The 58,778-nt window shown below is 46.9% G+C and overlaps 2 protein-coding genes and 1 pseudogene across 7 annotated transcripts; 1 reads left to right on the top strand and 2 right to left on the bottom strand.

Moving 5' to 3' along the window:
• Positions 1-16,039: 16,039 nt before the first annotated feature.
• Positions 16,040-23,028, bottom strand: RAB29 (RAB29, member RAS oncogene family). Of its 6 annotated transcripts, none has more exons than XM_053668018.1 (6): positions 22,971-23,028; positions 22,418-22,656; positions 19,597-19,668; positions 18,712-18,893; positions 18,297-18,418; positions 16,040-18,039 (listed from the first exon to the last, which is right to left on the bottom strand). In XM_053668018.1, exons 2-6 carry the CDS (start codon positions 22,539-22,541, stop codon positions 17,928-17,930), a joined length of 612 nt encoding a protein of 203 aa, XP_053523993.1. In that variant the 5' UTR covers positions 22,542-22,656; positions 22,971-23,028; the 3' UTR covers positions 16,040-17,927. The 6 variants fall into 6 exon arrangements, with proteins under 6 accessions (XP_053523993.1, XP_037011319.2, XP_053523994.1 ...); XM_037155424.2 differs by having other exon boundaries at positions 22,418-22,661; positions 22,988-23,003; XM_053668019.1 differs by having other exon boundaries at positions 22,418-22,661; positions 22,971-22,998.
• Positions 23,029-33,511: 10,483 nt separating this feature from the next.
• Positions 33,512-54,805, bottom strand: SLC41A1 (solute carrier family 41 member 1). Its single transcript, XM_037155337.2, has 11 exons — positions 54,410-54,805; positions 51,776-52,835; positions 45,132-45,239; positions 43,986-44,057; positions 43,218-43,362; positions 42,929-43,075; positions 42,172-42,319; positions 41,234-41,313; positions 40,183-40,317; positions 39,291-39,439; positions 33,512-36,109 (listed from the first exon to the last, which is right to left on the bottom strand). Exons 2-11 carry the CDS (start codon positions 52,154-52,156, stop codon positions 35,924-35,926), a joined length of 1,551 nt encoding a protein of 516 aa, XP_037011232.1. The 5' UTR covers positions 52,157-52,835; positions 54,410-54,805; the 3' UTR covers positions 33,512-35,923.
• LOC119056806 (40S ribosomal protein S6-like) lies at positions 52,998-58,564 on the top strand (annotated as a pseudogene).
• Positions 58,565-58,778: the final 214 nt, after the last annotated feature.

Here is a 58,778-nt window from a genome sequence, read left to right as displayed (position 1 = left end):
CCTGAAAGTCTCTGTAAAATCTGGATATTTTAAGGGAAGAGAATAAATAGCACAGTACACCAGTGAAGCATTAGATTTTTTTCTGCCTCTTCCATGCTACTACACTTTTTTTTTCCTTGAATGGTTTTGTTGTAATAGATGCATAACATGAAATTCACCATTTCAACCATTTTAAGTGCATAGTTCAGTGGCATTAAGTACGTTCACATTGTAGTACGATCGTCACCAGGGTCCATCTCCAGAACTTTTTCATCAAATCCGACTGAAACTCTCTTCCCATAACCTCTTTCCCCAGCCCCTGGCACCCACTACTCTACCTTCTGTCTTTACGAATTTGACTACTGTAGGAATCTCATATAAGTAGAATCATAGAGCATTTGTCCTTTTGTGGTTGGCTTATTTCACTTAGTGCAATGTCTCCTAGGTTTATGCATGTTCTAGCATGTATCAAAATGTTCTACCCCCTAAAGGGTGTATAATATTTCACTGCATGCATATATATGTGTGTGTGTGTGTGTATGCCACACTTTGTCTAGCTGTTAACTGTCAATGGACACTTGGGTTGCTCCTAGATTTTGGCTATTGTGAATAATGCTGTTATGAACACAGAATGCAAATATCTCTTTGTGACCCTGCTTTCAATTATTTTTGGTGTGAACACAGAAGTGGAGTTGCTAGATCATATAGTAATTTCACTTTTAATTTGTTGAGGCATCTTGCACGGCAGTTGCACCACTTTATATTCCCACCAGGAGTACACAAGGGGTCCAGTTTCTCTACATCCTTGCTAAATTCACTTATTATTTTGTTTTTTTGATAATAGCCATCTTAATGGGTGTCCAGGTATGTTTTAACTGAATACATTATCATTCATACTATTGCCAAAATGCCAGTACAGAGAATGGGGTGGTGCAGCAATCATGAGTGACTGTGTCGGAAGCTATTTGAGTAGGGCAGATTGCTATTATTTTAGCAAATACTATTATTTGGTATTGTGAGACAAGGCAGAGGTATTCTTGTTACTTATTTATTAGGTAATAAAAAGGTCTGGCCATAGTCAATGTGTATAGGTAGGCAGAAAGTTCAGAAAAGGTCTTCCAGGCCCTGTCTTATGGTTTAGTATGAAGCCTGGTATACAGATGGCCACTGAATGAAGATTCTTCTTCATCCAAGGTGAGGTTCATACCCTATCTCTCTCCTCACCTCAATTTTGGCTAACATCTTCCCTCCATTTGTTTATTCATTCACTGTTTTTACAAATACTTTTAGGAATGAAGTAGATTAAGATTTGAAGTTCTAGTTTACTTTTTAGGGGACAAGTGTAGAATCATGCCACAAGAGCCCTAGTACTGTCTCCCTGGCTGCCAAGAGAACTTGGAATACAATCTCCAAGGTCACTTTCATCTAGCCCATTTTCAAAATGGGCTAGATAGAAGTGACCCAGGGAATCTGTGTCAACTGATTGGAAACTGAAGAAAAACACCAATTATGTGACAGGTTAGATTTTATTTTATTTTTTTAAAGATTTTATTTCTTTACTTTTGGAGAGAAGGGAAAGGAAGAAGAAAGAGAGGGAGAGAAACACTGATATGTGGTTGCCTCTATCACTCCCCTAAATGGGGACCCAGCCTGCAACCTACATGTGCCCTGACTGGGAATCAGTGATCCTTTGGTTCACAGGTCATTACTCAATCCACTGAACCACACCAACTAGAGCAATAGGGTTAGATTTTAGATGCACTGTTAGATAAACATACTAAAACTTTGAAAAATTATGAAAACAAAAAAGGCTCAGGAGACAGAAAAATCAGTTATTCCTTTTCCCTGGAAATGAGATTTAATGGCCTTTTAAACCCAATGCTTAATTTCTCCTGTGATTTTGATTATGCAGGGTCTGGCAGAAGTAATGCCTGCTTGGTTATGTGTGGTCAGTAGAGCAATAATATGGGTGTAATAATTTATAGTTTTAATTTGAACATTTCATCTAAAATGTCCTATGGTGTGCTTGAGTGTGATATTGTTAGGTTACAGAATTCCATGCTTATGATTTTGTAATGAAAAGTTTTGTAATAAAAAAAGGGTGTTATTTGTGGCAGACCCTGTATTTTGAGAAGTAGCCTTTTTCTTCTCTCCTGCATATTAAAGACAGGAAGGAGCGGCAGTGCTGGGGTGGCAGGACTGATGTTTCTTCCCTATCCCTAACAAAGATCCTTTCCTTCAAGTCTATGCTCTAGTAGCTGGGAGCATCATACCAATTTCTGAATGCTCTGTGCTGGGACCTCAGTGAAGTCAGCCGACCAAGCCTAAAGACCAACAGACACTGCTTCTGCTGACCACTGAAACACAGGAAGTCACCTCTCTTCACAAACCCTGTTGGGAAGTTAAAGAAAGCTCCTCCCATTTTGTTTGTTTGTTTGTTTGTTTGTTTTTAAACTTCTACCTTTACCCTGCTGACTTTCTGCCACACCATACTCAGCAAAAATGATGGGACAGAAGAGCTGTCTGGCTGGTCTTTCTGGAGCCCCACAGGCCGAGTAGCCTGCCTGGAGGTAGGTTCATGGTTAAGGAGGGTGCTCTCTTGCCCTCAGGTCACAGTCAGAAAAAGGTTGGGCCAAAGTCAATCTGAACTTTTAAATTCATTTTCTCAAGTGTATATGTCTTTGGCTCCAGAATTCCATCTTTTTGTCTACTTTTAAGAATGTTAAAAAATAAATTTAGGAGGGTTTCTGTTACTTAAACAAAAAAGAGGTACAACTTGACATCTAGTTTGAATCGAAGGAAAAAAACCAAAAGACTAATACTTTGTGTTTTTCTTAACACTTGCTGTTCTGCTTGACACCAATAAAATCTGTAGAAAACTTGCCCTTGTAACCCTGAAGGAGACAGAGTCTTATCCATCTAAACCACCAGCAAATATTGTGAAGTGAACATTGCTGAAAGGAAAGGCCCCAAAGTGTAACAAAAACAGCACCGAGCTTGTCATCTTCCTGAGCACTGTGATTTACTATCTAGGTGGCTTTTGGCAAATTGCAAAGTCCTGAACCTCAGCTCCTTCATCTGTAAATCAGGAATAATGATATCAGTTGGCATAATAACATGAACACATAGGCTCACTTATGAGAATGGCTTGTATAGTGGGAAGCACTGTTGGCAGTAGAATGGATCACATTGTCTTCACCTCGTTGTTCGTTGTTTCCCAACAGCTGGTTTATTCCTCCAACAGAACACAGCCACAGTTAAGCCCTGGGAACATAGTTCACAAAGACTGCCCACAGCTCACAGCTGGAGAAAAGGTGACAATGAGAAGGATGATAGTCACCTTTCAGCACTATGAGTGTCCAAGGTGTCGCTCTTTCTCCACTATCTCCTAATCATTCCTGGGAAAGTAATATATTCCAGTGACACCCAATACTGACATGCATCTGAAACTACTGCCGGCCTCTCTGCCTCCCTCTGAGTTCCTAAAGGACATCTCCACGTGGACATCACAAGCTCAATTTATCTATGCCAAACAAATCCTCCTCCTCACACTCTTCTTTTCCTCACTCCCCACTTCTGTCAGCATCTCTGTCAGCAATATCTTCTTAATCATTTGCACTCAAATCCTTAGTGCGACTGACTCCACCTTCATGCCTTACTGTTAGTCTTTATCATGTAAACCTCTTGATTCTTTCTTCATTGCATTTCTCAAAGTTATTTTTCACCTGCCATTTCCACTGTTACCATTCATGCTTAAACTACTGTAACAGTTTTTCTTCTCTCTGTTTTTTTATTTTTTTTCTTTTGGTAATCTGTGTTAGATAAAGCAGACAATACTATCTTCCTGAAGCACAGTGCTCAATACAGTCGTACAACTTCTTAGACTATTAGTCTAAACGATTTATACTAGTGTTTAAGCCACTATCAGATACATTTATCAAGCACAAATCTAACATCACTCTGCCTAAAATCTCTCCATGAACTGCAGAGAATATTTGTAATATGTATGACAAAAGGTTGATATCTTTACTATACAAAGAACTTTTAGAAAATCACTAAGAAAAATTCAACAAAACAAAAACAGACTTAGACTACAAATAGGTGACTAACAGAAAACATAAAATTAATTAATATATTAAAAATAAACTCATAAATTTTTTTTTAATCTTCACTTCTCAAGATAGGTAAAAGTTAAAAACAGTTTTGCTAACAATATAGGTAAATCGGTTCCTCACACCCAATTGGTGAAACTATTGTATATTTGTGCAAACATTTTGGTGGGAAATTTGGTACTATATTTAAATTTAAGAAGTGGGGTGGGACCTCTGCACTGCTAGTACCTCATGCTTGAATCCTGCTACAGTTGACTAAACTCTGTCCACTAGAGTGGGGGCCTGGGGGGAGCCCCTTATATTCAGAAGATATTCGGATATTTTTGAGTGAGTAAATTAATTAACAAAATTGAACTTCCAGCCAAGATGGAGGTGTAGGTAGACACACTGGGCCTCCTTGCACAACCAAAAGGACAACAACAGATTAAAAACAAAAAACCAACCAGAACTGCAAGAAAACTGAGCTGTATAGAAATATGACAACCAAGGAGTTAAAGAAGACACATTCATCCAGACCGGTAGGAGGGGTGGAGTCAGGCAGCTGGGCAGAGAGGACTTGAAGCAGGGCAGCAGCAGCGGCTGGTGGAGCGAGAGGTCCCACATTCACATGCAGATAAACCAGGAGGAACTACTGTGGTACGAGACAGACTGTGTAACCTAGAGCCCCAGCTCAGGGAAATAAAGCCCCAAACCACCGATTGAAAACACCTGTGGTGGTTGAGGCAGTGGCGGGAGAAATTCTCAGCCTCACAGGAGAGTTTGTTGGAGAGACCCCAGGGTCCTATAATGTACATAAACCCACCCACACAGGACTCAGCACCAGAAGGGCTTGATTGGACTGTGGGTAGTGGGGGAAGTGACTGAAATCTGGCAGAGAGGAGCAAGCACCATTGGTCCCTCTGGGACCCCTGCCCCACATACAGCATCAGAAAACAGCGACATGGGTTGCCCCACCCCAGTGAACACCTAAGGCTCCGCCCCTCACTATGGTAACAGGTATGCCGAGACAAAAATAATAAAAGAGGTGCAAATGGAAGAGCAGTTCAAAGCTCCAGAAAAAATACAACTAAGTGATGAAGAGATAGACAACCTATCAGATACACAGTTCAAAACACTGGTAATCGGGGTGCTCCAGGAACTCACTGGGTACTTCAACAGCATAAAGAAGACTCAGGCAGCAATGAGGCTGCATTTTACCAAATAAAGAAAAATCTATAGCGAACCAACACTGACAGAAAAGAAACCAGGACTCAAATCAACAGTTTGGAGCAGAAAGAAGAAATAAACATTCAACCAGAACAGAATGAATAAACAAGAATTCAAAAAAATGAGGAGAGGCTTAGGAACCTCTGGGACAACTTTAAACATTACAACATCTGAATCATAGGGGTGCCAGAGGGAGAAGAGGAAGACCAAGAAATTGAAAACTTATTTGAACAAACAATGAAAGAAAACTTCCCCAATCTGGAAAAGGATATAGACTTTCAGGAAGTCCAGGAAGCTCAGAGAGTCCCAAAGAAGTTGGACCCAAGCAGGAACACACCAAGACACATCATCATCACATGACCCAAGATTAAAGAGGAGAGAATCTTAAAAACAACAAGAGGAAAGGAGACAGTTACCTACAAAGGACTTCCCATTAGACTATCGGCTGATTTTCTCAAAAGAAACCTTGCAGACAAGAAGGAGCTGAAAAGCATTCAAAGTCAAGAAGGCAAAGACCTACATCCGAGATTGCTCTATACAGCAAAGCTTTCATTTAGAATGGAAGGGCAGATAAAGTGCTTCCCAGATAAGGTCAAGTTAAAGGAGTTCATCATCACCAAGCCCTTATTATATGAAATATTAAAGGGACTTACCTAAGAAAAAGAAGATGATCAAAACTATGAACAGTAAAATGACAACAAACTCACAACTATTAACAACTGAATCTAATACAAAAACAAACCCCCAAAACTAAGCAAACAACTAGAACAGGAAGAGAATCACAGAAATGGAGAACACATGGAGGGTTATCAGTGGGGGAGTGAGAGAGGGAGGGGGAGAAAGGGGTGAAAAGGTACAGAGAATAAGTAGCATAAATGGTAGGTACAAAATAGACAGGGAGAGGTTAAGAATAGTATGGGAAATGTAGAAGCCAAAGAACTAATATGTGTCACCCATGGACATGAACTAAAGTGGGGAGAATGCGGGTGAGAGGGGGTGTGCAGGGTGGAGGGGAATAAAGGGGGGAAATGGGACAACTGTAATAGCATAATCAATAAAATAAATTAAAAAAATAAACTTAAAGTTTGTATACTCTTTGACTCACCACTAGGTCCTAAAAAAGTTTTCACAGAAGTATATAAATGCATATATAAAGATGTTAGTTTGTGACACTATTTGTTAGAGAGAAAAAATAACCCAAATATCCATTAACAGATAGTTGGTTACATAAATCATAACACATCCATACAGTCTTATGCAGCAATTAGAAGGCATGAGGTAGAACTGTATGTTCATACAGGAAGAGATAGCCAAGTTACACTGAAAAGAAAGAAAGCAAGTTGCAGGAAGCCAAATGTGAGCTTACCCCCTTTTTTAAACACGGGGAGGGGCGTACAGCTAGGACTGTACATATGTATAGAAAAACCTGGAAGAATATTCAAGGAATTCTATCTCCTAAAATGTTTGTATTATCTGAATTCAAAAACAATAATGTTCCTGGCGAGGGGGAAAGGCAACATACATTGATGTTTCTCCCTCTCTCTTCTGTTTATCAATATGTTATTCTTGGCCCTACTCTCAGCTAGTTGTGTAACCTCAGGCAAGTTCCTTCAACCCACCACTCCCAGTTTTCTGCTCTGCGGCAACACAATAACTATGCCCCCTCCCCAGATATTCCAGACCTAATTTCTGGAAGCTGTGGATATGGGCAGGGGAATTAAGGTTGCTAACAAGCTGATCTTGATGTGGCAAATTAAGCTGGATTATTTGAGTGGACCCAAAGTGAATATTGAAGCTATAAAAGACACCAGAGTTTGGGCTGCCTGTCACTACCAAACCCAATAAGCAATGGCAGTAATTGAATCTTTGTGGCGCTTTATTCAGATGGCCGGCGATCTGAGAAAGTGGTGGGTTCATACCCTAACAGAGCATCTTAAATTCCATTTTTAAATGGCTCTTTTTATAAGAATAACAAAGTGTAGGTAAGGGGTTTGGAACTCAGAAAAAAGTTAATTGGATTAAAAAAAAACACTTCAGCATTCTTGTCCTGGGCAGTGGTGTTAGGTTGTGCCCCAGGCAGTAGTCTTTTCTGTGTCCTGGGAGGTGGTCATCTCACCCTGGAGTACAATGGCTCGGATATCATCTTGAATTGTTTGCTGTCTTCCTGAGTCACACAAGCGGAACTGCACATGGTCTCCTAGAGTCAAGGCGGGTCATACCTTCAGTTCCTAGAACAAAAGCTTTTACATGCATTGATTACTAAGCTTATTAGCTATTACTTAAACTCAAATTTTCCAACTTTTAAATCCCCTATCAATCACAAGGTCCTTAAAAAGTAGAAGAATTAGAGTATGAGACGTAAGAAAGATTTGACCAGCCATTGCGGGCTTTGAAGATGGAGGGAGGGGGCCCTGCACCAAGGAATGTAGGTGACCTCTTCTGACTAGAAAAGATAAGAAAGTGATTCTTCTCTAAAGCCTCTGTAGAGGAGTGCAGCCCTGATAACATCTTTTTTAATTTTTATCTATATTTTAAATGTTTTATTGATTATGCTATTACAGTTATCCCATTTTTTCTCCCCTTTATTTCCCTCCACCCTGTACCCCACTCCCACCAGCATTCCTCCACCTTAGTTACATGTCCATGGGTGGTGCATATAAGTTCTTTGGCTTCTACATTTCCCATACTATTCTTAACCACACCTTGTCTATTTGGTACCTGCCATTTATGCTTCTTATTCCCTATACCTTTTCTCCCATTCTCCCTCTCCCCCTCCCCACTGATAACCCTCCATGTGTTCTCCATTTCTGTGATTCTCTTCCTGTTCTAGTTGTTTGCTTAGTTTTGGGGGTTTGTTTTTGTATTAGATTCAGTTGTTAATAGTTGTGAGTTTGTTGTCATTTTACTGTTCATAGTTTTGATCATCTTCTTTTTCTTAGGTAAGTCCCTTTAATATTTCATATAATAAGGGCTTGGTGATGATGAACTCCTTTAACTTGACCTTATCTGGGAAGCACTTTATCTGCCCTTCCATTCTAAATGAAAGCTTTGCTGTATAGAGCAATCTCGGATGTAGGTCTTTGCCTTCTTGACTTTGAATGCTTTTCAGCTCCTTCTTGTCTGCAAGGTTTCTTTTGAGAAAATCAGCCGATAGTCTAATGGGAAGTCCTTTGTAGGTAACTGTCTCCTTTCCTCTTGTTGTTTTTAAGATTCTCTCCTCTTTAATCTTGGGTCATGTGATGATGATGTGTCTTGGTGTGTTCCTGCTTGGGTCCAACTTCTTTGGGACTCTCTGAGCTTCCTGGACTTCCTGAAAGTCTATATCCTTTTCCAGATTGGGGAAGTTTTCTTTCATTGTTTGTTCAAATAAGTTTTCAATTTCTTGGTCTTCCTCTTCTCCCTCTGGCACCCCTATGATTCAGATGTTGTAATGTTTAAAGTTGTCCCAGAGGTTCCTAAGCCTCTCCTCATTTTTTTGAATTCTTGTTTATTCATTCTGTTCTGGTTGAATGTTTATTTCTTCTTTCTGTTCCAAATCTTTGATTTGAGTCCTGGTTTCCATCCTGTCACTGTTGGTCCCTGTATATTTTCTTTGATTTCACTTTGCATAGCCTTGACTCTTCCTCTATTTTGCAACCATATTCAACCATTTCAGTGAGCATCCTGATTACCAGTGTTTTGAACTGTGCATCTGATAGGTTGTCTATCTCTTCATCACTTAGTTCTATTTTTAGAGCTTTGATTTGTTCTTTCATTTGGGTCATTTTTTTTTTTTTTTGGTCTCAGGGCATGTGTTATGTAATAAGGGGTGGAGCCTTAGATATTCACCAGGGTGGAGCAAGCCACATTTACTCACAAGCAAATTGGGCCCTTCAGCTGCTGATTCCTAGGTGGGTTCACTTGTGTACATTCTAGGACCCTGTGAATCTCTCCAGTGGACTCTCCTGTGAAGCTGGGAGTTTCTCTCATTGCCACAATCCTCACATATTTTTTCAGTCAGAGGTTTTGAGGCTTTATTTCCCTACGCCGGAACCCTGGGTTGCACAGTCTGTCTCTCTCTGCAGTTGTTCCTCCCTGTTTATCTGCACTCAAATGTGGAACTGCCTGGTCCACCAGCCTCTGCCTTGCCCGCCCTGGTCCTCCAGCCATGTTGCCTGAGTCCTCTCTGCCCAGCTGACTGTCTCTGCCCCTCCTACCAGTCTGAATGAATATTTCTTCTCTAACTCCTTGGTTGTTGGACTTCCATACAGTTCGATTTTCTGGCAGTTCTACTTATTTTTTGTTTGTTTTAAAATTTGCTGTTGTCCTTCTTTTGCTTGTGTGAGGAGGCACAGTGTATATGTCTATGTCTCCAACTTAGCTGTAAGTCCCAACATCTTTTTTAAAAAACATTTTATTTACTTATTTGTAGAGAGAGGGGAAGGGAGGAAGAAAGAGAGGAAGAGAAACATCAACGTGTGAAACACTGATTGGTTGCCCCTCATATGCCCCCTATGGGAGACCTGACCCACAACCCAGGCATATGCCCTGAATGGGGAATTGAACCGGTGACCTTCAAGTCTGCAGGACGATGCCCAACTCACTGAGCCACACCTTTCAGGGCCCTGTCAACACCTTGATGTTAGTCCGCTGAGACTGAGTTTGGATCTCTGACATCCAGAAGTATAAAATGATATATTTCTATTTATTTTTAAAAAGGTAATGTTTATGTATTTTTCAATAAGAAAAAAACTTAAAAAAAAATAAACCCTTTAATAGTTCTCCACTACAAGGTGATGTTCAAATGCTTTGGCACGGCCTGTGGGACTCTCCTCGATTTGGTCCTATTTCTATCCTCATTTTTTCACCGTCCTGTCCTCCACCTCCCAGGCAGCTCCAGCTATTATGAACATCCACTGTCCTCTGAGCAAGCTGTGCACTTTATTGCACATCCCCATGCCTTTATTTACTTTCCTCTGTTTAAGATGCATTTATTTCCTCTTGTAGTCCTTCAGTTAGTGACACTTACTCAGCTGAAGTGCCCATGAGGCTTTTCTTGACCTCCCCTCGGTCCTCCATCACTACAAGTAAACTGGGAACTCCCCGTAGCGAGATGCAGTGCTTTGATATGTCTGACTCGGTTCCGGACTGCCCTCAGGGGCAGGAAGCTTCTCTTCTCCAGGCCTTCGTCCCATGCATCTAATACAGAACCTGGCACATGGGAGGTGTGCCACTACCAGTTAAAACCATGAATGACCCCAGACAATCTGTCAACAATCTTTCTGATCTTATTTTCCACTGCTCTGCACCCTGAGCACTTTGGGAACTGGCTATTTCTCAACCCTGTGTCAGAATTCTAAACTCCCTTTCCTCCCAACCTAAAATCCTATCCCCTCTCTTCCTTGATTTGTATCTAAGTCCTACTTCCTTTTAAGAAATCTTTCTTAACCTCCTTCTCCTTTGCACCTCTATGGCATAGATCTTTATAGCCCACACAACTCCTACAATAGTACTAGCCCCATAAAAGATATGTAATCTAAAATGATGTAAGTGTGAATACAATTATGTGAAGAAAAAACTTTGCTTTAAAAAAACCTGATTGAAAACCAATTTATCAATATGTAAATAAATGGTGATTTGGATTTTTCTTCTTTCCTCCATTTCATGAGTAGATTTAAAATTTTTCATTATAAAGGTATTAGAAAAACCTATATGCCCACTTAATAAATTACTCTTTGCTTCCACCATACTGAAAAATTGTTGCATGAAAAAACTTCATCCCTAGCTGGTGTAGTTTAGTGGATTGAGCATGGGCTGCAAACCAAAGGGTTGCCAGTTTGATTCCCAGTCAGGGTACCTGCTTGGGTTGCAGGCCAGGTCCCCAGTGGGGGCCACATGAGAGGCAACCACACATTGGTGGTCCTTTCCCTCTTTTTTTCCCTTCCTTCCCCTTTCTCTAAAAAAAAATAAAATATTTAGAAAAAACTTCAAGGATGCCAGCACTGAAACACATACACGCAAAATGGGAGGAAGTATGTAGTAGTAAAGACCCAGTTCCTGAAGTCACACTACCTAAGCGTAAAAATCAGTTTTGCCACTTGCTAGCTGTGTAACCTTGAGCAGAACCTTGTTTTTTTGTGCCTCAGTTTCCTCATTTATATATATATATCACATGTGCAGTGCTCAGAATACTTACTTGGTTTATGACAACACTCAGATATTAGCTACTGGTAGCAACAGTGAAAGTGGAATGGCTGCTGAAATCCGTGTACTGGCAAACAAGAGAGATGATATTCAACATTAAATGAGTCATTGCATTTGGGCGACATATCTTAGTAAGAAGAACTTGTCGATAAAGCATCTTACAATGTATCTGTACTGCGTATTATCCAAACTGCACCGCATTTGGCTCCAAGTTTAATTATATGTATGTCTCCATTCCACATATGAACATGGTCTCTAACCAAAATCTAATGCAAAACAAGAGTTGCAAACCCAAAAGCGGTCAGTTCTGTTTCTCTGTCTGGGCTTATTTTCCAAAATAGCTTTCTCTGGTTAACTATTCCCCAGAAACCTAAAGGACAGAACGGAGATCGAGAATTAGACGACTTGCAGCTATGTCTTGGCTTCATTTCAAATTCAACCAGCTGCCTTTCAGAAAGTCAAATTTAGAGATATTCAAACATAAAATGGGGAAAACAGCTTGCTTTTGCATTTCCATGACAGTGTAAAAAGCACACACAACTCACATATCTGAGAAACAAGTTTCATACAAAACCAGCCATTGATACCCACCCAGCGCTCCCCTGCTAATACCGTGATAAATCATAAAAAGCCTACTTTTTCTCCTTCCTCCTCCTATCTATTTTATCCTCTTGATTCCCACAGTTAGGTCCCAATCAGATGGACTTTGATGAATATGAGTCCAATTAGAGTGTAAAGGCTGGAAAACAGCACCATTATACAGTAAAGTACAGTTAAGTGCATGTGATGGTTAATTTTGTGTGTCAATTTGCCTGGGCCATCAGCTGCTCAGATATTTGGTCAAACATAACTCTGGGTGTTTCTGTGAGGGTGTTTATGAATGAGATCAACATTTAAATCAATAGAGTGAATAAAGCAGATTGTGCTAGGAAATGCAGGTGGGCCTCATCCAATCAGTTGAAGATTTAAGCAGAATAAAAGGTTGACCCTCTGCTGAGTAAGAATTTCTCCTGCTTGATGGCCTTTCAACTGAAGTATCAGCTTCCAGCCTGCCAGCCTTGGGACTTAAACTGGGATATCAGGTCTGCAGATTTGGGACTTTTCAGCTTGCATAATCGAGTAAGCCAGTTCCTTATCGTAAATCCCTTTAGATATACTCCTGCAGTTCTGTTTCCCTGGAAAACCTTGATACAGAGCAATGCCATTATTATACTGAAACACTGCAGATAAAACTTGAGTGAATTCAGTTGATGCTTGAAAGCCAAAGGGAAGGTAGGGTTTTTCTAATAACAATGAAAGTCATATATAGATATACATTCAAGTCTCTGTATTTATGGCTGAATTAAAAAATACATGTATAGTTCTTTAGAACACACATCATTTTCTAGTGGTTTCTTTTCTATTCCAACTTGCAGTTTGGGGGATTTTTTGGCTTTAATAAATGAGTCACTTATACAGATGAGAGTTCTGCCTAAACATAGTGAACCAAGAGGGATAGAGGCGAAATAAATAGGTTTGTTTCCTTGGGCAACTTGGTCATTAAATTTTATAGAATACCATGGAGATTTAAAAATATTTATTTTGTATATTTATATTTAGAGAAAGGGGAAGGAAGGAAAAGAGAGAGGGAGAGATACATCAATATGTGGTTGCCTCTCATGCACCCTCCCGCAACCCAGGCATGTGCCCTGACCGGGAATCAAACTGGTGACCTTTTGGTTCACAGCCCCACACTCAATTCACTGAGCTACACCAAGCGGGGCCTGTGGAGAATCTTACATCTTTTAACTATGTCCTCAGATCATGTCAAAAGCAGGCCACTGCCTACATAAGGACAATGAAGGGCAGAAAGGCCTCATGTAAGATGGGACAGTGTCCTGAGGACAGAAGATAGACCACACGAAGAATTGAAACTGGAGATAATAGGTAAACATGAGTAACGCTTTAGCAAGAGCTAGGGAAAGTGAATTAGGAAAATCATCTTGGAGTAATTTGGGCTCATTATAACAAAAGAGCAAACCATCAGTTACTGCTGAAGGGCCTTCCTTGACCTTTGTCTCTTTTCCCTGCTTGTTTGGTCACGTGGCTTTTCTGTTCAGGGTAGAAGCCGCGGCAGCTGCTGCACCCTACAGCTGTTTCAGCCCTTCCTTCTGTCTCGAAGAATATTCTGCAGCGAATGCTGGTTTTCTTTGGGCCACAGACCAGCTGAGTGGTTGGGGGGCATCTTGTCTCAAATACAGAAACTTCCCTAGGGAAGGGTTACACCAGTCTCCATGTTCCAAATAATTTTACCTAAGAGGTAGCATCCAAGTGACAGGATCTAATTGTTTTAGTATCATCACATTTTGAATGATGTAAATATTTTCTTCTTCCTTATTTTCCCTTTTCTCTATGGGTATGGACATAGAGAGGACTTAGTTATATTTCGATTTCTTCTTTTATTATTTTCAGGCCTATAATTTTCACCAATTGGGAGACAAGATCCAGAAGGGCTCGCAGGCCAGCTACTAGCAATGCTTGAAAAGGTAGATATATCTTGAGTCAGAAAATGGGAAAAATATTCAAAATTTTTAAACATTTTTTTATTGTTCGAGTAGTTTTCTGCCTTTCCCCCCCTCCTCCCCACCCCCATCCTATTTCTACCCCCCCATTGTTATTGTCCGTGTAGCATATTCAGGTTTTTAAAAATTTTTTATTTTATTGATTATGCCATTACAGTTGTTCCATTCCCCCCTTCATTCCCCTCCACCCTGCACACCTCCACCATTCCCCTCCATTTATGACATGTCTCAAATTCTTCAGATTCTATATTTCCCCTACTATTCTTGCCCTCCCCCTATCTATTTTCTACCTACCGTCTATGCTACTTATTCTCTGTACCTTCTCCCCCCTTCTCCTCCTCCCACTCCCCTGTTGCTAACCCTCCACGTGATCTTCATTTCTATGGTTCACTCCTGATCTACCTGTCCTCTTAGTTTGCTTTTGTTTTAGGTGTGGTTGTTAACAACTGTGAGTTTGCTGTCCTTTCACTGTTCATATTTTTTATCTTCTTTATCTTAGGTAAGTCTCTTTAACATTTCATATAATAAGGGCTTGGTGATGATGAACTCCTTGAATTTGATCTTATCTGAGAAGCACTTTATCTGTCCTTCCATTCGAAATGAAAGCTTTGCTGGATAGAGCAATCTTGGTTGTAGGTCTTTGGTTTTCATGACTTGGAATACTTCTTTCCAGCCCCTTCTTGCCTGTAACGTCTCTTTTGAGAAATCAGCTAACAGTCTGATGGGAACTTCTTTGTAGGGGACTGTCCCCTTATTTCTTGCTGCTTCTAGGATTCTCTCCTTCATTTTAATTTTGGCTAATGTAATGATGATGTGCCTTGGTGTGTTTCTTCTTGAGTCCAACTTCTTTGGGACTCTCTGAGCTTCCTGGATTTCCTGGAAGTCTATTGCCTTTGCCAGATTGGGGAAATTCTCCTTTATTATTTGTTCAAATACGTTTTCTACTGGTGGCTGTTCCTTTCCCCCTTCTGGTACCCCTATAATTCGGATGTTGGAGTGTTTAAAGATGTCCTGGAGGTTCCTAAGCCTCTCCTCATTTTTTTGAATTCTTGTTTCTTCATATTTTCCTGTTTGGTCATTTTTTCCTTCCTTCTGGTTCACTCCCTTGATTTGAGTCCCAGTTTCCTTTTCATCACTATTGGTTTCCTGTGTAATTCCCTTCATTTCAATTAGTTTAGCCTTTATATGTTCCTCTAATTTGTGACTAAAATCAACCAGTTCTGTGAGCATCCTGATCACCAGTGTTTTGAACTGTGAATCTGAAAGTTTTGCTATTTCGCTGGGTTGTGACGCTGTATGTGGGGGCGGGGTCAGAACGGGGAAATGGTAGCCCTCTCTGCTGCCTCCTGCCGCTGGGGCCTGCTCGGTTCCATCTCACTGCCCGTTCCATCTCACTGCCCACTCCCTCGCCGGTCTATCTGCGCAGGAATGCGCCACCAGTCAACCCACTGCCCTGCACCCTCACTGGGTCCTCTGGTCCCTCACTGGGTCCGCCCTTTGCAGCCCCACGCCTGGGATCCGAGGGCCTGAGTCCATCTGACCGAGTTTTCCCGTGCAGCCCCGCTCTGCCAACTGCTGGCTTCGTCCCTCTTACTGGTCAGGCTGAAGAATTCATTGTTATCAGACTTCTGAAAAGTTCCAATTTTCTGTGTCCTGGCTGTGTTTTCTGTTGCTAATATTTTGTTGTCTCTAAACTTGGTTGTGTGAGAAAGCACGGCGTATCTACCTATGCCTCCATCTTGGCAGAAGTCCAGGTTTTTTTTAAGTGGTAGCATTTCCAAATAGTATTTGGGATGTTACATCAAATACTGAATTGGTACTAGGCAGCTGGTACTTACTAGTAAATTAATAGATAAGCAGAAAAACATTCGCCTTCACTTTTAAAGAAGGCGTTTTTTTTTTAAAAGTACAGTCTCCACTTCCACAATACTCTTCAACAATCAGCATAGGATAACACTTGAACAAACTCACATAAATGGCCAATAACTACCACGAATACAAGATTTATTTCCCATTTATTTATGATATTTCAGGGGTTTGTACCAGTGCATAAAAACCAATTTTCCTCTCATATAAAGTGAATGTTAATCCACTATTATCTTCAGAATCGTTGTAATAAAAATTCTTCCTGAAAAGGGTAATACAAAAGAGAACTTCGAGGTCTCAAAAGTTGTGCAGAAGTTATAATAATTGGCATTAAAAACAAACAAAAATAAACAAACTACTGAAGGCTTGGCTCTCATTCTTTTTCTGATATTTGGCTTCTAATCTCTCCCTTAAGACAGTGGTTTTTAAAGTCTGGTGTGCATCAGAATCACCTGGAGAACTAACAGGAAAGGCCTGGGTCTCTGCAACTTGGTACCAAGTTCTCCAGCTTGGTTTGCTTTCAGACCAGACTGATCAAAGTCACCTGGGAAACTTGGAAAAATAGCAAATTCCAAGGCTTCACCCCCAGAAATGTTCATTCAGTAAGTTTGAGGCTGGGCCCAGAAATCTTAAAACCCTAGCTGATTTAGCAGTTAAATTAGCTAATGATTTTCTACCTACTCCCATCCCCAGACAAAAGTCTGTACATAACATTCATTTCCTCTGGCTGTTAAGTGCTAGTCACCCAGACTGCTCCTACGCAAGTTGCCCCACAGGGTTTTGTTCTAGTAAACCTCTCCCTCTTCTTCCATTCGCAACCTCAGAGCTGCAAGAAACAGGCAACCGGCTCCACTGGCAGTGTTATGCATCAGGACATCAACCCAGGAACCTGCAAACCCTGCCCCTACCCTACACTACGGGGACAATTAGACCCTGATGTGAGAAGTAATTTCTCTGTGGAAAGAAAATCTCTCATCATACAAAATAGTGAAAAGCTTGACTATTCTTTTTTTGCCCTCACCTGAGGATATGTTTATTGATTTGGAGAGAGGGAGATCGACTGGTTGCCTCCCATATGTGCCCAACTAGTGCTCAAACCTGCATCCTAGGTCCTAGGTATGTGCCCCGACCAGGGATTGAACCTACAACATTTTGTGTGTGTGTGTGTGTGTGTACATAGGACGATTCTCCAAACAACTGAGTCACCTGGCCAGAGTAAGTGACAAGAGAAAGCTACCGTATTTTTGGACTATAAGACGCATGCCCCCTTCCCTGCCCGCCCCAAATTTGGGAGGAATAATAGTTGTTAATGTTGCTGTTGAGTTCTGTTTACATTTATATTGGTGAAATATTGTTATTAAATATTTTACATATTTTGCTTCAAAAATTTTTTCCCTATATTCCTCCTCTAAAACCTAGGTGCATCTTATGGTCCAAAAAACATGGTAATTATGACTTCAGAAGTTTAAAAAATACAGTGACTTCTGAGTCACTTCCAAGTAGCCCAAAACTCAAAGACATCCAGTTCCACTCCTTCTGCATCTCAAAATCAGATAGTTACAGTAAATTCAAATTCCAAGACAGAATCTGAAAGCCTGACCTGCAAGGAATTTGGGAAATGACCCTTGATTTCATTTTCCTCTCAATCTGAAGTCATATCAGATTGCTATCTCAACATACATCACATGGAAATATAAGCTCAAAGGCAGCTGATAATTATGATTCTTAAGACACAGATACTGATTTCTAATCCTTCCCACAAAGCCCCAGATCACAAACTGAGTGACGAGATGACCTTGTACAAGAGGCACTACCTGGGCCATGTAAGCCAGCAGCAAGTGAGAACCAAGTTGAGGGAGATGCAGAAATGCACCTGGGCCTCCGGTGTCACTTCTTGGTGATGATAGCCCTTCTTACTGGCCAGTCAGCAGGAGACAGTTCAAATGTACTTAATTAAATTGCTGAGTGGGCAACCAAAGGGAAGGGGTTAGAACTGGGAGGCAAAGCATGCAGAACACTCCTAGCAGCAGCCCCAACTGGAGGAGGGTTTGGTTTGTAGGTTGATATAGTCCCCTTGGGTGGACAAAGACACATCTTCTCTGAAATTGCTCATCATCTTTTCGATGAGGACTCTGAAAAACAAATAAAAATAAGTCTGAAAAGCTATACTGAGGAAAGGCAGAAACAGCAGATATTGTCTGTCTTAACACCAAATGCCATTTCAGGAAAGCCACAAAGTTTGTCCCCAGTTACTGAAGAGAGAGGGCAGCATCCCTGGCCTTCGGAAGCTGGTATTCCAGTCTGTTCTTATTTGCTCAGAAACAAGAAGAGAAGGTCCAACGGGCTGCAGTGGGAGATGGGCACATCTGTGTGCCCATGAGCTACTCACCTCATGGCCTCATTAATATTTTTGTTCTCCTTGACCGATGTTTCTGTCCATCCTATGAAACCGTTCTCCTTACTGAACCGGTCAACCTGGTCTCGGCTAACTGCCCAAGGGGACAGATCACACTGGCAAGGACAGTAAATAAAAAGCAACACCATAAACTTTCTGGGAATAGGAATACAGCTCAGATACCTGTGGATTTAAAACCTTTCCACTAGTGGCTAAGGACAGCAGCATCTAAAATCTACATTCAACATTCTTCCCCAAGAAAGTCTCAACATCCTTTGAAAGGAGGCAGAGAGGATTTTGCCAGCTTGTGAAGGGAAATTGGATGTCCAGACCCAAAGAGCATTTTACACAGCTTGCTCTCCCACCAAAGACTGCGGCCAGTGGCCATTTTCCTAGATTGACCGAGTACCTTGTTGGCCAAGAGCAGGCAGGGCACAGGCTTCCCATTGGGCAGCGTGAGCTTGCTGTCCAGGTCCTGTTTCCATTTCTGGCTGTTGCTGAAGGTAGTGGCATTGGTAACATCAAACATAATAACACAGGCAGAGGCATCCCGGTAGTATAGTCGTGTCATGGACGTGAAGCGCTCCTGTCCTGGAAGGAGAGGGCCGTTCTCTAGGGGGTGATCCTGGGAACCAGTCCCAAAGCCCCTTCTAACACCCTGCCCTTTCTGCCTTCGCTGCGGGACAGAAGACACCGTGCATGGCACTTGAGTCCGGATGCTGTGCGCAGATTCTCCAAGTCTAAATCCCTGCTCTGTCACTTACTATTTATGTGACTTTGGACAAGTTGAGCTTTCAATGGCTAATTATTTCCCATCTGTAAAGTAGGGACAGAAGAAGTAGCTTTATCATAGGGTCGTTGTAAGGAATAATGAGCCAGTGAACCTAAAATGTTTAGAAAAGTGCTTGACACATAATAAGGGTTAGTTATTATTATTGTCTCTATTTTCTGGGTAACTGGTTTCTCACCAAGGGTCGCCGAAAACCTGGAAAACGCACACTTCTGCTGCTGTAGGCAGGAGCATCCACCCACAGCCTGGACAGTCCGCCACCTGGCCCGGCCCTCCACCTCCACAGATACTGCTTTCCATTTGTTTATTTAGGACAAGACGTCTGCAGAAAACACCTACAAAAGTTCTATGTCTATTCAGCTCATGCATCCTCAGAGCAGCTCCACTGACCTTTCCAGCTTCAGGAATACAACTTCTGGTTTTACTGCTCCATGTTTTTCTCTGGGAGCTGGCTGGTTAAACCGAAATTTCACCCCTTGTTCCTATTCAGTCTCTGCAGCGTACCTGCAATATCCCACAGCTGGAGCCTCACCATCTCTGAGTCAGACCACTGGAGAACCTTCAGAGCGAAGTCCACTGAAAATATATGCATAAATATGTTGAATAAAATTTACCTTTAAACAACCCAGAAAAACTTTAGATCAAATATGCCGTTACAGCACTAGGGATACACAACTCCTATTTATTTATTCATTTAATTTTTAAGCCCTCACTGAGCTGAGCCCACACTCAGGTATGAAGTATAGGACAGCTCATTTACACTCACTCTCAGAAGGGAGTTTTTTACTCTTGCTCTCTTGTCAAACCAATTTATTTGATACTACTTCTCCCCAAGGCTGGAGACAGGATGGTGGAGGTAATTATGAAAACAATCCCTAATCACAGCCAGGGGTATCCGACCCTAGAGGGCTGCACGCAGCCCAGATGGCTATGAATGGGGCCCAACACGAAATCGTAAATTTACTTAAAATCTTTTTTTTTGCTCATCAGTTTTTGTTAGTGTTTGTGCATTTAATGCAGGGTCCAAGACAACACTTCTCTTTCCAGTGCGGCCTGGAGACACCGACAGGTTGAACACCCTTGTAATCTGGGAGACTCAGGGGTTTTCTCGGGGGAAGGAATGATGGGGTCCTGAAAGGGGGAAATCCCTTCTAAAGGGAAGTGTGGTGTCTTTTGACTCTTCCACATTCAATTTGACTCTTGGCTCGTAATACAATTGTATTATGATAAAAACGCACCCTTGGGGGAATTCTACACCCTCCATAAAGCACAGAGATTATTTTGGGCAGGAATTCGATAAAGTGAAAAGATCCCAAAGGATTCTCAGAAAGAAGACACGGTACAGATGATGCTTAAGAATTGTGCTGGCTCCATTGGTTGGGGTGTTGTCCAGTAGACCACAGACCCAAAGGGCATGGGTTCAATTCCCAGTTGGGAATGGAGAAGGCAATCTCTCAGTGTTCTTCTCCCACATCAATGTCTCTTTTCCTCTCTCTCTCTCTCCTTGCCTTTCTCTCTCTCTAAAAGCAATGACAAAATGTTCTCAGGCAAAGAAAAATAAAGTAAAAAAGTTGTGCTGGAATACATGCACTGCAACACATGCAGATGCTGAGACCCCACGAGTTAAGGCTCAATGAGTATGCCAGCGGGAGAAAGCTTTTTGATAAGGAGAGAAACAGGATCATTTCTGAGGTTTGGAAATATATTCTTCCACAACTGTGACAGAAATAAGAGCTAGGGAGAATTTAGAATAAATACTGAAAAAAATTAGCCAGAATCACATATATTCTTGTTTTTTTTAGATTTTATTCATTTATCTTTACAGGGAGAGGGAAGGAGAGAGGGAGAGAAATATCAGTGTATGGTTGCCTCTTGTGTGTTCCCCGCTGGGAACTGGCCCGAAATCCAGGCATGTGCCTTGGCTGGGAATTGAAATGCAATGCCTTAGTTATCAGGCCTGTATTCAATCCACTGAGTCACACCAGCCAGGGCACGTATATTCTTTACTAAAGGAAAACTAGAACAATTGGTAAAAACTAATTAGCGGGACATTTTAAAACCAAATCCATGAAATATGGACCCTCATATCATTTAGGAGTTGGGGGGCAGAGTGGTTTGAAACTTTAAACTTTAAATTCTGCTGGATGTTTCTTTTCTTTTTTAAAGATTTTACTTATTTATTTTAGAGAGGGGAAGGGAAAGAGAGGGAAGAGAACATCAATATGTGACTGCCTTTCTCGAGCCACTTACGAGAGACTCAGCCAGCAACCCAGGCACATGCCCCAACTGGGAATCAAACAGGCAACCCTTTGGTTGGTTCACAGGCCCATGCTCAAGTCACTGAGCTATACCAACCAGGGCTTGCTAGATGTCCTTACGAAGGATGTTTTAATTGCAATGTAAATGTTTGTTAACTTGTTAAAATTTTGTGATGAATACCAGCACACATTTTCAAAATTTACATTGGAGCAAGATGTTGGTTACTCTCTCCCTTCACCAACTCTGCCCAGCTAAGCACCTTCTACTTAACAAAAGGGCATTTCCAACTCCTGAAAAAAGAGTCCGAAGGATCACACCTGTAAAGAAATAAATGAACTCTTAAGGTGCTTGCTGGCTTCCTTCCTTCCTTCCTTCCTTCCTTCCTTCCTTCCTTCCTTCCTTCCTTCCTTCCTTCCTCTCTAAACCAGTTGAAGAGAAAAAGGGGTGGGAAATAGGTCAAAGACGTAGTGTATATCACAATCTTGAAGCATTCCTAGGTTGCCCTTATTTAAGCAATCAGTGGGCAATAAACACCCAGCTCATCAGCCCTGAGAGGCATCCAATTGTGTGGCCTACAGGCTTTCCCACACAGACATCCCACAAACAAAGCTAGGCCAGGTTAAATGCCTTCCTGCTGCCTGCAACTGCCTGGAACTTCGTGAGACGAAGGGCAGCAGCCCCGGCTGCCACTTCTTCACCAGGCCCTCCACGGGGTCTCAGCTGCCTCTGCTGGTCTGAGATTTGCCCAAGACCGTCTGGGGATGCTGCCTGCAGGAAGAGACCTGAGCTCCGAGTTCCCTCACGGAGGGCGGCAACTGTTCATTTTCTCCTCCTCCCTTCCCTACACTTCATCTTCACATCTCCGCTCGGTCTCTTCTCGGGCAATCAGCTCAGGCTAGGAAATCCTAACTGAGGAAACCCAAAAGAGGCGCGTAAATCACATATCCGCAGTTAGCCTCTCTAGGATCCCAGGCACCGAGCAAAGACCCAACGACAACAGATCCCCAGCTACCTCCCCACTAGAGTCCACATCTCGAGTCCACCCCTGCCCGCCGCGACGTCTCACCTCCCACCGTGGACTTGTAGTGTTTGCTGAAGCTGTCCTGAGAGTATCTTTGCACCAAGGACGTCTTGCCCACTGCGGCGTCCCCCACCACCAGCACTTTGAACAGGTGGTCGCGGCTGCCCATGGCCAGCTGGGTGGACGTCTGAGGGAGGCGGGAAGTGGGGGCGTCGGTTTTAACCCCTTTAGCTCCTGACCCCCTTCAAACTGAAGTTCGGCATTCCGCCCACCGCCTGTTGGGGCTGCTCTGACAAGAAAGCAAAAAGGGAAACTTGGCACTCGACCTTTACGTGCTTCCTCCCGGCGTGGCCGCAGCCTGGGTGGGGCACCGGGCGCAGGGCGCGAGCTCCGAGCCCCCAGCTGTTTGCACCTTCTCTCCACCCGGCCGGACTTGCCGGGAAACGGAAGGAGGCTTGGCAGTGTATCACCCGCCGGGACCTTCCCGGAGCGGCCCCAGCGAGCGACTAAACTTGGCCAGGTTATTTCCCGGGTTTGGCAGAAGATGGGGGCCCTCCCTCCCCTGAACAAACCAATCTCGGAGGAAGGAGCAACTCACGCCCTCGCTACCCCTACCCGGCCGGCGCAGTCTCTCTCCCCACTCCGCACGGGTCACGTGCAAAGTTGCTTAGATAACTACATTTCCCAGTTTACCTCTCGGTGAAGAGAACCAGTCAAGTGCGGAGACTGCCCGCTAGGACCTCCTGGGAAATGTAGTTTATGCAGTTTGCTTTTAAAAATTTACACAAAGTTTCAAGGCTTTCGAACTCATTCAGCCTTTCGGAATCTTATTTTAAAATAATTTTGGGATAGAAAAGATTCTTAAGAGAGATTAGTTCCACATGATTTCAGGTGCCTGGCTGTCCCTGGATAGGTTTCTTATTATATTTAAAGGTTTTTATGGAGCTAAGATTAAAAATTATTCCATAGATTCCCTAAATTATTCCACTAATATAAGATCAAGCCTCATCACTCATGCTCCAAGTGAAGTCCGTTTCCTATTCTTTCAAGTAGTTACACAAACCCAGGATCTTGTGAACATGATAGAAGCCAACTCTTACATTTCCTCCATGACCCCAGTATCGCATCAATCAAGTTCAGGGACACTTGATCAAGAGATTGACCCTTACAAAATATCATGCTGTTAATGTTAGTTATTAACATTAGTAAACGTTAATAATGATTATGCTAGCCACAGCAATAAAGATAGACAGAAAATAAGAGTTCCTCATTCTCACTTCCACATCCCCAGTTCAGCTACACTGCTCATATATCATTTGAGCTAGAAGGTAATTTGGAGGACGTTGAAAGTCCTCCTCCATTTGTGGCTTCCGTCGCTCGTGAATAATAATTACACTATAGTTTTACAAATAATTTTGATTTTTCAACCAGTAATTCTTTTGACCTGCCTGTCATTTAGGTAAGAGGTAAGGGGATAATGAGCTTCAAGGCGAGCAGAATAAGCCCTGTTGCATGTGCATTTCTCCAGAATGGAAGGGGAAGCAGCAGGGCCCAGGGAAAACAGCCCTGCCCAGATTTCCTGACAGAGAGGCTACCACTCAAACATTCCATAAGGAATAAACGTCAGCATGGTCCACAGCTTATTTAGCCCAAAATGTTTGTTATGCAGGCAGGAGAGGTCAGGCTGGGCTACTCACGTTCCAGGACATCTCAGATGTCTTTCCGATGGTCTTTGCTTACTTCCCACTGGCTTTGATGTAGTTGACCGCTCCCTGGAGTTTGTTTCTCGCATTGCTCCTGTGACACTGTTCTTCCTCGTTTGCTCTTTTTCTGATAATCACCTTTCCACCTTCATGGTTTCTTCCCATCCTATCGTCTCATAAACGAACATTTCCTTAGGTCCCTGAGCTGATCGTCCTTCAAACTCTTTATTTAGTAAATTGCCATTGGCCCCAAATGTCTGCCTGAGTCTCGACTTTATTTATGTATTTATCGCCAATCGATTGTGTTCAACTGCCGTAAAGGTACATCTGCGTGGAAGTCCTGCCACAGCTTCCCTCCCACTACATCACCACGAAAGCCGCTCCTTTCCTCAGCTTCCCTGTTCCTGTCACTGTCTGCATTATATCTTCCCTCCACTCAGGTTTTAGACCTCACGCATTTTTTTAAAAGATTTTTTATTGTAGGAGGAATTCTTAACATTAGATCTACACTTTTAACAACTTTTTTAAAAAAGGTTTTATTTAGTTATTTTTAGAGAAAGGGGAAGGGGAGAGAGAAAGAAAGGGAGAGAAACACCAGTGTGTGGTTGGCTCTCACCTGCCCCCCACTAGGGACCTGGCCTGCCGCCCAGGCATGTGCCCTGACTGGGAATTGAACCAGCGTCCCTTCAGTTTGCAGGCTGACACTCAGTCCACTGAGTTCCACTAGCCAGGGCCACTTTAAACAAATTTTAAAGTGTGCAATACAGGTATAAGTCTTCACAAAAGATCTCTAGAATTATTCATCTTGCTTAATTGAAACTTGTGTACCTTGATTAGTAACTCCCTATTTTTTCCTCCCCCAGCTCTTTTTAAAAAATATATTTTATTTATTTATTTTTAGATGGAGTGGAAGTATGGGAAAAAGAGAGGGAGAGAAACATCAATGTGTGGTTGCCTCTCACGTGCCCCCAACTGAGGATCTGGCCTGCAATCCAGGCATGTGCCCTGACTGGAAATGTACCAGCCATCCTTTGGTTCACAGGCTGGCGCTCAATCCACTGAGCCACACCAGCCAAGGCTCCCTCCCCCAGCTCTTAACAACCACTATTCCATTTTTTTGATTCTATAAATTTGACTGTTTTAGATACCTTATCTAAGTGGAATCATGCAGTAGTTGTCTTTCTGTGACTTGGTTGTTTCATGTAGCATAATGTCTGTAAGTTTCATCCATGTTGCTTCTTGTTACATAATTTTTTCTTTTTAAAGGCTGAGTAATAGTCCATGCATGCATATACTACTTTTCTTTATCTATCTGTTGATGGACATTTAGGTTGTTTTCATATATTGGCCATTGTAAATAGTGCTGAATTAGGAATTATGTCTCTTCAAGATCTGATTTCAATTTTCTTGGATAAATACCCAGAAGTGGGATTGCTGGATCATAAGGTAGTTCTATTTCTAATTTTTTGAGGAACCTCCATACCATTTTCCATAATGGTGATGTTACAGAACAGACCAGGGCAGGGGGTGCTGAACGATATACAAGACCCCCCTTTTCTCTGGGGGTTCCTTTCCACCTATTGGGTTTGTTTTGCCTGCTGCCTGAGGGAAGATATCTCTTAATATCAGAGATTAGTGAAAAGGAAAGGAATTTATTATTTATTTGAAATAATACAAACTAAAGTTCTCCACAAATACACACAGTCCTCCAGGCACCCTCCACATGGCAAAAGGAAGCGCTTTGAAAGCCGCGTGGTCCCAGTCAAGACACCAAAGCCTAGTGGTCCTAAACAAACGCATGGTCCCCAAAAGAGAGCTGTCAAATGGCTGCCATCCCTCCCTTTAAATCCCAGCACCAATCTTCCTCTGCAGCCCCATTTCCAGCTCCTCCCACAACTGGCCACAGCCGCCAGCTTTCCAGGTGGGTGTGGCCCTGTGGTGTGGAGCCAATCATCTCCAAGCTCTTCGGGACTCTCTTACAAATCCCTGTTTGGGGCCCCCTCTTGGCTGCACCCTGTTACAGTAACATCATTTTGCATTCCTGTCAACAGTGTGCAAGGGTGCCAACTTCTCCACATCCTCCCCAACAGTTGTTGTCTTTTGGTTTTTCCATAATAGCCATCCTGACAGGTGTGAAGTGGTATCTCATTGTGGATTTGATTTGTATTTCTCTGATGATTAGTGATGCTGAATATTTTTTCATATACTTGTTGGCTACTCGTATGCCTTCTTTGAAGAAGTCTGTTAAATCTTTAGCCAACTTTTTCATGTTACTAGTGTTTTTTGGTACTGCAAAAAGAAAATTGAGTTATTAATATTTCCTTTTACACATAGGCCTGTATAACCCCCTCCCTTTAAAAAAGCCAGTCACCACATCCTACTGATTCTTCCTTCATAAACAATTCTCCCACCCATTCTTTCTGCTTCATATCCAGTGCCGCTTCCATTATCTCACACCTGGATCATCTTCGATGACCTGCTTCTCGGTCTCCGGGATTCTAATTTCTCCTGCCTTCCATTCATCCTACGCAACTGGCCAGGATGGTTTTCCTAAAACATCATTGTTTGTTCCTTCATTCTCTACCAACTATCCCCAAACTGGCCAACCTCCCTGAGCTGGTGTCCCGAGTTTTCCAGGCACTGGCCCCACCCTGCCTAACCAACTTTATCTCATCTTATCTCAAACAGACTCTTCTACCCTCTAACAGGTCAGATTCTTTGTACTCTTTAAAAGACCAATTTCATTTTTCACTTGGTGTCTTTGCCTAGGGTGCTTCACCTACCAGAAAACCTTTCAGGCTTTGTTTTTTAACCAGTATTTTACCACAGTTGAAGTTCTTAAGGACTCTAATTAAATGTGGACATTCTGATTCTGTAGGGCCTGGGGAGGGTCCACAGGAATCTGCCTTTTTTCTCAATACTCAGGTACTTCCTAGATCAGTTTCCACTTTGAAAAATGCTGCCTTAAGCCCTGACCTAATTTATAAACAGTTCCTTTATTATTGCAGCCCTGAGTGATTATGTAGCCTTTACAATCTGTTTGAATTATGGTTGGTTAACTATGTCAACTATGTAACAATTTATAATTATTTAATTTATAAGCAACCAGCATATTGCAAAGTAAACAAAGACTTCAAATACAAAAATTTGGCCCAGTGTCTGTGAGAGGAACTACTAAAAGCTTCCCTAATCAGAAAGGTGAGGAGTGAAGATTTAAGAGGGAAGATTAGCAAGTTCCTAGTTCCTCCCCTAGTCCCACCATTCCTTTGGTCGGGGTGGGGTGTATTTCTTCGATAGTAAGTTGCAGTTTCCCAGAGAGAGTTTAATACAAGAGAGGGAAAGCACACTCAGGGTGCCAAACAACCGACTGGCATATATGTGATCGGAACACCATTTTTGGGAAGCTGGCAGAAGTGGTCAGCCTTACTTTGTTATGGTCACAATTCCTATAGGTTCTGCCTCTCCTTTTTACTTCTTACTCTTCATTTAAAAAAAGCTCAAACCCATAGAAAAGATAAAAGAAGAGTACAATGCATATCAGTGTGTCCTTCGTCTGGATTCCCGAAGACTAGCACTTTGCCGCGTCTGCTTTGTCTTTGTGTGTGGTAGACAGTTTGAAGGTGCATCACACTAAATACTTCAGCAACAGCGCCTAACCCTGAAGTTCTTCTACAAAACCAAAGTACCATGATCATGTCTAAGAAAATTAGCATTAGCTCAATAATATCAGAAACAGTTTACATTTACATCTATAGCCCTCAGAGTATTTCTTTCACAGCCATCCAGAATACACAGTTTCATGCATTATGTTTGGTTGTTTTATTTGTCAGTCTTTTTAAATCAAAACTGTGCTGTGTCTAGTAGCCATGTGTGGTTATTTCAATTACTATATTTTTTTGGACCATAAGACACACTTAGGTTTTAGAGGAAAATTAAAAAAATTTTTTTGAAGCAAAAAATGTGGTACAATATTTAATAACATAATATTTCACCAATGTAAATGTAAACAGAACTCAACAGCAGTATTAACAATCATTATTCCTCCCAAATTTGGGGGGTGCATCTTATAGTCTGAAAAATGAGGTAATTAAAATTAAATCAATTAAAAAATAAGCTCATCAGTCACGCTGGCCACATTTCAAGTGCTCGATGCCACGTGTGGCTAGTGGCTACCATACTGGGCAGTGCAGATAATAGATGAGTCCAGGCTGGTTGTCTTGAAGAAAGTCCCGCACTCTGGATTATCTGATCGTTTTCTCGAAATGGGATTCTGGCAAGAGCCTTTTGTAGAGGATGCGGTGTATATCTTATTACGTCGCTAATTTATGGTGGTGGTGGGTGATGCCTCCAGCATGAATTCAGTAAATACTTGCTAAAGGAGTGACCCAGCACCAGCAATGTCCTAAGAACTTGGGAGCTTGACTTCAAATGGAGGAGAAAGAGCTTGTATGAGATCTCCAGAGCCTCCAGCACTGTCTGCCCACAGAGCAGAAAGGTGCTTTGTAACGTCAAATGGACACTGAAGTGACACAGCAAGTGGCCGGGCAGCATGGAGCAGGATGACCCCGGAGAAGGGTGAGGCTGAGGGCTATAGCCATCAGCCCCAAACTCCAGGCTCACTGAAATAATCTCAGCTTCCCAGTGATTGTGTTGGGCACAGGAGGCAGTTTGGTGGGATGCTGTGACCCAGCTGAGCATTCAGCCGGAAGGCTCAGTAGAACATGCCCTGGGAAAAGCTCTGCAGAGACAGGGCTGGCCGAGCAGCTGGCGGATCACTTCTCTGTGGGCCCTGCCTAGGAGTTGGGGGCTCGCTCTGAGCCTGTGATTACCTAGGAGAAACATCAAACTCTAGTTTTTCCAGCTTTTGTTGCCACATTTGCCTTCTTCCATGGATACACCTTCTTTCCACCCCAAATAAGGAGCAGGGAAAGAAGAAGGAAAAGGGTGGAAGCGAGAGGGGAAATTGCGGTACAAAAAACGGCGTGGTCCCACTGTCAGTGTGGCACTGGGGAAGTCCCACCTGTAAAATGAAGGTGTTCCCATTCAACACAGATGATTCTGTTCTGCTTTCCCGTATCTTTCGAACTTTGTAAGAGGAGAGAATGGCAAAGATTATTGTATCTATAGGCCATCTTAGTCACCCCCGACACCCTCATCCCCCAAGAACTAGAAACACCATCGTCTTCCCAGCCTTCTTAAGCTCAACTCTAAATCAGCATTAGCAAGAGGTGCCCAGGCACCAGACTGGACTGGGTGAATGTACAACCATATCTAAGAAGGAACGTGTGGATCTGAAGGGAAGCTGGTCGGCAGCAAAGACAGGAGCTGCTGAGAGAACGCGGCCACACCGAGTCCAAACAGAGTCCAGAGTCTTACAGGGAAACAAGGAGACTCATGCAGCCGACTAACAGGGCCTGATGCCATTCTGTTTTCAAGTTATAGAACTAACATCTCTGTTAGAATTGCAAACACTCCAGGCACCTTCTGAGCATCTGCCTTCTTGTGCAGCTGCTTCCGGGAAGTGGGTGTGCTGGTCAGGCCGCCACGTCTGTTGGGCCCACTTGCCGTCTGGGCTCATGCGCAGGCCTCTGTGAATTTGTGGGTCCAAATGGAGGAGGCCGGCTCCGAGTCACAGGACACTCACCCAAAGGAGACCTACCTATGAAGCCGCTGGCCTTCCTCACTGCACAGCTTTGTCCACCTTTGGCCGCGCCCTTGTCACCGATGAGTAGAATCCAAGGCTTGTCCAGGTCCATTCATTTATTCATCCACTAGTTCCTTCATATCATCCCAAATTGTAAATTCTGAGTATTTCTCTCCTCATTTTGCTACCACTACCAATTCAATCAACATTATATAACAATAACAATAATAATAAAGCTTACATTTTTTAAATCTTTTGCATGTCCCACAGCCCCATTGTGAAGGCATTATTGTCCCACTCTGCAGATGGGACCACTGGGGGTCAGAAGAGGCTAATAATGGCCACCAGCTCAGAGAGGTGGGATTCAAATCTATGTCTGTCTACCTCTAAAGCTTGTACTTGATCGTTGTCTTTATTTATTTTTTAATTTATTTATTTTAGAGAGAGGGGAAGGGAGAGAGAAAGGAAGGGAGAGAAACATCAATTGGTTGTCTCTGGAATGTACCTAACCATGGACCTGGCCCACAGCCCAGGCAGGTGCCCTGATTGGGAATCGAACCAGCAACCCACCAGTTCACAGGCCAGTGTTCGATTTCCTGAGCCACACCAGCCAGGGCATTTTGTTATTATTTTTAAAATTAAACTGCATGAAGACAGCAGAGAGACTTCTGAGAACCTGAGTATAGCATTCTTAGTGTGTTCTCAGAATTTCCTCCTTCCAAAAGGGGATATCAGCCAGATTCTTATTTATTGAGGTAAAACAAAACACCAAAAAAACAAAAAAACCTGCTTTGTTTGGAGAAGGCAGCCTGGCAGCCGCGTCTGGTTGGAGCGGAATTCTTACAAGGCTCTGTGGTGTCCCAGAGGGTTCAGGCTGCCAGTGTTGACCCTGATACAGGAAAAAGATAACTTAGATGCTAAGCAAAGCAAGAGATGGAGAACACAGACGTGTGGGGGCCACACGACACATGGTCCTGTCCACCATAGCGTGGCGGCCATAGGGAAGGAGGGTCAGGAGCTGTGTCCCTGCTTTGGGAGTGGTTCCCCCAAGTAGTTCCTCTCAGGCAATGGTGCCATCTCCCTCCTACTTTCCTGAGCCTGTATATAAGGATGGTTTGGTTTTGGGCCTGGCAATCAGGAGATCTGAGTTTATATTTCATATTTGATACTTGGGGTAGGTCATTTATTCTCTGAAAACTTTATCTTTCCATGAATTTCTAATTTTTTTAAAAGCTTTTATTTTTTAGAGAGGGGAAGGGAGGGAGAAAGGGAAGGAAAGAAATATTGATGTGTGGTTGCCTCTTGCATGTCCCCAGCCAGGGACCTGGCCTGCAACCCAGGCATGTGCTCTGACTGGGAATCGAATCTGAGACCCTTGGGTTCGCAGGCTGGCACTCAATCCAGTGAGCCACACCAGGCAGGGCTATTTCCATGGATTTCTAACTCCTACATACCAAATACCTCATTTCAGAATAATTTTTGAGGTACTCAACAGATTAGGTAATGTAACTGAAACTCACGCGACAGTCTGTGGCAGTGGGGGACAGACAAACATGGGTGTCCCGGGCAGGTTGCAGTTTGGAGTTCCCTTACAGCAATGTCCCCTATGTGCTTGTTCAACTGTCTTTGATAGGAGCTAAGAGAAAATAATTTCTACTATGGTAGAGATAAGGAATTTATTCTAATATGTTCAAAAGAAGGAATTAATGCCGTGCACTGAATATAACACATGTAAACTTATTTGGAATTATTTTTCACTTAAAAAAATATCACCAGTAGCTAGAGTATTAGTTACCCATGCTGAACTAAACATGAATATAGCCATAAAGTCTTTCAAATTATGTTTAAAAAATCTTTTCTAGCTAGACAAACTCTTCTCATTTTTTTTTTCTCGCAATTTCTGTTTTGTAGTTTTAGGGTTTTTAGAACATTTAAAAAAATTTTCCAAGCCACACATTTTCCTGGAAGCTTATATTTAGTTAATGTAATATGATACAGTGTCATGCAGTAAACAGTACTATACTGTGCTTTATTTCGCTTCTGAATTTTAGCTGAAGGAGACAACAAACTTGAGGACTCTGTCAGCTGGCTGATCTCAGGGTTGGCCGGTGTTGCCTATAATTATGTTGCAAAAATATCAGCAGAGATAGGCTGGCATTGGGGAGACATGTTTTTAAATGTCCACCGGAAGATACTGGCTCCGTCTGTAGACAATAAACATTTTGCAGTAATTCAAGGTGTCTCATGAGCAAGACTAAGGCAACACACAGGCTCCGTGTTCTGACCATTTCAGGACTGTGTCTGTGTTCTGCATACAGGGGGATCGTGGCCAGCAGTTCCACCCAGCTTCAGGCATCGTGGGAAGGTCCTGGGCTGAGAGAAACTTGGGTGTGAACCCAGGACCGTGGGCAAGACACTGAGCTCCTCTTGAGCCTCAGTTTCTCCCTCGGAAGATGGTGAGATCTACTTTGTGATTAGTAGAGATGCTTTTGAAGTTGTAAATGAGGCTATTATGCAAAAGTATAATATACTGTATACTAAAACATATAAACAATAATCAACATACAATAGTCCTCCTTCCATTAAATCTTAACAGCCTTATAATATATTGCCGCTTTGAAGAGTTAGTCCAAGAGCTCAGGCTTGTTATAAAATGCCGATTTCTTAAATGCTCTCACCAAAAAAACAGGGGGTAGAGACAAATGTGTAAAGTAATGAATGTGTTAATTAACTCCATGGGGGAATTCTTTCACAATGTACATTCAATCATCACCTTATACACTTTAAATACCTTATAATTTTGTCAATTATACCTCAATAAAGCTGGGAAAAAAGTCTGATTACTGAGATAGTTAGTGCTCAGCATTCAGTATACGCTACAAATACTGTCACACGTCCCGTGGGGGACATGTCCTGGGCCCAGGGGTTCCCAGAACAGGCTTCCAAGTCGGCCCTGGGTGGGGCCGACATGCGGTCGCTGCTTAAGGTCTGGAGTCGCTGCCCTCTGTCCTCCAAGCTCCAGTCAAATGGAACTCTCTGCAGTTCTCAAAAGAACCAGACTTGCTTCCCTGCTCATCATTCCTACAAGTGGCTCTTTCTTCACCCACTGTCCCACTCCTGTTCTTCCACACTTCCTCCCAGACTTCCCTGAGCCTCAACACTTGGCTCAGTGTCCTTCCCAGCCACCTGTGCCTGTAGCCATCCTTAATTTACACCTATGGTCAGTGTGCTGCACCACCCGGTCGTTGGCCTCCCTCCCTCTCACTTCGACACTGACTAGCACTCTTGGATTTAGTATGTGCTCAGCAACGTCTCCTAATAACCCTCAGAAACAGGTTTTAGTGCAGGCGAGGAAACTGAAGCCCAGAGAGGGTAAATAACTTGCCCAAGGCCCCACGAACATAGCAGCAGAAGAGCTGGGATTTGAACCCGGGCCTGATTTCAAACCCTTTGCAGTCAATTGTAAATTTCTAAGGGCTCATAGGGTCAAGCACAGTGAAGGTATATGTTAAGTATTCAACAAATAGCAGCTATTATTTTGACTCAACCAGATTGTAAGACTCTGAGAGGAAAGAATCTTAACCCCTTGGCATGATGCCCCAGCTGGGGCCACTGCCTCGGCTTCTGGAATACATCCAAACACCACTGGTTGTTTCTTCTGCACTGAAGAGACATCTCATTTCTCGTCACACTTTGGCCCCTTCCCAAGTCTGAGTGAGAAGGAGGTGGGACTACAGAGGGGCCCAAAACATCGAAGCTTTTCGATGACACACACAAGAACCACCAACCAGCTAAATAAACGTCCTCTTTATTTACCAAATATAATTTATCAGTTATGTTGACATTTGTCAATTCAGTTATAGTAACTATAAATAATTCTCTTAAGACACAATTCTGTAACTTTTTAAGGATACGAGAGTAAACCAATGTCGCTCCTTGCAGCCAGGCTGAAGTACATGCAGTCTGTGCAGTCAGGGGAAAAGAAATGAGTCTCCCATGAAAGCCAACTCCACTCTCCTGCCCTCTCGCTCCGAAGCCCTCCTGCTCACACATTCAGGGCTGGGGGCGTGCCTGCCTTCCGGCATTTTTGGCAAGGGAAGATGCTCCAGAGTCTTCTGGGGAAGCCTGGCCAAACTCCAGAGATAAGGAAAGGGTGTGACGGGGGCAGGAGGGACTGGGGACCACAGGGCACAGCCGCAGGGGCAGAGGAGTTGGTGTTGGTGCCTGTACAAAAAGAGCCTGTGTGCAAACACGTTTGGAGGTGGGAGACAAGACACGAGGCCCAAGGAGCCGAAACAAGCCCAGGCTGGTGTTAATGAACTCTGTTGGACACAGCTCCAACTAGGTAACCTCTACGATTCCTTCCAACTCTAAGGTTCTAGACTCCACTAGGTGGCCTGGGTGGAAATGGAGGGAGAGAGGAGACGGAACCTGGAAGTATAGGGCAAGTTCCTGGGACAAGGCATGGTGTTGGTAAGAGACAAGGTCATTTTTTGGCCTTCCCCTGAAGTGGGTCATTTAGGGGACAGAGGGGAGGGTTTCTGGGATGGCTGTAGATAAGACTAGAAAAAACCCTGCATCCAAACACCCAGGTTTGTACATGTGTGAGTGTGGACAGGCTTCCGATCTGTTCAGAGTAACATGTGGGTAAGATACAGAGACTCCAGTGTCCTCCCAGCCTCGTGCTAGGCAGAGAAAAGCAGAGGCAGCTAGCGGATAGCTAGTCTACTAGCTCTGAACCCCCTTCTGGGGGGCTGGTGAGGAGAGGTGGAGGCTGGGGAAGGTGAGGAAGGGTGATTCAGAGAAATAAACACTGGTTGAGCCATGGGGCTGGGGGCTCTAGCTGCAGTCAGCATTTTACAGAGGTGGGGTCTTGGAGGGAGATCCAGAGGCAGAACCTGGCTTGCTGATACAGATGCAAACGCAGCAAGGCATCTGGCACTTTTTCGGCCAGATTCGAAGGAGCATGTGGCCTTCATCTGGGGAATGGGGTGAGGTTGGAGCTGTATTTCCCTTACCACTGGCTAGTCAGTGCCCGGTACAGTACCTAACACATAGGCACTCAGTAACTACTGCTCAGTGAATGTTCCAGACCGTGCCTACAGAAGCCCTCCTCTCGGAGGGGCTGTGAACTTGCTGAATGAGTAAGTGAATGAATGGTGAATATGGGCAGAAGCCGAGAGAGAGGACAACTGACCTCCATGACATGACAGAATGCAGGGTTTCAGGAGGTGACAGTCTAAGGGGACCACATGACCATGTGTCCTCAGGAAAGGCAGCAGCAACGAGACACCCCTGGTTGCCCTCAACCTCCTAACATTCTCCACATACCCATTCCTGTCCCTAACCTCGGAGCCCAATCTGGCAAGCTCTGGGGTAGGTAGTGCTTAGAGACGGTTAGAGATGAAGGTGAACAGAGATGAAGAATTGGTCCTCTGGGCCCAGAGAGAATAGAATAGTTCTTGGCAAACCTATGGGTGAATGTGGGTCAACAAGGAAACCAGGCCACTGTTCATTTCTTCCTGAATGTGACAATCTATTGCAAAAAGATGACTGGGAGGGGTTAGTGGTGCTTACCCGGCAAGTGGGTAAGGGGCATGTGCACAACTCGAAGAGTCAGTGCACCTCACCCTTTCTGAGAGCAGAAGGGCCTTGGTCCAGAGGGCAGAGAACAGGGTTAGGGTTACATGGAGCCAACAGCAGCAGTCTCCTGCTTCCGGCCTTGAAGTTGGTCCTTTTCTAGAAGAAGTGTATGGGTGTGGGGGGGGGTAGTGAAATGTAGCCCTCTGTTCAAGAAGAAAGAAGGGGGGGAGAGAGAGAGAGAAAGAAAACAAAAACACCAGAGCCCACTCAGAAAGGGTTTCTCATTAGGTCCAAGACTAAGTTTGCTAAAGCGTGTCCCCAGATTCCAGACGGAAACCCCTGCCCCAATCCACCTCATCTGGAGGCACCCACCATGAAATTGCACTTGGTGATTGTCTCAAAATCTACTTGTCCTGCTGTCTCAGTCCATCCGTCCTGCCTGAATACTTGCTATACAAACTTGGCTCAATGTATAAAAATTCCCATTGAAAATAATGAGAATTCGGTATCAAGGTGAAGTCCTAAAAAGAGGTGGGGGTATGGAGTGGGTGGAAGAAGGGGAACAGAAGACAAAATTCAAGGAGAAAGTGCAGAGGGTGGGGAGAAGGTTGAGTGACCAGGCTAGTCCCCAACATCCGTGTCTCGGTCCCCAATAAGCCAGAGGACATGGAAGCTGAGTGCTAGGAGCCCTGTGCCAAGCAGGTCCCCCAGAGCTGTCAAGTACGGGATGGAGAAGTTGTCCGGGTCCAGGCCCCGGCCCCACATCCAGTGCACCATCCAGTCTGCGATGTACAGGAGAATCAGCACCTGCAGAGACAGAAGGGTTCAGCCTGCGGCCGGCCCCGCTCCAGGGGAAGCCGGAGGCCACACCATCAGACCCGTTCATGCGTCCCAGGGTTTGGCCTTCCACAGTCCTGATGCGGGGACAGCTCAACTTTCCAAAGGGTGACCTCTCTGTGTTCCTCCACCCAACAACTACCACCTTGAACAGATGACAGGTATAATGCAAGCCCTTTAGAAAGGAAGATGCTGCACTTCTGGGGTCACCCACATCATCATTACATTCTGCTCCCAAATTTACCAAACGAGGGGCTTCCTGACCAAACTTCCCCCTTGCTGCAGGAACTCAGCTCTCTTGTCTCTAATTCTAGGTCATCCTATCCTCGGGTCACTCCAGTTCCTGCGATGGTGGAGCCTGGCTGGGGGTTGGGGCTGAGGTTAGCTTTTCACGGAGGGATTCCTGCTAGGAGTTGAGGGAATAAGGACACCATCCGAGGCTCCTGCCGGTGCAGCTGGCTGAGCAGCAACTGATTAACCAAAGCTGGCTTCCTCCTGACCCTTTCCGTGCTGCTGCTGCTGCGTGCCCCAAGAACGCAAGTGTGATTTAATGTGAGTCCTACCAAAACAGAACTATGAACAAGTCTGCTACACTGAAAGTGGACAGTACATAGCACTTCAGAAGACATTTTGAACTGTGTTGTGCTTTGATTTACCTGTGCCCTTGCATTCCCTCCATTACTAGAAACAGCTAAGAAAGATGTAGGTGAGAACCTTGCTGGTGGGCCCAGGACTAGCAGTGTCAGTGGTGGCTGGGAGCTTGTGTGAATGCAGAGGCTCAGCCACCCACTTCCACCTTCCCCAAATCTCCTAAATCAGAACCTGGGTTTCGACAAGATTCACGCACACTTTTTAAGTTGGAAATGCACCTCATCTAGATGCTATGGGTGAGTGGGCAGACCCGCATCATCTGTATGCTCAGCACCACCCCTGACACGTGGGCCCCCAAAGGACTGCACCTGTGCGAGAATGAAATGGCTGCTAGCAGTAAGGCTCCAACAGTCATCTGGGAGTTGTTACCCTTGACTGCCCTTTGCAAATCCTGTGGTATATTAATCCTGCCCTAAGGAGCACAGAGGCAGGGTCTTGGGGGATAAAGAAGCTAGAACTGATATTTTTAGGCAAATTTGGTTGTTTTCCTGACTTCTTAGCAGGGGGCCGGAAGCTATAGTTCTAGCACCCTTCACATTCCCCTCTGACCAGCACACGGTGGACCCCCACCCCCAGTAACTTCGCACCCTTTCCAGCAGCTTCAGAAGAGCCCCAAATAAAGAACCAGCAGGAGGACTTCCGGACATGCACAGGAAGAGAATGGGAGCTGTCTCGGCACTCAGCCTCCTGAGCAGGCCCTGAACACCCGACTGAGAGGAGGCAGCAACGGGTCAGGAAGAGCTTTTGTGGGGAGTAAGTGCCGAGCTCTGGACCGTCACAGGCCTAAAGAAGACAGCAGAGGTGACGGTGTCCCCCCAGCATGTTTGTCATGGATAATGGAGCTAAGGCTTATCCTTCCCAACGTAGGCCAAGGGCTAACCTCTAGCGACAGACCCTCCTCTTTCCCACCAATGCACTTGCAAGAAGAGAACGTGGTGACCTGGGTAATTGCTTGGAGGAAACAGCATATTGTTGATTGGTTCATTCTCAGCCCTGTCCTTGCCAAGAAGTCCCAACACACCACCTTTCTCAAGGTGGTGGTGAGGGGCTGAAAGGTAAGTGACTGCCAATAGTGGGGACTGGCTAAACAGAATTAGGGCACACATCTGTACCAGAATAGAATGCAGCTGTACAAAACCAGGGTGTTTTTCTCCTTACACATCGATGCGGGATAATCTCTAAGATGAACTGTTATGTGAAAAAAGCAGGACTACCTGTATGTAGAAAAGGAGGAGCCCTGGCTGGTGTGGCTCAGAAGACTGAGTGCCAGCCTGCAAACCAAAGGGTCACTGGTTCGATTCCCAGTCAGGGCACATGCCTGGGTTGTGGGCCAGGCCCCAGCGTGGGGTGTGCGAGAGGCAGCCACACACTGATGTTTCTTTCCCTCTCTTTCTCCCTCCCTCTAAAAATAAATAAAATCTTTAAAAAAACTTAAAAAGGAGGAAAAATACATGTTTGCTTGTATAAATATGAAAGAGTTGGAGGGTAGGTAAGAAATGGATCCACGGATGGCCTGTGAGGAGGAGAACCGGGTGGCTGGGGGGTGGGCAGAAGAGAAGGCCTCTCACTGAGGCTTCACTATGAGCCTTTTAAAACATTTTGAATTGTAATGTGACTGTTATTACTGATCCAAAACACAAATCTACAGACATTTAAAATGTAATGATGAGGGTGCGTGTGGTTGTAAAGGGGGAGTGTGAGGGAGCCGTGTGCTGATGAAATAGTTCTGTCTTGACCACGGTGGTGGTTACCTGCATCTACATGTGATACAACTGCACAAAGCTGTGATACAACTACATGTGATACACACACACACACGAGTGCATGTGCAACTGCTGCGACCTCAGGAAGCCTTGTGGGTTGTATCAGGGTTGGTTTTTTGCTTTTGACCTTGCGCTGTAGTTACGTCAGAGGTTACCCCTGGGGAAAACAGGCGAATAGTACATGGGACCTCTCTGTGTATTTTCTCCCCATTTTCCTGTGAATATACAATTTTCTCAAAACAAAATGTTGATAAATGTAATAATACAACAAGGGAAAGGTGTCACAGTCCTACAGAATGGCAGGGCTGAACCAGACCCTACAGATTATCTAGGGAGCAGTTCTGACCCTCCCCTAAGCTGTGAAACCGTTATCCACAGGGATATCCCAAGGAAGCCCAGCATGCAAAGCAGAGCCAAGTGGAGCTCTGTGGCCAAAACCCACCTGCTCAGTGACCCACAACCACCTGCCTGCAAACCTCTACCCTGGTTCATTCCTCTCAGCTTACAAATATATCACTGGACTCAGAGATGACTCTACCACTGGGGCTAAAGTCACACTGCACGTTAGTGACTCCACTGGAGTCACTGTTCTCCCCAGCCCCTGCCCCGTGTTGACCTGTCATCTAGTCCCACAGATAGAGGTGCAGAGCGTCTGACGGGCCAAGCCTGGGCCGCCCCTCCCATCCCTCCCACCCCTGCAGGGCAGCCCCACCTCGCCGGTGCCCCTGCAGTCCTACCTGGAGCAGTGCCGCTGTCATGTAGAAGACAATGAAGATGAGTGTGAGTGTGGTGTGCCCGGCCTGCATACAGCTGATGGTGTAGAGGAACACCAGGTGTCCTGGGACCACAAGAAGGAAGAGGACTCGGGCCGAGCGAGAATTCACATCTGGAACCGGGGAAGAGAAGGGGTGAAGAGGCATCCTGGCCCCAGAAGCCTTTCAAAGTTGGGAGATACCATGCCATACTCCAGGGTGGCAGACAGCTGCCTGCCTCTAACCTCCGTGGCCTGAGGTGGCCAGCCTCTGGTCATCTCGGGAAGAGAGCTTTCCTGCCTGTGATCTCCCTCACAACAGCTGGTGAGGTCCCGCAGAGAAAAAGGACCTGTGTACCCAGGCCCAGCTGTTTCTTTTCTTTCTTTTTAACCCTATAAATATTTATTTATTTTTATTGCATTTCCCCCATTACCATTTGTCTCCTTTACAATCATCGCCCCTCCCTCTACATTCACCACACTGTGGTCTGTGGGCACGAGTCCTTTCCCTTTTTGGCTTGATCCCTCTGCCCCTTAATGCTCCCCTCTGCAGTGCTGCTGGTCTGCTCTCTATCTATGAGTTGGTCTTTATAGCTTGCTCCTTCAGTTTGCTTGTTAGATTCCACATATGTGTCAAATCACATGGTATTTATCTTTCTCTGACTGGCTTATTTCACTTAGCATAATGTTCTCCAGGTCCATCCACGACGCTATTGCAAAGGGTCAAATTTCTCCTTTTTACAGCCAAGTAGTATTCCATTGTGTAAATGTACCATAGTTGTTTTATCCCCCAGCTGTTCCTTAGTGAAGTTTATTGACTGCTGAGCCCCTCCCTCCAGGGCTGCAATGGACCTAGGAGGCTGGGACTCTGCCATTACCAGGACTGAAGAAGGTGGTGCATGGGCTGGGACAGCGGCGAGGGGCTTGCTCAGAGTTCTCCCCTGGCATTCCATTCATGTGGAGGAAGGTGGAGATGCGGCTGGCCTGCACGGCCACCAGATTGCCCCCAACACCTGCAGAGAGACAAAAGACTTTATACATGGAGGAAGGGATGAGTCGGGAGGGCTTGACCCATTCACTATTCCCTAAGAGAAGAGTGAGACATTAAAAAGAAAGAGGAAGGTACCCCACCCCGCACCACAGGGACTCTCCCAGGCTGCTCCCGTCCTTCCTGCTGTGGAGACGTGGCAGTCAGGACACAGGCAGGCAGATCTGCAGGCTCAGGGGTCCGACTTCTCCAGCAGTGTAGTGCGTGCATGTGCTGTCACACACTACCTGGGGACAAGGCCCTGCACTGCCCCAGCCCCTCTCCAGAGCTCTGAGCAGATCCAGGCACCCAGTGCTCATGCACTGGTCCCAGTAACCAACGCCCGGTAGCAGGTTTGAGCTCTGTGCTCTGTAATCTAGTGCCTTGGCCAGGAACCATGCTTGCAGTTATTGCCATCCCTCCCACCCCTGCCATGTATTCCCTGTGCTGAGCCCTGTGAGGCTGGCTTCTGCAGACTGTATTACCCTGCCCCCCGTGCTACTGTATCTAACTGGGTTTGTTCAACGGGAGGCATCAGCAGGTGATCAGAGAGGGTGGGAGGAGAGACAGGTAAGGTATTTCCTCCATGATCCCTTTCTGCTTTATGGCAGTAGCTTACCCCTGCTGCGGACAGAGAAGGGCTCTCTCCGGGCTTCTGTGACACTGTTTTCTCCCCTGGACCCTTAAGGACTAGGGCTTCCTATTGTGGCCAATCTCTGGGTGCCTTAACGTCTCTGGTTGGTTCTTCTACCCTGCTCCCACTTCTGGGAGCAGACCCTTCATTCAAGTCTTGAACTAACTGAGCAGGATTCTCTTTGCTGCTAGAACGCTGACTGATACAAAGCCTCTTAAATCCTCTTTTCCCGTCTTCTTTCCCCTGGCAGCTGAGACCAAGACCTCACCGTTAATCACAGGTGTGAAGACAGCCATCCCTGCAAAGTTGGGGTCTGAGACAGTCTTGTCCAAGATGAGGCCTCCCACACTACATAGACGCAAAGACAAAATGACATAAAAGCCATTAAAGGGCTCTGTTCCAGTCCCTGGGATGTGAGGGACAGGCCCACCTGACCTTGGGCAGGAAGGGAAGCAAGGTGGCTTCTAGGAGTCTTGTCCTCCAGTCCTGGTATCTTTTATCAGAACCAGCTGCTGCTCATAACTGTCATGGTGCTCCCCAAGCAAGCTGGTGGTGCTCACCTCCCAGGCTGGCTAGAGGAGCCACCAACAGGGTGACTTGCTTGTGAGAATCTGGCTGTTCTGCCTGCTCAGTATTTATTTCCCCTTCTGGTGACAGTGCTGAGCTCTTCCTCAGGGAATGGCCTCTCTCAAACTCAGTCGCTGTGGTTCACGTGACCTTACTCCAATGATGCCTAGGCCCCAAACTCACCTAATCAAAGCATTACATCCCCATGGCCAAAGTGACTGGCTCAGGAATAGTCATGTGACTGAAGAAGAGCCAATGAAATTCTAAAACGGGACTTTGTGAAATTGTTGAAAGATTCTTTCTTACCACTGAAACTAGTAAAAATAGAAAAGTGTAAACCTGGAACTGCAGGCCAGCATGAGGGAAAGCAGAGCCAGGGGATGGAGATACTGGGGCCCGATGATAAAATTTCTGCTCCTGAATCCAGCTGTGCCTTTTTAGTTCCCCATGTCAATATATTCTCATCTTCAATGAAACCAATTTCTGATGGTTTCTGTCACTTGCAATAGAAGGACATGTGACTGATACACTATTGAAGGCATCTCCAGGGTCTGCACTATGCTCCCTATCTTCAGGGCTTAAAAGGGAATCTTTGGCAGGTGGAAAAGGTGGAGGTATGTACCCAAGGCCGGGTCCTACCTGCTGATGGCCATGGCAATGATGACAGGCTCCCAGCCCGAGTACAGCACCTCCCTTGTGGATGGGCTCCGTCGAGCCAGCACCACCCAGACGGGTAGCAGGGCCACGAAGAAGGCACATACCAGGGGGTAGATGTATTGCCAGTTACCTGAGAAGCAGATATCAGAGGGTGGTGAGTACTGTGGCTCCCTGCTCCCAACCTCTCCTCGGCTGAGCCTGCCAACATCCCAACAGATCAACGGCAACACTACACTGAAGGCCTAAAAACATGTGGCCTCATCTGACCCTCACTGTAAGCCCGGGAGATGGGTGGGGACGGCCTTTTCATTCTGTAGAGGAGAAAACCAAGGGAAAGCACCCCAACATTGGCCTCGTAGGGGGTGGAGACCAGATACTAGGTTTCTTGCTCTGATCCCCAGAAATCACCATCTCCCCTCCCCTTCTTTATTTTACAAGCAGATTCCAGCCTTCAGTTACTTTCCTTTACCTTCCCCACCATACCCCTCCAAGGGAAGCAAGAAGCCACAGGACCCAGCAGGAACATACACATTCCTCAAATACATCCCCCTGCCCTGCTGCAAGCGTGAACTTGAGTAAGCGCTTAGCCGCATCTCTCTAAGGCGGGGAGAACCTACAGCTGTGTTCCAAACAAATAACGAATGCATAAGAAATGCTTACACCTTTGCACACACATCACCAGTCTCCTAATCCCACCCAGAGTCCACCGGGACCACACCCTCGATAGCTTCAGCCTCACCCAGCTCCAGGTAGAGTCCCCAGCTGATGCCTGAGAGCAGAGCCAAGGTAATGAGGTCACCTAGGCTGGCAGCAATGGGAGTGGCCACATTGTCTGGGTTGATTCCAATCTTTCGAGAGCCAATGATGACCCCAATCATAATCATACCTGGGGAGGAAGGGGAGAGGCCAGGAAGGGTAAGAACAGACAAAGGGGTGGCAACAAAGGGAGAGACTGGGGGGTACCAGGCCTAGTTGCCATGTCTGGGGCAGCCCTCCCACCTCCCTTGACCCTTCCCTTTCTTCCTTACCCAGTACCAGGGAGGCAATGAAGGCCGTGGCCACGCTGCTGGCACACAGCAGGAAGGCATGAGGGATACTGAAGTGGCCGTCAGGGATCCAGCCAAAGACCACGGCTGCGATGGATGCCAGGAAGCCCACCACCGTGGCCTGTACCTAAGGAGGGCAGTGGTGACTCAGAGAGCCCCAGGAGCAGCGAGCTTCTCAGCCGAGGCCACTGAGCACTAGACAAGACCTTTCCCTGGCCCTCAGCAGTCCCAGGAGGCAGGCTGGGCGGGACTGTCCAGTCCTCCCAAGTTGGAATGATGTCTTTATTTATTTAGTTTCACACCAGACACTAGTACTAGGCAGTGCACCCTGCAGGAGTCTAGCACATGTTACTGGCTGAATGAGTGAGTGTTCATTCCTCTGGGGACTGAGGTGGAGTGCCACAGCGCCTAAGACTTCAGTCTGGGCCTAAAGGGGAAAGATTCCAGTGCAGCACCTGTGAGGCCTCCTGGGGCCAAGGGTGGTCAAGTACACTTCAGCACTGTAGTCTTCTGAGTCTGATCTGTGGGCACATGAGCCCCCTGAAGCACAGGGAGCCAAGAACTGACACAGATGTTGGAGTTTATTGGCTGTTTTCCTGGGAAACCTGGTTACCTCCTAAAGCTGCTTTGGGAGAAGCCAGCTCAGCAGGATGCCAGAGTTCCACTTAGGACCCAGCTGGGGCTGATCTGAGCTTTCAGATTCTGGACAAGGGGGATGCTCAGCCCAACCCCCGGCTCCTGCCCTCTTACCTGGATGAGGGCCATGTTCCCAGTGATCATCCGCCAGAGCTCCTTGGGCGTGTCCATGTGCCCGATGTTGGCCTGGAAGAGGGAGGACAGGGACTGGAACTCCAGGCTGGAAAAGGCCTCAGCTCAGCCCATTAGAACCCCACCTAGATCAGGAGGCAGTGCACATGGCCTCAGACTCTGGGACCAGAACATGAGCCCCCCAGAGGGAAGCAGGACTGGGGGGGCTAGAGTGAGAGGGACAGAGCTCCTTGAGCTCCTGCAGTGGGGTGGGGGCAGCAGGGGGCTCCTAAGGCAGCCTCCTCCTCTTCCCTCCTCTCAGGAGAGCCACTGAGCAAGGGCAGCCCATTCCCGAATGGGCTGCAGTGACCTGATGGGTCCCGAGCTCTGACGCCAGCTTGCTGTCCTAGGAGAGGAAAGACTAGTTGCTGATGGAGAACTACAGCTGCAAGAGTGTCTAGGAAGGAGCGAGGTGGCATGGGAAAGACCAGGAGCGGGGCAGGTTGGGGCAGACTAGGTTGGCTGCCACTTCTTTCTGCTTGCTGCCTTCTCCAGACTTGTGGCCATGTAGGGACATCCCTGCCACCTGGTTCCCCTAGTCTCTTGAGTTTTATTGCCTCATGACTCCCATCCCAGGGCTCTGTATGGGGTTCCACCTCTGAACTGTCATGGCTGACCTAAGTGGTTGTGGGAGGTAAGAACAATGAGCACTCCTCCTCATCTATTCCTTTAAAGCCATAGGGGAAAAGGAATGGGATGGGAAGGGGGCTGGGAAGGCCTGGCTCTGCTCCGGCCCAGCTGCAGAGTAGGGCTGGAGATCAGAGGAGGCCCCCATCTGTGCAGGTGGAGGGACCAGCATGATGTTCGCCTGTCAAAGCTGCACAAATAGTCACGAGGCAGGCTGCAAAACAGGGGGTGGGGCAAGAGTCCAGTTTCTGGGACATCCAGAAACTGAGCCTGGGAACCACTCAGGGCAGGGAGCCCCTGCCAGGAGCAGGACACCCAGCCTGGGATCTCCCTGCACCTGCCCACCCCAGCCCCAGGCTCCAGTCATGAGCAGTTGAGAAAGGCCAGCTGTGCTCTCCTAGCCTGGCTCTGTGCTGCCCCGAGTCCTCTGCACACCCCAGGCCTCCCAGCCAGGACACTCACTGCGGTGGACAGCCTGGATGCCAGGGTCATTTCCAGGTTCCCCTTAAGTCCCAGCAGTGCAGGCACCAGGATGAAGACCTCTGTCACTTTCTGGAAGACTTCCCAATGCTGCAAGGTGAAAACAGATCTCAGGAATTTCAGTGACCCTAGGGGCTGGCTTCAAGGTTGAACAGATAGTCTGGGATCAGGGGCTTGAGGAGGAAATGGAATCAGCAGGGAGTAAGCACACCAGCCACCTTTCCTCCGAGAACCCTGGAACCAAACCAAGCCCATGGAGCGCCAAACGACAGAGCCCCCACTTCCTGCCACCCAGAACAGGGGAGATGTGGAGGGCCTCTTCCGGGGTCAGGATTCCCTAGCCCGACTCTACTTCCTCAGCCTGCTACTTGGAACCAGGTAAAGGAGAACGAACGGTGAGGACCCACACAGCTGAGTCACCCCAGGTAGCTTATCACCCCAAATTCTTTTGAGATTCCCTCTCAAATCGTAATCCCCGATCCCTCTGCCTTTAGTCCATTTTCTCTGTGGCCTCGGCCTTGGGTAGTGTTGTCTCAGCTGTGGAGAGCTGGGCTCCACAGGGCTGAGATTAGTTTGTTTGGTTTCTATCTCTAAGGGTTTTGGGCCTGAGCCATAGCAATTTTCTTTCCAAACAGGGTCTGAATTAAGACTGTGGCCCCTAAACCCAAAATGCTCGTCTGCAAGAGGCTTTTTACTCCTCCTCTGTGCTCTCTCACCCCACATACCTTCCCCAATTTCTGATCTAGGAGAGGCAAGTATACCCCCGCAGAGAGGGCGTGGGGCTGCGGGCAGGAGACGCGGGCGCTGGCCCTGGGCGGCCAGGCCTGGCTTTCCCAGCAGCTCCATCAGCTAACATCCACTAAATGGACTATGGTAGGCCACGTGCTTTCCATGCCCTTCATGTTTCACCCTCTCAACATCCCAGTGAGGCAGGGGCTTTTCGTAACCCCGTTTTGTACATGAGGACACTGAGGTTCAGAGAGCACGATGCTCATTAGTGCTCAGAGGAAAAAGTAGGAGCCAGGATTGGCTATTTGAAAGCTGCTTTAGTTGTAACTGAAACCAAGGACTTGTAGAAAAGGCTAGAATTGCGTCTCCCTCCCTGACCTTGGCAGCAATGTGGGTTCCTTTATTTGTTTTAAGAATGGAAAGCCTTCAGGTTTGGAGAGGGAGGTGGGGCCAGGCGACCAGGCAGAAGCGCTCAGGTCGCAGGTCGCAGGTTGAGGCAAAGCACTGTGATGTTCTGGACTGACAGCCTGTGGCCTCCGGGGGGACAGCACGGGCTGGGGCCTGACGCTGCCTTTCCAACATCCTCCCCGCAAGGGCCGGGGGCAAACTCGGATAAGTACAAGGACCTCAAGCTCCTGGCTATACAATATACAATGAAGGGGCAAGATCAGATGATCTCTAAAGGCAGTTTCTGGAGACGGATGGTGCTGATGGTGGCACAACAGCGTGAGTACTCAACACTACTGACTTTACATTTAAAAGGTGTTAAAATGGTAAATTTTATGCTACGTGTTTTTTTTTTTTTAACCACAATTAACAAAAGATGATTGAGAATATCAGAGGGGAATGGGCCAGGACTAGAGACCAGGGGAGGCTGGACACTGGGGGTCAGTCCTACAAGGCAGGGACCTCCCTTTTCTCCTCAAGAGTTCTGTGTGTGTATGACTAGCAGGGTAGGGGCCCTGCTCTGGGCAAGGGCTCATCTTATTAGGGCTAGAACCCCTGCTTGGGTCCTTGGCCTGGCCCTACAGGTGGAGGGCCTAGGACTCTATTGAGGAAAGACCCTCTCAGAAACCCCCTTCCCTAGCTCCTCTTCCCCAGTAAGAGTTGCTGAGCTTTCGGGAACCCATAGGAAGAGTCAGAGCCTTGCAAAGGCCGAGAGGATCTGAATCCCTTCTCGCCCCCAGGACCCCACAGAGAAGGTGGCCCCAGTGAGCCCCATGTGCCCTGGGGACTGTTACTCTTGGATGCTGGTACACACCGCTGGGGTTCCAGGTCCCTGCAGGCCTGGCCTTGCTCTGCTTTGCCTCCTCCTTCCTCACCTAGACTGGATAAGTAGCTTCAGAGACAGAAGAATCCCCTCTGCTCCCCTCCCCTCAGAGGGTGGTCCACTGTGGGCTTTCAAAGCTCCATTCTGAGCACAGCCTCATAGTCCCTCCTCACTGCAAACCGTGGCTGCCAGCTCTGTGAAAAACTTAGTTTTCCAGGTAGGTATACATACTGCGTAGTGAATACATACTGGCTAAGGGGAAGAGCCAGAAAGATATACTCCAGGTGTATGCAAGTTCCTGAACTGTTTCTAAGGAATACTGCTCGTCTTTCTAACTATTTAAGAAAAAATACATATGATGCTCAGTTAAGCCCTTCTGGCAGCCACCATACGCACATCCCAAGTCCCTGCCCCCCTTTAATTACGCAAGGACCCACAAGGACCTAGAAGGTGTGGGGTTTTAGCAGCACTAAGATGAGAGACAGACAGGTGAGGAGAACAAGCAAGTTCTCTCGATGCACACAGGATGCAGCCTGGAAGCTCACTCAGCCAGAGTCTAGCCCAGCAATGGCAAGTTGGCACTTGGGTCAGAGCAGCCAACTCCTACACACATTCTTTCTTTATCCACAAAACCCTCTCAAAGATGCAGCTCAGGGCATGCGCGCACACACAGAGCTCTGGGAGGAGATGCTGGTGATGCGGAAGCAGGCTGCGAGCAGGGTGGCCCTGAGGTCAGGGGTCCGTAGTCTGTGGCAGGGGCAGACAGTGTGTCCCTTCCTGCTTTGGCCTAATTCAGACCCATCTTGTTCATCCTGCCTGGAAGTGCCTGCCCCTGAAGTCGAACCTGCCAGTCCTGCCAGCCAAACCTCACTCACACCTTCCTGCTCTGCTGGGGATGAGAAAGGGGGAGGTCCAGGAGGCAGGGCTCCCCTGGGGGGCGGGATGAGGAGGTGTATCTACACATTTCCGTGCTTCTTAAAAATGCAGCCCCTTTTCCAGTTCTTCCTTAAGGGGGTGGGGGCTCACTGGCCCCTGAAGTTCTGGGGGTGAGGGATGAGACCGCCCACCTTCACTCAGAAATAATCCCATGCTTTCCATGCCCTTTCCCAGAGCCATCATCTCAGCGATCCTGCCAGAACCTCCTCTTTGTCCTTCCACTTCTTACTGACTCCAGCCTCATACATGGACTTCTGACTGCCTTCAACTGCTCTGTGTCCCGAACTTCTTCCCTTCTGGGAGGGTAGCAATGGGGAACAAAGGAAGTCACAGGCAGGAAGAGTTGCAGTCAATACTTTGAGCCTGAAATCTGCAGACATAAGTTCTAAGTACAGACTGTGGGAGGACTTGGGAAGTGAGACTGGAGTTGACCTTCCAGATCAGATTAGGGTAAGCCCTGTCTTCACCTATCTGAGCCTCCCTCCCTCCCCAACCCTGAAGGTGTCCTCTAGTTGTCCCAGGAAAGGGCCTCAGGGCAATGCCAGGACACAGAGCCTGTACAAAGTGTGAGAAAGTGGTGGTCAAGTGAGACGGGACCTGAGTGTCTTGCCCAGGAATGCCCCAGACACGAAAGCAGGCCAGACGAGAGAGAGAATGCCTCTTTCCCAATCCGCTTTCCCAAGCTCATGCTTGCTATCTACTTTCATCTTTGTAGGTGCTCCCACATACAGAGTAGGAAGGAAAGCCAGGGAAGGAGGTGGTTGGGGAAGGCGGTCTACTTTCCTTGGGATCCTCAGCAGATGAGCAGTGAGTTAAAATAAGGACCTAGGAATCCCACCTGTCTCAGCACAGCTGGGAACTCCAGTGAATGTGCACATACCACCTTCTGCCACCCCCATCCCTCAGAAGGCTGACAAAATAAGGCCCTGCAGCAGCCAGGACTATAGTCGAACCCCTTCTGTCCCAACACCGGGCCCAACCCTGCTTTTCCTCCCAAACGAGACTGTAGGAACTTTCAGCCACCGTGGGGAAACTAGAAACTAGAGTGGGTCACAGTCCATTTACCCTTTTCCTACTTTGGGTCAGTAGGCCAGCCCCTCACGTCCCAGCAGAGCTGGCTGTACACAGTGAGTAGAGGGCAGGTAAGAGGAGATAAAAAAAAAAGTGGGCTTTCCAGGAAGAGACTGGGTCCTCTGCAGTGGATGATAAAGATTGGGGGCCCTGAGCCAACGAAGCATCTGCACCAACATGGACTTCTGCTCAGCTGCCTTGGAACACTGCGGACACTCTACAGCCGCCTCCTCCGGACGGCCCGGGTCTCTGCAGCACTCCCAGACTCTGCCCTCTGAAGGCCGTCTCAGCTCGTGGAAGGGGAATGCAGGCGGGAATCCTTAGAAATCATCCTGCTCTTCCTGAATCTGAGATTGTCAGTTGCCCCTTCTGTTCCCCTGGGTACAGAGTAAAGTCCCCCTTTGGTCCCATGCCCTGTTCTTTTTGCACCCGCTCTCTCCCATGATATCGCTGCAGCTTTCTGCAGGGCCTGTTCCAGCCCGGCTGTGGCAGGGCGGCTGGGGGAGGGGGACAAAGACAATCAAACCATTGTCACCCATACCGACTGGACCTAATTCTGCAGTGAGCTCAGGTGCCACACCAAGGACAAATACTGGCCCTCTGTGGGTACACTGGGCAGGCTCCAAAGGTTCCCTACCTAGGTTTCTCAATGTCTCGGGCTTGTGGGGGTGGCAGGGTGTGGGGCAAGATGTCAGAGCTTTTTCCAGCTGTAGAGTTCTCAGGGTGTGTAGGATAGGAAGGCAGAGGGCCCTCTAAGAACTTTTGTTCCTGCTCACTGTAGAATCTAACTCCAACTGTTCCAGATTTCAGTTCACCCTGCTCAGGGGAAGACAAAGAGAACAGACTCCTCCCGGAATCTTTAACCATCTGGTGAATCGTGGCCATGGTGAAGGCCACAGAGGTTAACGGTGCAGGCAGGCTCTGAATCGGAGGACTGAGAACGAGTTACCTGACTGCTCCAAGTCACAGGCTCCCTACCCACAAAGTGGAGATGATTATGGCTCTGGCACAGCAGCCTGGCATGTGCGCCTCATACCAGAGTCATCCAGAAAATAAAACCACCCTCTCTGAGTTCCCCACTGGACCCTGGTTCTGTACCCCTTTGTAGACAGCAAACCAGAGCTCAAAAACTCTACACATGAGAGCTAAGGCCGCAGGTAAGGAATAGAAGCGGCGGAGAAACTGCTACCCGAGTCTCATTTCTCCTTCTCCCACTACCCCCCACTCACTGCCCAAGGAGGAGAGGCAGCCGCTGGGTGAGAGGAATCCAGAGCTCGAGCTGCCCTCCTCAGCTCCAAGCTGGCTTCCTCACCTGGATGAGGAACAGTCCTCAGGGTAACAGGTTACAGGGGAGAGGAGGCAGTAGGGGGCACTTTGGCATGACAGAAACAACACCCTCATTAGCAACCGAAGGTGCACGGTTCCCGAAGGACTCACGTCAAAGAAGGACCAACTACCCCCAGCTCCCTGGGACATGAGCACGGGGAGGCCCACCAGCAGGACTCTGCATCACCACATGCACGATTTGTGGGGCTGGACTAGCACAGGGGATGCTGAGCTCTACATCCCCCTGAGGTTCATGGCCAGGGACGCACTGAGGGGTCCTAAAGATCTCCCCCGGCCTAGGTATCTCTCTGAGTACCTAGGACAGAGCCCAGCACTCAGCAGGAATTCGATACCTGCTAATGATTCACTTCGATGCAGTATCTTCAGAAAGCACTGTGTGCCTTATTGTGCTTCAAAAACTGTTGTCTAGCAGGAAGACTTTAACTATCTCTCGGACCTGCATTTGGGTACGTGCTAACACACAATGTGCTAACATAGCACGTCCCTGGCTCTTATCTTCCAGAATTTATCGATTCTTATCCTTAATTCTATTCTTATCCTTAATTCTATCCAATAGCCTCAAAAGAGAACTCTTTGCCCGAGGCGGGTTCATGAAGACAGTTGCGGAGCCAAGAGGCCAGTTCTATCCAGGCCTTGGTTACATTTTGTTCCCATTTATGTCACATAATCAGCACTTCTAGGTCTTATCACACCACCCCACCCAACCCCCCAAGGCATGCATCAGACAGCATGTACCCATCCCCATTCCCGGAGGAGAGCGGGCCAAGGTTACAAGCAGATTAGCAACCCAAAATGCCTTTAAAAACCTTCCCGCTTAATCTGAGACCCTCCTGGCAGCCAGACAAATTCCTGCCCAGCAGGGAGATGGAGAGGAGACTTGAAACTGAGCTTTCTGCTCTGGGTATCCTTGAAACCTCAAGTGAAGGCAAAAGAAGAGACCCATCTAAATGTCTCCTACTGAGCTGGCTTAGGAGGAATGACTGGAGGAATGGCAGGCGACAGCCCCACTCCATCCCTCCTCTTCCAAGCCTGAGCCCTGGGGCCTATTCTGCTTCTGTTAAGCAATACTGCCCTGACCACTTCTCCAGGGCTGCTGGGTCTCCTTGAGACTTTTGTAGTAAATAACCAAACCAAGAAGAAACTGAGGACATGATCCAAAGGGAAACAGTATTCCTGGAAGCTGCAGCTGCTTCTGCCGGGGAGGTGGAGAAAGCTCTGTCAGGAGGAAAGGTGGCCCCAAGGCTCAGTCAGAACTGCCCTTCGCAGGTCCTACCTGAACGATGTCCAGCACCATGCCTGCAGCCACAGTCCCAAAGCCTGCCAGGAGGAAGGGGAACAGCACTTGCAGCCCGATGGAAAAGGAGGTCTCCTTGAGCGGGGAGGGCGGTGCGGGGCCACGATCCGTGCTGACGTCGTCACTTTCATTGCTCTGGCTCCCGTTCTCCAGCAGGGCATCCTCCTCCCGAACCCCCTTGGCGTTGGCCCGAGACTCAATCGCCGCCGCCACCACCTCTACCCCAGCCCCATCAGGCCCCAGGAACTCGGAGGTCCCAGCCAAGGGCTCTCGCCCAGGGCCATCTGAAGAGCAGGGTGAAACAGCAGGGCCAGTCCCGTTCAGCTGGTGGATGTCCTTTGGCTCTGACTTAGAGGACATGACGGGAAGGGAAGATGGAAAGGGGGAAACTTTTTTCTCCCTCTCTCTCTCTCTCTCTCTCTCTCTCTCGTTTTCTTTCTCTCTCCCTCTCTAACTCGGGAAAGAACTTAGTCTTGGGGTGAACCAAGGTTTGGGTGCCGAGGGACCTCTTCCCACGGCTCTCTGCTCATACCAGGCGCTGCAAAAACTGATCTACCAACAGGCAGCCCCATCAAGCACTGAAACTACAAGCTGGAGAAAACCAGAAACTCTTCACTAGACCCAGCAGCCAGCCCCTAGGGGTGCAGATGCCTGATTTCTGTCGTCCAGTGCTGGGCCGGGGGAAAATTAATCTGACCGCTTATCTTCTTTGGTTCTCAGCAGCAGGCTTCTCAGAGCAGGGACATCCAGACTGGAAGAGCCCAGCCAAGTCTGGGGTACCCTCTGAGGTGGCCCTTCTTTCATGAAAAGTAGCTTGAGTTCAAATCTTTCAGAAGGCAGACTGGGCCTAGAGCTGTGGCTTCTTCCCACACCTCTGGCTGGGATCCTTAAGCTCCCCACAGCTTGTCAGGCTCTGCTGGTCCTGGGGCACCGTCTGTTGTCTTTCACCTTTCTTCTGGAGATTTCCTTCCTTCCTGGGAAGACCCTGAAGCTCCCCAAATCCCTGCTCCTTCAAGTCACGAGAATCTGTGTGGAACACCTTATGTGGGAAGGAGACAAGAGGAAGAGAGTGTTGTGATACAGCAAAAGACAGACCATATTGGGAGGCATAAAAGTGGGCATGAGCCAGGCATGAAGAGTTTGTCCTTTTCACTGAAATTACCATCCTTGCACCGCATCATCTGGAGGCCTAGCGGGCACTATGCCCACAGTCCTTAAAATCAGCACCACCCCACCCCGCAGGGATCGAGGCAGTGGCAGCAGCTGGGGTGGGGAAGATGCTGTGCAGGAGACCTGACACTTTCTTTTCAGCAACTGGGGGTGGGCAGGGATGTCTTGGGGATACACCTTCTTAAATGTCCATTAGGAACCCAGGATTATTTAGATGCGGTCTCCCAGGCACACCACTGTACAACGTGATTGTTTACAGTCCCAAGACAGCCACACCAGGCAATTAAACAGGGAGAAATCTGATCACTGAGTGAAGGTCCCCAGACCCCCCAAGTGCCCTAGCCCCTGAGAAAAAATAAATAGGAGGACTCCCAGGGCAACAAGGCAAGCCTGCCAGACCAAGGCCAGAAGCCAGAGTCCTACCCACTCCTGCCCTTGAGAGTCAACAGTGTTACAAAAAGCTCAGACGCTGACTTGGATCCAGGCCTCTGTCTCTACTTCTCTCCTCCTGGTCGGGGCCCTGTGAGCTTGTCAGATAGGACAAGGGCGTTATCTCGCTTGGAGGAGAGAGAGGTAAAACTACTGGTTATTATGCACACATTTCAGTTCCCACGTTCCCCCTGTTCCCCAGGTTACTGAGAGTTGGATATACTAAAATTCTTTAAAAACAAATACCCCAAAAGCACCAATTAAAAAAATTAAAGCAAAGCAACATAAGCCAAAATGCACTTGCTCCCAAGTACATGTCTCTTTAGCTGTAATGATCCAGCATTTCTTTGCCTAAAGGACCCCCCAGGCCTTGATCCCACCCTATTCCATGTCACCAGAACAACTCTGACAAAATTAAAAAATAACTTTAAAAGGAATTCCCCAAGGTAAGATGACTAGGTCCTTCACTATTCCCAACACACACAGTTAGTCAACTCCAGTTTGGGAAAGGGTGGGTCCAACTCCAGGAACTGGCCCATGGACTCAGGTCACCAGGATCCCCTCTTCCAGTCGCCTTTAACCTAGTCCTGCGGTTCTTTCAAAGACACTCACTGGAGATCCAGGAGGAAGCCTCTGAGCAGGAGGGAGTCCGCCGCTCCTGTGCCAGGAAAGTTTCTGAGTCTGCTAAAACTTGACCCTCCCTCTTCCTCCTGTCTTCCACGCAGGCCACCTACCCTGAAAGGGGACTGGCAGGAAGAAAAGCCAGTCCCTTACACCACTCCTTCCAGTAAAGAGACTTCGGACAGGCCTAAGGCCGTGGGGTAAAAGAAGCAAAACGCAACCAGGGTGCCCTGAGGAGGGGACACAAAGATCCATTTTACTATCTCCAAACCAACGGTGGGGAAGAAGTAAATGGGTGTCCTCCTTTGCCTCTCCTAGATTCAGACTCAACAAATGCGCTGCGCGCCAGGACTCCCGCCCTCCACCCCTGCCGCGCACCCCAACGGGACTGACCTGCCCCTCGCTTAGGAGGAAGGGGGGCGCCTGGCGAGTGGCAGCAGGGGCCCGTGGTCTTGGGGGGTGCAGGGTTCCCCCTCTTCTCATCACTCCTCTTCCTCGCCAGTCTTCCTCGGCCCTCAGCGTGCCCCCTCCCCCACACCCCCAACCAAGGCAAGCGTCCAGCCACGACCCCCGGCTCGCTACATTTCGCCTCTGCGTTACAGCGAGGCCGCTGCTCCGCTTCCACAAGAGGAAAGTGGCTGGGAGGGTTGGATACACTGCCTTGGGCCGGGGCGGGGGCACAAGGGACTGTGGGGCCGAGCTCGCTCGCCCCCAATCGCTTTTGGCCCGCGGACTTGGGCCTGACTGGTTGGCTGCTAGTGGCAAACGAGATCTGGGGCAGAGTGGGTGGCACCCCCTCTCCATCAAAAATAGATTCCGGATGGACAGTGCAGCAACCAATCGGAGGTGAAGAAGGGGGCGGGCTCCGCCTCGTCCGGCCCCTTTCTTAGCTTTGTGCGGAGGGGCGGGGCATCGGGGAAACCCGGTGCGCGGGGTGACGGGAACTGGGAGCCCGAGGTGCCCCCACGCGGAGCTCGCGCCGGTCCCAGTGCCCCTCGGCCGCGGCCTGGGTTCCCGCTGCCTGGCGGTCATCACGCTGTACTGTTTCCCTCGGGCCCACCCACGCCATCCGGAGCCTCCCTCGCCCGCCAGTGAACCAGTGCGCGACCTTTCTGGCATTCTGAGTGTTTCCTTGAGCCTTTGGCCTTCGGGAAGACTGGGAAACTACCCTGTGGAGCTCTCGGGCTCCTTCCCCGTGCTCCATACACGGAAAGAACCGTCCCTACCTTGCTTGTTCTTGGTCACGGCTCCTCTCCAGCTGCTTTGTCACCTCGTGCTTCCGCCACATCTCGCGTTCCTCTAAGCAGATGGCTCAGCTCGAACGGAACCGGCCTTAAAAAGGCCAGGCCTTGAAAAGGGTGGGGATGGGCGGAGGGGAGGGAAAATATGTCAGATTCTCGGCTGCGGTCCCACACACACCACCTGAGGTCGGGGCGGAGTGAAGCCGGCTTCCTTTGACCCTCTGAACCTGGTGGCAGCATGGAGAGAGATGTCTCCATCTCGGGCTAAACGAAATCCAACTTTCCCTGACGCACCTTGTGGGATCAAAGAGGGGTGTTCCCATCTAGCCTTTTGCCACTTCCTCCCTGGGGTATCTCCACCTCTTCAACACAAACTCAGTACTGCTTCTCTTTGGGATGTTGTTGTGCAGGGGGTGTGACCTCTCCCACAAAGGAACCGCCACCCTCGAGTTTTCCCTTCTATCGGTGGAACCTGTGACCAGTGGTTCCTTCCTGTCCTTTTCCTCCCGGAAAGTGGCTCAGGGGGGCATTCAAGCGTGACTTCAGACCCCTGGATTGGGTTTGGAGTAGAGATGTGCCTCGGGGGAGGAGAGCACAGTGCTGGGCATGAAGCTTTTGGCTTGCTTTTTAGAAAGAGAGGGGGCGGGGGGGGGGGAGAGTAGGAGAACACAGCAACCAGGTACTTCCTTTGGACAAGGATGACAACACAAACATCCTGGTCCCTACCTCCCACTCCAGTCTTCAGGATTATTCTAGTTGAGCTGCTGGGACATTTGCATGAGAGGCCTGCAATCTCACAGTACCTATTCTCAGGACCCCAGTTTAAGCTCCCAACGTTGGGTTTCTCGGCCTGGAGATAGAAGTAGCTGCTCAGAAACAGTGGGTTTTACCCCAGAGGATCTACTTTAGAGGCTGTAAGGTTGGGTATGGAATTAAGAATGATGTACCTGGAGACTTTAGAGTTGGGGCTGGGGACAATTACTGCCCGGCTCCCCTAAACAGTCCTCATGCCCCCTCTTAATCTTGCTACAGCTCAGCCACCTCTATGGAAATCTTGATCTCCGTCCTATTTCTTTCCCACCTTCCTTTTCCGCCCCCTCAACTGAAAACGGCTCTCCTCTCCTGTGGGTTTTTTAAAAAATTAATTGAAGTTACACCAGACTGGGGAAAGTGCAAAGCCTCAGTGTGCAGGTCAACGAGTTGTGAACACATACGTGTAACTGCCGCCCGGAGCAAGAACTGGATCATCACTGGCAGCTGAGAAGCGCCCCCCCATAACCCCTCCCAGTCACTGCCCCACCCTCTCTCCCTCTCTAACTCTACAGATCGGTTTTGTGTGCTTTTGAATTTTATGTAAATAAAACATTAGGTATCATTTTGTGTCTGGCTTCTCACACAATATTATATTGATGAAATTAATGCATAATGTGATACGGTCAGCTTATTCATTTTCATTGCTGTGCATGTCATTAAATGGATATACCACAATTTACTCATCTATTACTCTGTTGATGGACATTTGGGTTGTTCCCAGTTTGGAATTCTTATGAATAATGCTGCTATATCGGTTTTGTTTGTGTCCTTTGGTATACTTATGTTCATGTTTCTGTTACGATACATACCTAGGAGCAGAATTGCTGGGTCATCAAGTAGGCATATATTTAAGTGTTAGTATATCTATCAAATAATTTTCCAAAGTGCTCATGTTAATTTACACTCCTGCCAGCAGTATCTTAGAGTTTTAATTGCTCCACATCTTCATCAACACTGTACTGTCAAGCTAAAAAGATTTCAACTCTTTAGCTATTCGGGTATCTATATAGTGGTATTTCACTGAGGTTTAAATTTATATTTCTCTGATAACCAATGAGGTTAAACACAGTTTCATATATTTATTTGCTACTTGGATATCTGTTCAAGTATTTTATCTGCTTTGGGGGGCAGTTTTCTCTTAGGCTTTCTGTCTGTTTTGTAGGAGTTCTTCCTCTATTTCAAATATGAGTCCTTTGTTGGTTATAGGTATTGCAGATATTTCTATATGTGTATAAATACAGAAGACCTCAGTTTTTTAGGTCTTCTGAAGCCTCAGGGCCACTGGGACAAGACTTTATGCTTTATGTCTATTTTGATCACTAGTGTATTCCCAGTTCTTGGCACTTAGTAGGTGCTCAATAGGTGCATTGAATACATGAGATGGATGAGATTCATCTAGGTAGTTTGCCATGTGTTCTGCTGAGTCCTAGGGTCAAACAGCAAGAGGAGCTGGAGGGAGCAGATTTCCTTCCAGCCCAGACAACTGTGGCCTTGGGAAAGGGGAGGACACCCAGCTCTTCCCTTCCGAAAAAGCAGAAATAGCAGGTAGCAAGCCAGCCAGATGCTTCTGAAGGAGAGACTCGGGGTGGAGGACACTGTGGTGTAGAGGAGAGAGTGAGGGTGAGCATCACAGTGCACCTCCAAAGTTTACGTAGGTCACCCTTCTTCCTCAAGACAGGCCCACTATTAAAGCTTATCAGCCAAGAGCTCTTCTACCCCCAGAAACACTTTTCTCTCCTCTTTTTTGTGGTGCCTTGGAGGTGGTTGGCTGCTTCAGGGTGTAGCTGAATATTTCTTTCCCAGCTACTGGCTGCCAGAAACTAATTGAAGTGGATGAGGAATATAAACCTCATACCTTTTATCGGAAATGTGTGAACACAGAAGTTGCGGCTGATGCTCCGGGTGCAGAATGGAAGGTTTATAGGATCTATATCAGTGGTGGGAATGGCAAGCAAGGTTTCCCCATGAAGCAGGGTGTCTTGCCTCACGGCCTTGCCTGCCAGCTGCAGAGTAAGGGGCATTCCTGCTATAGATGAAGGTGAATTGGAGAGAGAAAGAGCAAATCTGTTTGGGATTGCATGGTGGATGCCAGTCTCAGTGTTCTCAACTTGGTCATTGTAAAAAATAAGGGGAAAAATATTCACTGCCACTACCGCGCCTTGTTGCCTAGGGCCCAAAAGAGCTAGCAGAGTGTGCAGACTTTTCATTCTCTCTAAAGATGATGTGTGCCAATAAGTTGTGGGGAAGTCCCCAAATAAAAAAAGTAAGAAAGCTAGGACCAAAGCACCCGAGATTCAGTGTCTTATTACTCCACATGTCCTGCAACATAAACATCGGCATATTGCTCTGAAGAAACAAGGCTGCAGAATAGGCTACACTTTTGGCTGAAAGAATGAAGGAGACCAAAGAAAATGGCCAGGAACAGATTGCCGAGAGACGTGGGCTGTCCTCCCTGAAAGCTTCCACCTCTAGGTCTCAGTCCAGTCGGAAATGAGCTATTTTCAGAGTTCTAAATAAATAAGAACAAACATAAAAATAAAACAAACAAACAAACCAAAACACCACTTTTCCCTCTCCAAAAGAGGTGACTTGTTGCAGGATCTGGTTCCTACCTCTCCATCGGAAATCCTTTTTTTCTTTAAACCAGATCTGGCTTTAACTTCTCCATGATCTATAATGTCCATCCTGAAGATGGAAGACCATTAGGT

Source organism: Artibeus jamaicensis, unplaced genomic scaffold (assembly GCF_021234435.1).
Source record: "Artibeus jamaicensis isolate MK-2021 breed Jamaican fruit bat unplaced genomic scaffold, CSHL_Jam_final contig_475, whole genome shotgun sequence".
Taxonomy (NCBI): Eukaryota; Metazoa; Chordata; class Mammalia; order Chiroptera; family Phyllostomidae; genus Artibeus; species Artibeus jamaicensis.
This window is presented reverse-complemented; position numbering and strand designations above follow the sequence as displayed.

Excerpts from the sequence above, each read along its gene's own strand:
- RAB29 (XM_053668018.1), bottom strand. The coding sequence starts at position 22,541 with ATGGGCAGCCGCGACCACCTGTTCAAAGTGCTGGTGGTGGGGGACGCC. Across the intron at positions 19,669-22,417 it reads CTACAAGTCCACGGTGGGAG|TGGACTTCGCTCTGAAGGTT; the intron begins GTGAGACGTCGC and ends ATATATTTTCAG. Across the intron at positions 18,419-18,711 it reads GCCTGCTCTTGGCCAACAAG|TGTGATCTGTCCCCTTGGGC; the intron begins GTACTCGGTCAA and ends TGTCCTTGCCAG.
- SLC41A1 (XM_037155337.2), bottom strand. The coding sequence starts at position 52,156 with ATGTCCTCTAAGTCAGAGCCAAAGGACATCCACCAGCTGAACGGGACT. Across the intron at positions 41,314-42,171 it reads ATTGCCATGGCCATCAGCAG|TGTGGGAGGCCTCATCTTGG; the intron begins GTAGGACCCGGC and ends GCGTCTATGTAG. Across the intron at positions 40,318-41,233 it reads CTTCACACCTGTGATTAACG|GTGTTGGGGGCAATCTGGTG; the intron begins GTGAGGTCTTGG and ends GTCTCTCTGCAG.